The sequence below is a fragment of the Oncorhynchus mykiss genome, chromosome 20 (assembly GCF_057628025.1).
Source record: "Oncorhynchus mykiss isolate SJ-2025 chromosome 20, ASM5762802v1, whole genome shotgun sequence".
In the NCBI taxonomy this organism is placed as follows: Eukaryota; Metazoa; Chordata; class Actinopteri; order Salmoniformes; family Salmonidae; genus Oncorhynchus; species Oncorhynchus mykiss.
Genome location: NC_143041.1, coordinates 4,147,380 through 4,217,152, shown reverse-complemented (window position 1 = coordinate 4,217,152; position 69,773 = coordinate 4,147,380). Strand labels below are relative to the sequence as shown.

The following is a 69,773-nucleotide window of genomic DNA, read 5'->3' as shown; positions in this document are numbered from 1 at the left end:
ATGTTTAGCAACATGAGTGAAGGATGCGATAATAAAGTGGTAATAACAGACATGTGCACATGTGTTTCAATTCCGTAATTCTGTTTTTGTTAAAGGTGCTACACATAGGATTTGTAAAAAAAAATTGCATTGTAATTTCATAAAATGTCCATAATATATCTGCAGTAATAGTGGAATGATAGTGTTTCACAGTATTACTGATCCGCCAGCCAGTGTCCTGATTGGCTGTGATATTCGCCCTAATGATTTCTCCAGCTGGAGCAGCATCTGTTGTCAAAATGTGAAAGTTGTTCTGACTTTGTGGTTGTGTTGTTTAGTGGAAATCATTCTGTCAGTTCCTGGTTGCAAAGATTCTACACAGTCTACTCAATTTCACTTCACTACAGTTAGGTTCTAATTCTCAGAGTAAAAAACTCAACGGAAAGCTTAACCAAGTTTATTCTTCCCAGAAGGTCAATACAGCTGCATTAGACAAAAACATTTTCACACAAGCACTGATTTTTAACCCTTCCTCCCTTCCTCCGAGGCTGAGTCTCCCCCTACACATCTGTATAAACATCGTTCTTTACTGCTAGGCAGGACAGTAAGTGATATGGACCATAAACGTTTATTTCTCCCTTAACGTGACCTGACCTGATCTTGACCCCCGCTTCCTCAGTAATCCATGGCTCTCTCCCCTCATCAATGGGAAACAATGGGAAACCATCTGACAATGGGAAACCATCTGATCATTTATCACTCCAGTGTTAATCTGCATAATTGTAATTATTTGCCTACCTTCTCATGCCTTTTGCACACAATGTATATATAGACTCCCCTTTTTTCTACTGTGTTATTGACTTGCTAATTGTTTACTCCATGTGTAACTCTGTGTTGTCTGTTCACACTGCTATGCCTTATCTTGGCCAGGTCGCAGTTGCAAATGAGAACTTGTTCTCAACTAGCCTACCTGGTTAAATAAAGGTGAAATAAAAAAATAAAAAAATAAAAAATGCCTGTCACATGTGATCGCTTTCCCTCAGTGACATGAATATATTTATAAGTATATTTCATATTCTCAGAATCCAACAGTACCCTCTAAATCACTGTAAAATATATCTTCAATAGACCAGAACTGCTGGTTAAAGCTGGTGGACCAAAATCAAAAGTAACTTGTAGCTTGTAGCTTTCGGTTTTGGTCCACCAACTTCAGAAAAGCAGTAAAAATGCTATTTTTTTCTTATTGAAAATATATTTCTTAGCGATTTAGATGGTACAATGAATCCCTTGTTTTCTTTCACAGCCTGAAATTGAGTGAACAGCGTAGAATTTTAGCAACCAGGAAATGACAGAGCTATTTCCACTAGATAACACAGCCACAAAGTCTGATGTAGCAAAATTTGAAAAGGTGTTTTTTTTAACGTTGGATAAAATTACAGACTCAGAGCTAGAAAATGGTATATCATAAACTACAGTTGAGGAACAATGGGAAAGTGTTTTTTTTTTTTTTTTTTTAACTTTAACCCCCCTTTTTCTCCCCAATTTCATGGTATCCAATTGGTAGTTACAGTCTTGTCTCATAGCTGCAACTCCCGTACGGACTCGGGAGAGGCGAAGGACGAGAGCCATGCGTCCTCCGACACACAACCCAGCCAAGCCGCACTGCTTCTTGACACAATGCCCGCTTAACCCGGAAGCCAGCCACATCAATGTATTGAAGGAAACACCATACACCTGGAGACTGTGTCAGTGTGCATGCGCTTGGCCCGCCACGAGTCACTAGAGCGTGATGGGACAAGGACATCCCTACCGGCCAGACCCTCCTCTAACCCGGACGACATTGGGCCAATTGTGCGCCACCCCATGGGTCTCCAGGTCAAATCAGGATTTATAGGGGCACCGCTAGCAACTGCACCACTCGGCCTTAGACCACTGCACCACTCGGCCTTAGACCACTGCACCACTTGGCTTTAGACCACTGCACCACTCGGCCTTAGACCACTGCACCACTCGGCCTTAGACCACTGCACCACTCGGAAGGCGCAACAATGGGAAAGTTGATCAACTTGAAACCTCACTTTTGAGAAATGGCCCTTGAATGTTTTGGTACCAACTGGAGAGCTTTTCTTTGTCTACACCCATTCAGCATCAATCACACCCTTTTAAGCATTAGCCCCACCCATCTCTTTAAGGATTCACATGTGAGTGTCACACCCTGATCTTTTTCACCTGTCCTTGTGATTGTCGTTTATTTTCCTCAGTGTAATTATCTCTGTGCTTCCTGTCTCTCTGTGCCAGTTCGTCTTGTATGTTTCCAAGTTTTTGCATTCTCCTTTTTCTAGTCCTCCCGGTTTTGACCTTTGCTTGTTTCTGGACTTTGTACCTGCCTGCTAAATTTAATCTGGTGTGCCAGAGTGTGCTCTGGGCGTTCGTAAACTCAAAGCTTTGTCAGATTGTCCGTTCTTAAATTCAGAGTGTTTTGCTCTCTGAGCGTTCAGAGTGCACACTGGATGCTCTGGCCAAGAAGTAGGGTTGATGAGAGCTTTCTGACCTAACAACAGCAGTCAAGCACCCAAGCTAATTGACTAAAGTTGGCTAGTTTTTTAGCTACCTCCAGACACAAATGAGAGAACAGCTCACTGACCATTTTACTTGCCCTAGCAGAGCTGGTTAGGCTGTTTTTATGTTATGCAGAGAGTTTGTGACTGCAACTGTGCTGCTAGCAACAATTTAATTACGCTTTTTTTTTTGCCAAAATTTACTGACACCGGCCATATTCAAGGGGTTTTGAGCGTTCGTAAATTCGGCAGTTATTCTGCACTCTGGCACACTCAGACGAGAGTGCTCTGAAATCGGAGTAGATACCCAGAGAGAATTTTACCACCTACGTCTATCGACAGTTGTCGCTGTGACATCATAAACATTCTATTAAAATAGTTACTTGCATTGTGGTCTTTTTTGTTTAGGCATGTTGCTAACTAGCTAGCGAAAAAATTTACCATAATCCCAACTCATAACGTTACTGCATGAATCTGCTTGTAGCTAACCAACCAGGTTCAATGTTAGCTAGCTAACATTAGGCTAAAACTAGCAATGCAAATCGCTCTGAGACACAAATAATAGTACTACACAGATCATACACGTAACGTTAGCTGGCTAGCCAGCCAGTTAATGTTAGCTAGCTAGCTAACAGTACACTTTAACTCTGATAAAATTAGAAACGTGTAATATCTGAAAATGTAGCTAGCTAGACTCTCTTACCTGTATATATGGATGGACACTTCTCTCACTCCCTGTCACAGATACCTTGGTTGCCCTTAGTTTGTGTTCTCTTTTTGACACCGTCTGCATTTTTTCAATCAAATGTCAGAATTTCAAAACTTGAGTCCTCCAGAAAGTGGAGAGCAACACTTATGCAGTTCTGCTACGTGATGTCTTTCAAAAAATCCGCTTTAGAAAGGATTACCTACATCTATGACAAGAAGCCTCCAGTGATGATCCATGGCAAGAAGCCTCCAGTGATGATCCATGGCACGAAGCCTCCAGTGATGATCCATGGCAAGAAGCCTCCAGTGATGATCCATGGCAAGAAGCCTCCAGTGATGATCCATGGCAAGAAGCCTCCAGTGATGATCCATGGCAAGAAGCCTCCAGTGATGATCCATGGCACGAAGCCTCCAGTGATGATCCATGGCACGAAGCCTCCAGCGACGGCCTCTAGTCCGGAGCCTCCAGTCCGGGGCCCGCAGTCTGGGGCCCGCGACGAGGGTCCCCACACCAGAGGCGCCACCAAAGTGGGGTGAGCCAGAGGTGGAACGGGGTCTGGACCCCTACAAATCAGCCGGGCTAGACAATCTGGACCCTTTCTTTCTAAAATTATCTGCCGAAATTGTTGCCACCCCTATTACTAGCCTGTTCAACCTCTCTTTCGTGTCGTCTGAGATTCCCAAAGATTGGAAAGCAGCTGCCGTCATCCCCCTCTTCAAAGGGGGGGACACTCTTGACCCAAACTGCTACAGACCTATATGTATCCTACCATGCCTTTCTAAGGTCTTCAAAAGCCAAGTCAACAAACAGATTACCGACAATTTCGAATCCCACTGTACCTTCTCCGCAATGCAATCTGGTTTCAGAGCTGGTCATGGGTGCACCTCAGCCACGCTCAAGGTCCTAAATGATATCTTAACCGCCATCGATAAAAAACATTACTGTGCAGCCGTATTCATTGATCTGGCCAAGGCTTTCGACTCTGTCAATCACCACATCCTCATCGGCAGACTCGACAGCCTTGGTTTCTCAAATGATTGCCTCGCCTGGTTCACCAACTACTTCTCTGATAGTTCAGTGTGTCAAATTGGAGGGTCTGCTGTCCGGACCTCTGGCAGTCTCTATGGGGGTGCCACAGGGTTCAATTCTTAAACAGACTCTCTTCTCTGTATACATCAACAATGTCTCTCTTGCTGCTGGTGAGTCTCTGATCCACCTCTACGCAGATGACACCATTCTGTATACTTCTGGTCCTTCTTTGGACACTGTTAACAACCCTCCAGGCAAGCTTCAATGCCATACAACTCTCCTTCCGTGGCCTCCAATTGCTCTTAAATACAAGTAAAACTAAATGCATGCTCTTCAACCGATCGCTACCTGCACCTGCCCGCCTGTCCAACATCACTACTCTGGACGGCACTGACTTAGAATACGTGGACAACTACAAATACTTAGGTGTCTGGTTAGACTGTAAACTCTCCTTCCAGACCCATATCAAACATCTCCAATCCAAAGTTAAATCTAGAATTGGCTTTCTATTTCGCAACAAAGCATCCTTCACTCATGCTGCCAAACATACCCTTGTAAAACTGACCATCCTACCAATCCTCGACTTCGGCGATGTCATTTACAAAATACCCTCCAATACCCTACTCAACAAATTGGATGCAGTCTATCACAGTGCAATCCATTTTGTCACCAAAGCCCCATATACTACCCACCATTGCGACCTGTACGCTCTCGTTGGCTGGCCCTCGCTTCATACTCGTCGCCAAACCCACTGGCTCCATGTCATCTACAAGACCCTGCTAGGTAAAGTCCCCCCTTATCTCAGCTCGCTGGTCACCATAGCATCTCCCACCTGTAGCACACGCTCTAGTCACCCCCAAAACCAATTATTTCTTTGGCCGCCTCTCCTTCCAGTTCTCTGCTGCAAATGGCTGGAACGAACTACAAAAATCTCTGAAACTGGGAACACTTATCTCCCTCACTAGCTTTAAGCACCAACTGTCAGAGCAGCTCACAGATTACTGCACCTGTACATAGCCCACCTATAATTTCGCCCAAACAACTACCTCTTTCCCTACTGTATTTATTTTATTTATTTATTTAGCTCCTTTGCACCCCATTATTTTTATTTCTACTTTGCACATTCTTCTACTGCAAATCTACCATTCCAGTGTTTTACTTGCTATATTGTATTTACTTTGCCACCATGGCCTTTTTGCCTTTACCTCCCTTATCTCACCTCATTTGCTCACATCGTATATAGACTTGTTTCTACTGTATAATTGACTGTATGTTTGTTTTACTCCATGTGTAACTCTGTGTCGTTGTATGTGTCGAACTGCTTTGCTTTATCTTGGCCAGGTCGCAATTGTAAATGAGAACTTGTTCTCAACTTGCCTACCTGGTTAAATAAAGGTAAAATTAAAAAATAAAAAATGAAAGTGGAGCGAGCTTCAGGTCACGCACCCCAAACAAAAAAGAGTACACTTGGCTATACACCCAGAAAGGAAAGGACTACTTCTTTACCACTCAAAGGAAAAATATCAACCAATTTCTAAAGACTGTTGACATTTGGTGGAAGCCATAGGAACCGCAAGCATATTTCTATTAAACCAGGATTGAAAACCAATAGAAAACAGATTGACCTCGAAAAATGTTTTCCCTGGATGGATTGTGCTTGGGGTTTCGCCTGCCAAATCAGTTCTGTTATACTCAGACATTATTCAAACGGTTTTTAGAAACTTCAGAGTGTTTTCTATCCACATCTACTAATAATATGCATATCCTAGCTTCAGGGCCTGAGTAGCGGCACACTTTTCATCCGGACGTGAAAATACCACCCCCTAGCCTAGAGAGGTTATTAAATGATACTTAATTGTCTTAACTAAGAACCCCTTTGAAGGGTATCTTAATGTAAAGTGTTACCAAAACACAAGACATGGAACAACATTGGCAAACTTAAGGTTAGGTACCCAGCTGACTGTTGAGGAACTAAATTAATGACCTCGAGTGCTGTTGAGCAGTGGTTCCCAACCTTTTTGGGGTACTGTACCCCTACAACGCTGACCTGCCTGAAAGGGAAATAGCTAGTCAGTTGTACAACTGAATTCCTTCAACTGAAATGTGTCTTCCGCATTTAACCCAACCCCTCTGAATCAGAGATTAATCGACATCCACGTCTTCTGCATCCAGGGACCAGCAACTGCCTTGCTCAGGAGGAGCAGAACAGATTTTTACCTTGTCAGCTCGGGGATTCGATCCAGCAACCTTTCGGTTACTGGACCAAAGCTCTAACCACTAGAAACACCCCCTCATGCACATGCAACCGTCATGATTCATTGATTAGTTATACATTTGACAGAAATGAGGTTTCGTACCCAGTTAAGTTGGGCAGACTTGTTTTCAATGTCAGGGAAGTAGGAGTTGAACTCACTGTTGAGTTTGGATAAATGTGAACTTTCTATTTGCATCATAGGAGCTCTGTCAACATCACATATAGAAAGGCAGGTGTCAAGCTGCTGTAAACAACTGATATCTTCACAGTTCCTTTCCCAGAATTTGATATTCATGAATCCACACGCTTTGTCATACATGTTTAGAATGTGTGTCTTTACCTAGGAGAGTTAGATTTCCGCAAGATAGGCAAGGCGGGCTCCCCAGTCTGTGTCCTTGAACACAGCCAAAAGGGGGTGTGAGTGCTCATACAGAAAATCACTGGCGAGCAGCTCAAAAAAGCTTCTGTAGCGTTCTCCCTCTGGATAGCCAACGGACGTCAGTGTGAAGCAGTAGCTGCTGGTGCCCAGTCCCACTGTCATCAGAGCCTTTCATAGTCGATAATTCAGAGGCCTAGACTGGATAAAGTTAATAATTTTCACTGAGTCACTCAAAATATTATGTAACTCAGGACTCCTCTTGCTGGCCAATGCCTTCCTATGAATGATAGTTTAATTTCACTCTCCCAGGCATTGATGCAACAAAATCCATGCACACATGAAGACAGGATTTCCAATCCAGATTGTGCTTAGAAAATGCTGTCAACGTGAAACATATTCTCACCTGTAGTTCTCCCGTTAGCTTCTTGGTGAATGTGCTCATTAACTTCCCCAAAATGTTCTGTATTGCACACACACAATCAACTGGGCTTCCCCACTGACATCAGTTGATTCGGTCCAACAGCAGAGAAAATAGACCGGAAGCATTTTTTCAATGTTACAGCCTTCACTGCATCAACAGCTATCTTATCAATCATAGTTTCTGCGAGAACAACAGCAGCAGGAACTCTAGCGCACGGATCAAAGGATCACGTGCATTTGGTGCAAGCAGATGATCAACCATTGATCCAACGGGGCAGGCGGGTGGAGGCTAGGAATTCTCATCGACGGGGCTGTGGTGGAGCAGGTTGAGAGCTTCAAGTTCCTTGGCGTCCACATCAACAACAACCTAGAATGGTCCAAACACACCAAGACAGTCGTGAAGAGGGCACAACAAAGCCTCTTCCCCAACAGGAGACTAAAAAGATTTGGCATGGGTCCTGGGATCCTCAAAACGTTCTACAGCTGCACCATCGAGAGCATCCAGAACGGTTGCATCAATGCCTGGTATGGCAATTGCTCGGCCTCCGACCGCAAGGCACTACAGAGGGTAGTGAGTACGGACCAGTACATCACTGGGGATAAGCTGCCTGCCATCCAGGACCTCTACACCAGGCGGTGTCAGAGGAAGGCCCTAAAAATTGTCAAAGACCCCAGTCACAGACTGTTCTCTCGACTACCGCATGGCAAGCGATACCGGAGTGCCAAGTCTAGGACAAAGAGGCTTCTCAACAGGTTTTACCCCCAAGCCATAAGACTCCTGAACAGGTAATCAAATGGCTAACTGGACTATTTGCATTGTGTGCCTCCCCCAACCCCTCTTTTACACTGCTGCTACTGTTTACCATATATGCCATCACTAAGTATACATTCATGTACATACTACCTCAATTGGCCTGACCAACCAGTTCTCCCGGATATTGGCTAACCGGTCTATCTACATTGTGTCCCACCACCCGCCAACCCCTCTTTTACGCTACTGCTACTCTGTTCACCATATATGCAGTCATTTAACCATATCTACATGTACATACTACCTCAATCAGCCTGACTAACCAGTGTCTGTATGTAACCTCGCTACTGTTATTTTGAACTTATTGTTACTGCTTTTTTTCTTTACTTACATATTGTTCACCTAATACCTTTCTTGCACTATTGGTTAGAGCCTGTAAGTAAGGATTTCACTCAGGTCTACCTACACCTGTTCTATTCAGCACACGTGACAAATAAACTTTGATTTGAAGACCAAAGCCAAAACCAAAAAAAAAAGGCCTATAAATATAAAAACAAAAGATTTCACACCAGTGACCACTAAATATTTACTATTAATATTTAAATAACTTGAACATATATTTGTAATGTTCCCAGGAATATATTTTTTTCACATTTAATTTTCTTTTATTTCCACACACCCCCTGGGGAATGCCCACATACTCCTAGGGGTACGCGTACCCTCAGTTGGGAAACACTGGTGTGGAGAATGATTATGCCAGGTCACTTACCAGTCACAGAACATGCCCGTTAGCATCTGCTTTGAATAGATAAGAGCATTTAAACATTTTATTAAAGAATATATTAGAAAGATTTGTAATACTACAATGCCATGCATCAGGGTTCAAATCACACTAACGTTGATGTGCCTCTTCTTTGGAGAGTGCACTTCTCCCCGTAGACCCCCTGTAAATCACACTAACGTTGATGTGCCTCTTCTTTGGAGAGTGCACTTCTCCCCGTAGACCCCCTGTAAATCAGGCTAACGTTGATGTGCCTCTTCTTTGGAGAGTGCACTTCTCCCCGTAGACCCCCTGTAAATCAGGCTAACGTTGATGTGCCTCTTCTTTGGAGAGTGCACTTCTCCCCGTAGACCCCCTGTAAATCACACTAACGTTGATGTGCCTCTTCTTTGGAGAGTGCACTTCTCCCCGTAGACCCCCTGTAAATCAGGCTAACGTTGATGTGCCTCTTCTTTGGAGAGTGCACTTCTCCCCGTAGACCCCCTGTAAATCACACTAACGTTGATGTGCCTCTTCTTTGGAGAGTGCACTTCTCCCCGTAGACCCCCTGTAAATCAGGCTAACGTTGATGTGCCTCTTCTTTGGAGAGTGCACTTCTCCCCGTAGACCCCCTGTAAATCACACTAACGTTGATGTGCCTCTTCTTTGGAGAGTGCACTTCTCCCCGTAGACCCCCTGTAAATCACACTAACGTTGATGTGCCTCTTCTTTGGAGAGTGCACTTCTCCCCGTAGACCCCCTGTAAATCACACTAACGTTGATGTGCCTCTTCTTTGGAGAGTGCACTTCTCCCCGTAGACCCCCTGTAAATCAGGCTAACGTTGATGTGCCTCTTCTTTGGAGAGTGCACTTCTCCCCGTAGACCCCCTGTAAATCACACTAACGTTGATGTGCCTCTTCTTTGGAGAGTGCACTTCTCCCCGTAGACCCCCTGTAAATCACACTAACGTTGATGTGCCTCTTCTTTGGAGAGTGCACTTCTCCCCGTAGACCCCCTGTAAATCACACTAACGTTGATGTGCCTCTTCTTTGGAGAGTGCACTTCTCCCCGTAGACCCCCTGTAAATCACACTAACGTTGATGTGCCTCTTCTTTGGAGAGTGCACTTCTCCCCGTAGACCCCCTGTAAATCATGTCAGGCTAACGTTGATGTGCCTCTTCTTTGGAGAGTGCACTTCTCCCCGTAGACCCCCTGTAAATCACACTAACGTTGATGTGCCTCTTCTTTGGAGAGTGCACTTCTCCCCGTAGACCCCCTGTAAATCACACTAACGTTGATGTGCCTCTTCTTTGGAGAGTGCACTTCTCCCCGTAGACCCCCTGTAAATCACACTAACGTTGATGTGCCTCTTCTTTGGAGAGTGCACTTCTCCCCGTAGACCCCCTGTAAATCATGTCAGGCTAACGTTGATGTGCCTCTTCTTTGGAGAGTGCACTTCTCCCCGTAGACCCCCTGTAAATCACACTAACGTTGATGTGCCTCTTCTTTGGAGAGTGCACTTCTCCCCGTAGACCCCCTGTAAATCACACTAACGTTGATGTGCCTCTTCTTTGGAGAGTGCACTTCTCCCCGTAGACCCCCTGTAAATCAGGCTAACGTTGATGTGCCTCTTCTTTGGAGAGTGCACTTCTCCCCGTAGACCCCCTGTAAATCACGCTAACGTTGATGTGCCTCTTCTTTGGAGAGTGCACTTCTCCCCGTAGACCCCCTGTAAATCACGCTAACGTTGATGTGCCTCTTCTTTGGAGAGTGCACTTCTCCCCGTAGACCCCCTGTAAATCAGGCTAACGTTGATGTGCCTCTTCTTTGGAGAGTGCACTTCTCCCCGTAGACCCCCTGTAAATCACACTAACGTTGATGTGCCTCTTCTTTGGAGAGTGCACTTCTCCCCGTAGACCCCCTGTAAATCACACTAACGTTGATGTGCCTCTTCTTTGGAGAGTGCACTTCTCCCCGTAGACCCCCTGTAAATCACGCTAACGTTGATGTGCCTCTTCTTTGGAGAGTGCACTTCTCCCCGTAGACCCCCTGTAAATCACACTAACGTTGATGTGCCTCTTCTTTGGAGAGTGCACTTCTCCCCGTAGACCCCCTGTAAATCAGGCTAACGTTGATGTGCCTCTTCTTTGGAGAGTGCACTTCTCCCCGTAGACCCCCTGTAAATCACACTAACGTTGATGTGCCTCTTCTTTGGAGAGTGCACTTCTCCCCATAGACCCCCTGTAAATCAGGCTAACGTTGATGTGCCTCTTCTTTGGAGAGTGCACTTCTCCCCGTAGACCCCCTGTAAATCAGGCTAACGTTGATGTGCCTCTTCTTTGGAGAGTGCACTTCTCCCCGTAGACCCCCTGTAAATCACACTAACGTTGATGTGCCTCTTCTTTGGAGAGTGCACTTCTCCCCGTAGACCCCCTGTAAATCACACTAACGTTGATGTGCCTCTTCTTTGGAGAGTGCACTTCTCCCCGTAGACCCCCTGTAAATCACGCTAACGTTGATGTGCCTCTTCTTTGGAGAGTGCACTTCTCCCCGTAGACCCCCTGTAAATCAGGCTAACGTTGATGTGCCTCTTCTTTGGAGAGTGCACTTCTCCCCGTAGACCCCCTGTAAATCACACTAACGTTGATGTGCCTCTTCTTTGGAGAGTGCACTTCTCCCCGTAGACCCCCTGTAAATCAGGCTAACGTTGATGTGCCTCTTCTTTGGAGAGTGCACTTCTCCCCGTAGACCCCCTGTAAATCACACTAACGTTGATGTGCCTCTTCTTTGGAGAGTGCACTTCTCCCCGTAGACCCCCTGTAAATCAGGCTAACGTTGATGTTCCTCTTCTTTGGAGAGTGCACTTCTCCCCGTAGACCCCCTGTAAATCACACTAACGTTGATGTGCCTCTTCTTTGGAGAGTGCACTTCTCCCCGTAGCCCCCTTGTAAATCACACTAACGTTGATGTGCCTCTTCTTTGGAGAGTGCACTTCTCCCCGTAGACCCCCTGTAAATCAAATCTTGCAAAAGATAATTGTGAGTTAATCCAATCACCAAAATTTGAGTTGCCAGGCTTGTGGTTCAAACCATTACAAAATGACAACTGTTGTCAAAGACTTCACTACACCAATAAAGTCTAGTCGTTTCTTTTTTGTAAAAAAATGTTTATTGGCTTCTCTAATCAGTTTCTAAATGCAGTAACATGTACAGCCCTGTAAATCAGATCACAATGGTCTGGAACTAAAAGGACAGGGATGGGGAAGCATCAGCTACAACATTAGGTGTTGTGGTCAATCAGAAAAAGGGCCATACAAAATCATCAGATCATGCATATGGGAAGAAACCAAATGAACAAACTTTTAGTGTTTTTGTACATTTTTGTAAACAATATCCTTCTAGAGATATGAAAACATTTAGGGCAAGTAACAAAAATAAAAGGATATAACATAAGAGAACGTTTCTATGAGGCACCTAGAATGCAACACTGCTTGGCGTGAATGCTTTACAGACAAAAAAAAAGATAATACATTTTGCATTTCAACGAGTCAATTGCTCTTCTATAATTGTAAACAAGCAGTGTTACATGATTATACAATGTTTAACCTATACTACAAATATTTTCACTACATACATAAAACACGTGTTCCTGCTTTCTGAAGCTTCAGTGATGAGGTATATTTAGGTAAATCCTATCGTTTGTTTCTCTCGCTCTCTCTTTAAAACGCATAGTGTGTGTTTTGGAGTGAAGTGGCCGGCCAGCCAGTCTTTCGTTTCCTGAGATCTGAGCAGATGTAGGAAAAGATCAACCCTGGCTGCCAGGATAGAAGTGGCTTGAGCCAAAGAAGAGAAAGGCCATTGTTTATTCTCGCAATGTTTGAAGGACTGCATTTTGGGGGGGGGGGGGGATTTATAACGTGAAGTTGAGCCTCTATCACCAAGGTTATTTTTCAGTATCAGGCCTGATTTCGTAGGGTGAAGACAGATTGAGGTGCAGTGAATAATTGCACTTTCAAAACATGCTGTAAAAATAAACACTTGCTAGGTTAAAGACATGATCGGGCACTTTGGCGAGTAGCAAGTATTTTTTTTACCTCCAGCTTTGAGCTGGATGTGTCATTGTGTAGTTCATACATGCATAATATATATGAGCAGAATTACTGTTTCCTCAATTGGCCATGAAATCCCAAGTTTGAGACTTTTCTGGAAGCTGTGAGCCGCCATTTCGCTTACATCTACCCCCACGTTGGACAGCCCCCCCCCCCCCCCGCAATTAGAGTTTTAGCAAATGAGCAACAGCCCTTCGCCATTTGAGTGACAGCTAGCAAGACGCACACACAATAGAGCAAGCAATGATGTGGTGCACATGTGACACAGTACACTATTTTCATGGACCACCTTTGGCTTGTGGGCGTTACTTTGAGAAATCCTGGCTAAAAAGTATATTCAAGTACCGGAGAACATCTTTAAGAATAAATAAAGGAAAAATAGTTTGATTTTTGCATCCAGTAGTCTTAGTGGGGGGAGTTCCAGCATAATGTCTGCATCTCTCATAATAATGGGTAACATACAATTCTAACAACCCCTCCACCTGACCAAACAGTCAAAAAACTAAAGCAACTATACATCTAACTTGCCATGGTCATACCTGTTCAACCCGTCTAACCCTCCCTACAGAACACCCTCACACTCTATTCCACCCACCCCTGTTCAATTTTCTCCAATAAAAATCACTTGGTTTTGCACATCCTTAATTGAGCCGGGTTGTTTTTCATTTTCAATTACGATTTAGTTTTTCAGAAGTGCTCGTTTGATTTCCATTGCCAAAAAAAAAGGGTAGCAGGAGTGGAGGACCAAGCGGTAAAAAGGTGACACAATATAATTGTTGAAATGTCGCTAATGGGGCCAGGGTGTTTCCTTGTCATGGGCCACTGAAGGGGGCATTCCAAAGAGGTGCATGGCTAAACAGATATCACCACTTGACACACATACATATATACACACACACATAAACAAAACAAGGTCCTTGGGTTAAAACCGCTTTCTGTTGAGGCTGGGGTGTGTAACACCATGAGTTCTTGAGTGTATAAATATCCATGTTTCCATCCATGTCTTTTACATGTGGCCCTTTATGGAGGAAATGTGAGCGGTTGTTTTCACATTGACATAGAAGTACCATAACAAGTAGCGGAAAGGGTTGGATGAGGAAAACTCAACAGGAAGATCCAGTGAAGTTGTTGCAGTCTTTTTGTTCCGCCCTCCTCCTGGGATAAATAGTAACAAAGCTTTGTAGTCTCAAAGTACACCTGTGAAAAGTGTGCCAGTTGCATCTCATAATACAAAGTTATTCTTATTACACAATTTTGCCTTAATTCCTGAGTAACACAATTCTTGTAACAGACAGTATAGAACTTTTTTTTGCCATTTGAAATCTGGGCTTTTCCCTGACACAAGCTTAATTATTATTATTGTAATTATCATCATTCATTAATACTTTACAACTGTATGATTGTTAAAACAAGGGGTTACAGGTGAAAGAAATAATTAAGTTCATAGCTACCCCCTATTCTTTTGTTTTAAAATGACATACAAATGTAGGTTTAGTTCATATCATAGCAACTACACTAACATAATAAAGACTAAACACAGATACAAACAAATATCTAAAAATTGCATTTGAGGCCTTAAAGACCTTCCCTGGTAGAGTTCTGGTTATCAACATTTAATGGCAGTGTTTCATTTTAAAAAAAATCTCGCTACAAGAAGAAAATGAAGGGTATAGGAACACAAAGAAAAACAAAACCCACAACTAGGTTCACCTATTTTTAACCCTTACCTGAAACTTTGGCTTGTTGCGGTTTTCGATCCTGTACTAACTGGCTCGCTGACATCAGCTAACAAACTGGTAAACCCTGAGAATTCTGACACAGTAGCCCGTATTCGGTGGTCGACCTCGGGCCGGAGGTCAATGCTGTAACCCAGCGGGGTATGGCGGCCCGACTTGAACTGGGAGCCGAAGGCCTGGGCAAAGTTCTCGATCTGGTAGGTAGCCCGCAGGTCCACTTCCTTGGGTGTATCCAGGTCGGCGTAGTTGCCGGAGCCGTTGCTCCTGTTCCCCTTGGCCCCCTGCTCCTTGGTGGCCCCGCCGGCGGCCGTCAGCTCCTGGGGTGTGAGCTGGAACCCATGGGAGTGGTGCTGCTTCTCCAGCTGCTCAGTAAGCTCCTGAGACGGGGTGAGCTGCTGGTGGCTAGCCGCCTCCAGGCCATTGAGGTGGAAGGCCGGCTGGGACGGGGAGCCTACCAGTATGCCGTAATGGGACTTAGAGGATGACAACGAAGAAGAGGAGACTGTGGAGCTGGGCAACGGCAAGGAGATGGATGGTGGGTAGCCACATTCCAGCGGGGATGAAGTGTAGATATGCTTGTCAGGGAAGAAGGGCCCTGTGGGGCTGGAGCTGCTAGGGAGCAAAGGGAAGGGCCTGCTGGGACCCAGAGTGGGGAAGGGCCCACTGTGGCTGGTGCGCTCTAGGGCCTGCAGTAGGAATTTGGAGTACTCGCTCATTACCACCTGCTTGTCGCCGCCGTTGGGTGAGTCGTCATCCAACTCTGGGGTGACAGGTGCGGCCGGCTGCAGGTCCACGTGGTGCGAGCCACTGCTGTCGGTGAGGTCAAAGGTTACGTCACTATGGTGGTGGTGCGCATTGTCTGACTTGTGGCTGTAGTGGTCCAGCAAGCTCTGGAGGACCTCGTCCGGGATGCATGACTTGTCATGGTGCTTGAGGTCCAGGGGCAAGGTGTCCAGCATGGGCATGGCGAGCTCGTTTTGGTGGCCCAGCGAGCCCTGAATCACACTGCTGGACTGGGGCTGGCCCATGTGGAGGGAGGGTGCCCCATAGTCGTTGTTGGCCATATGTTGGAGGTAGCGACGCTTCTTCACAAACTGCATGGCGCCGTCGTAGTTGTTGCTGGTGGCTGAATGGGCCTGCTTGGTGGCTGACTGGGCCTGCTTGGCGCCCCCACCGGAGGAGCCCTGGAGGAGGCCCAAGGCCTCAAGCCCTGAGCCCACCGCCAGCTCCATGGAGCCCTGCTTCTGAGACAGCAGCTTCTGCTCCCCGTCCTCCACGGAGTTGAGGGACTTATTGTTCTTCTTGAAGACCAGCTTGGGTGTGCGGCCCTGCATGATGGGCTCGAGGTCGGAGCACTCCATGCCGTAGTCCTGCAGGCTTCCTGACGACACGGTGGCGGCCACAGTCTTCTTTCGCTTGCGCTCGATGCCTTCGCCTGCGTTTTTGGACTTGCCCCTCCTGCGTCCAGAAGTGGCGGTGGCATTTCCCTGAGTGAGTGAGTAGCTGCCGTGGCCAATGTCTGCGTCGACCAGCTGCAGCATGCCGGGGTCTAGGCCCTTCTTTAAGGCTTCTCCACAGGTCCGCTTGTGCTTTAGTAACCGGTCTGTCCTCGAGAAAAACTACAGGGTGAACAGGGGGAGATGCACAGTATTTTAAAATATGTTCTAGTCACCCGATTGAGCAGATGGATCAACGACAACAAGATGTCTTTGTCCAGTGTTAGATGCACACAAAGTGCTCTGGAACCAGCGTTGCTGTTCCAAACGGCTGTGATAACAGAGCACGTTGCAAGCATCCAACACTGGATTATCCATTATATTTTGAGCAAACAAATAGGCTAGATTGAGACAAACATCAGTGTGACATCAAGAATTGGCATATTGTCAATCCAACCTGGTTTCAAATACATGGTTATTTTCGTATTTGTACTTTCAAATTCCCATAAATGGCTGACACCATTTTCAAATACTTATTTCCAAAGACATTATCTGAAATAAGCCAAAACAGACCTGGGTTTTAACACATGGAGTATTGACATGGGTATTTTTAAATACATGCCAATATTCAACTACTTGAAATCTATGCCATTTTTCTAAATACTTTATTTTCAGAGACATTTTAAAAAGTATTGAAATACCCTAAATAGTATTTGAACACAGGTATTTTGTCAATCAAATATCTGTTTCTGATTTGAGGGGAAATCCTAGCTACCCGTGTGACTAACTGACCTGTTGGCAGGTGTCACACCTGTATGGCTTCTCTCCGCTGTGGGTCCTCTTGTGCCGCTCCATGTGGTACTTCTGGATGAAGCACATGTTACACTGGTCACAGCTGAAGGGCTTCTCTCCTGAGCAATGAATAGGACAACCGACACAGTTGGAACCAAATTTACTCACTCAAAGCTAGTGCCGAGCGATTAAACGATCTAGATAAATGTAGTTTTTTTTATTTAAACAATTGACTGACGTTTCAATTATACTAAAGTGGATTATAAAAAATAAAAAAACTCAGCAATCTACACACAATACCCATTATGACAAAGCAAAAACAATACATTTTTTGTAAATGTATTCAAAATAAAAAATGGAAATACCAGATTTACGTAAGTATTCAGACCCTTTACTCAGTACTTTGTTGAATCACCTTTGGCTGAGATTACAGCCTCGAGGCTACTTGGGTATGACGCTACAAGCTTGGCACACCTGTATGTGGGGAGTTTATCCCATTCTTCTCTGCAGACCTTCTCAAGCTCTGTCATGATGGATGGGGAGCGTCGCTGCACAAATACTTTCAGGTCTCTCCTGTTCGATCAGGGTTCAAGTCTGGGCTCTGGCTGTCACTCAAGGACATTCAGAGACTTGTCCTGAAGACACTCCTGCGTTGTCTTGGCTGTGTGCTAAGGGTTGTTGTCCTGTTGGAAGGTGAACCGTCGCCCAAGTCTGAGGTCCTGAGCAGGTTTACGTCAAGGATCTCTGTACTTTGCGCCGTTCATCTTTGCCTCAACCCTGACTTGTCTCCCAGTCCCTGTCACTGAAAAACAAGCTTTACCGTAGGGATGGTGCCATGTTTCCTCCAGACGTGAAGCTTGGCATTGAGAACAGAGTTCAATCTTGGTTTATTCAGAACAGAAAATCTTGTTTCTCATGGTCTGAAAGTCTAAGTGTCTTTTGGCAAACTACAAGCGGGCTGTCATGTGCCTTTTACTAAAGAGTTACTGCCATCTGGCCACTCCACCATAAAGGCCTGACTGGTGGAGTGCTGCAGAGATGGGAGAAAATTCCAGAAGGACAACCATCTCCACAGGAACTCTGGCGAGTGGCTAGAGTTACCATCTATTTCTTGGTCACCTCCCTGACCAAGGCCATTCTCCCCTGACTGCGCAGATCAGCCGGACAGGCAGCTCAAGGAAGAGTCTTGGTGCGTCCAAACTTCTTCAATTTAAGAATGGAGGCCACGGTTGTTGGGTACCTTCAATCCTGCAGAATTGTTTTGGTACCCTTCCCAGATCTGTGCATCAACACAATCCTTTCTCTGAGCCCTAAAGGACAATTTCCTTGACCTCATGGCTTGGTTTTCGCACCGACATGCACTGTCAACTGTGAGACCTTATATAGACAGGTGTGTGCCTTTCCAAATCATGTCCAATCAATTGAATATACCACAGTTGGACTCCAATCAAGTTGCAGAAACATCAAGGATAATCAATGGAAACAGGATGCACGTGAGCTCAATTTCAAGTCTCATAGCAAAGGGTATGAATACTTATGTAAATAAGGTATGTTTATTTAATACATTAGCAAAAATAAAAAATAAACTGTTTTTGCTTTGCTATTATGGGGTATTGTGTAGATATTTAATCAATTCAAACATACAAATATTGAATAGATTTTAGTATAAGGCTGTAACGTAACAAAATGTGGAAAAAGTCCAGGGGTTTGAATACTTCCCGTAAGCACTGTAAATCACAAATTGAATGCACAAGCTGCATTTTGAATGCCTTCAGGGACCAGCGCCTGCTGTTTCTGGGAAGGGGCCTTTGCGGGTCCCCCCACACAATGTATGCATTCATGATGGCAATGTTGAGCATCCCCCCAAAACACATACCCCCATCATTTTCTACCTGTCCGTCCAACATTGTAATAGCTCCTCCGTTGGTCAAGCCTAACCATTTTCTTGCTGTAATCTATTACGAGCTCTGGAACAGATATTCCTACCACTTTCAAAAACAACTGCAAAACACTGCCACTGTGACCTTAGAGTCCGTACTGTTCCGTGACCTAAACTGGGATATGCTTAGCACCCCAGCCGTCCGACAATCTAAACTAGATGCCCTCAATCTCACAAATTATACAACCCTAAATCCGTAAACATGGGCACCCTCAGATACCATCCGGACCAACTTGCTGTCTTCCACCAGGATCTCAGCGATCACTGCCTGCGTCTGTAATGGGCCCGCGGTCAAACAACTTCAGGGAAGTCAGAAACCAATATACAGTCAGTCAGCATTCCTAAGGCTAGCTTTTTCAAACTGAAATGTGCATCCCGTAGCACTAATTCCAAAAAGTTTTGGGACACTAAAGTCCATGGAGAATAAGAGCACCTCCTCCCAGCTGCCCACTGCATTGAAGCTAGAAAATACTGTCACCACCGATAAAACTGCAATAATCGAGAATTTCAATAAAAAATAAATATTTTTTTTGTTTTTTTTGTTTGAATTTTACCCCCTTTTCGTAGTATCCAATTGTTGTAGTAGCTACTATCTTGTCTCATCGCTACAACTCCCGTACGGGCTCAGGAGAGACGAAGGTTGAAAGTCATGCGTCCTCCGATACACAACCAACCAAGCCGCTGCTTCTTTAACACAGCGCACATCCAACCCGGAAGCCAGCTGCACCAATGCGCCGGAGGAAACACCGTGCACCTGGCCACCTTGGCTAGCGTACACTGCGCCCAGCCCGCCACAGGAGTCGCTGGTGCGCGATGAGACAAGGACACCCCTACCGACCAAGCCCTCCCTAACCCGGGCGACGCTAGGCCAATTGTGCGTCGCCCCACGGACCTCCCGGTCGCGGCCGGTTACGACAGAGCCTGGGCGCGAACCCAGGACTCTGATGGCACAGCTGGCGCTTAACTGACTTAACTGACTTGCCTAGTTAAATAAAGGTAAAATAAAATAAAAAATGTGATTTATCCGACCTGGAAAACCAAGTGTGTTGAATTAGGCAATCACTGAACTGCTCAATTAGCTAAGTAGCTCAGTGTGGTGCCTAGTTGGGACATAATCTTGCAGTATCTGCGGCTCTCCAGTAACAGGGTCACCGATCCCTGATCTAAGATTGATAGTTTGTACTTGTATTCATCAGTCAAAAAAGACTGATTTACTTTCAAGAACTACTAAAATTGAGATTGTCAGACAGCAGCTCTATAGAGATGAGATGTTCTGGAATTAAATAAAGTCATCAACTAAAACAAAATGTAATATACACAACTGAAATATTTTGAAGTAAATTAATATGAATAAATTATGGTTAATACAGTACCACTCTAAAGTTGACATCTACTCATTCAAGGGTGTCTATTTTTTACTATTTTCTACATTGTAGAATAATAGAAGACATCTAACTATGAAATAACACATATGGAATCATGTAGTAACCAAAGAAAATGTTAAATACATTTTATATATTTGAGATTCTTCAAAGTAGACACCCTTTGCACTCTGGCATTCTCTCAACCAGCTTCACCTGGAATGTTTTTCACTTTTGAAGGAGTTCCCACATATGCTGAGCACTTGTTGGTTGCTTTTCATTCACTCTGGTCCAACTCATCCCGAACCATCTCAATTGGGTTGAGGTCGGGTGATTGTGGAGGCCAGGTCATCTGACGCAGCGCTCCATCACTCTCCTTCTTGGTCAAACAGCCCTTACACAGCCTGGAGGTGTGTTGGGTCATTGTCATGTTAAAAAACAAATGCTAGTCCCACTAAGCCCAAACCAGATGGGATGGCGTATCGCTGCAGAATGCTGTGGTAACCATGCTGGTTAAGTGTGCCTCTAATTCTAAATAAAATCACCCCCACACCATCACATCACCTCCCCCATGCTTCACGGAGTCTTGGTGGTTCCACATATGTGGAGACCATCCATTCACCTACTCTGCGTCTCATAAAGACAGGGTGAAGACAGGGTGGTTGGAACCAAAGATCTCACATTTGAAGTCATCAGATCAAAGGACAGATTTCCACCGGTCTAATGTCCATTGCTCGTGTTTCTTGGCCAAAGCAAGTCTCTTATTATTGGTGTCCTTTAGTAGTGGTTTCTTTGCAGCAATTTGATCATGAAGGCCTGATTCACGCAGTCTCCTCTGAACAGTTGATGTTGAGATGTGTCTGTTACTTGAACTGTGAAGCATTTATTTGGGCTGCAATATCTGAGGATGGTAATTCTAATGAACTTATCCTCTGTAGCAGAGGTAACTCTGGGTCTTCCTTTCCTGTGGCATTCCTCATGAGAGACACTTTCATCATAGCGCTTGATGTTTTCAATGCTTGTTATTTCATAGTTTTGATGTCCGCACTATTATTTTACAATGTAGAAAATAGTAAAAATAAAGAACAACTCTTGAACGAGTAGGTGTCCAAACTTTTGACTGGCACTGTAAGTGATAAGCAACAATGGGGCAGTCACTACCATCATGGGACTTATATTAATTGCTTAATTCTGTACTGTTACAGCATTCAATCCACAATGCAAAGTGCATTTCATGTTTAAAAAAAAAATCTAAACCAAAATAGAAAACCCATGATTATTTTTTAATTATCTAAACGACCTCAAAAAGCATGAAATGCTCAGCTGAAACGTTTTAAAATTGCACACTGTGTTCAATTTCATTTCAATTTGGGAAGTAAACTGAAATTCCAATTTAGCCTCAATTTGAGATTAGTTCTTGAATTTAAATGGAATTGACCACAGCTTTGACTGTCATAGGTTAAGGGCAAAACTCACCACTGTGGATCTTCTCATGCCGCTGCAGCAGATACTTCTGGATAAAGCTCATGTTACACTGACTGCACCGGAAAGGCCTCTCACCTGTGCGATCAGAAATACAATCACCCACTCTCCACATTAATTGACTATCAGTGGGGGAAAGCAGAGGTTGGCTTTACTCAAGAAGGGTGGGCAGTGTCAGTTGATTACATTGGATCATTTGGAGTAACACCGCAGAAGAAGACAATCTTAAGTTAAAGAGTGAAATCCTAAAAGGATGGTTCCCCCAAAGTACACATTTAGATTGGTTTCCTTACCTTGAAAGCAATCATAGGACAAAAACAGCAATCCACGCTTTGGTGTCCTGTTTCCTAAAACTACAGTGTGAATTGCAGTCTCTCCTTGTCCATAGATCACTTTCAAGGTAAGGACATTTCTATATAAATTTGTAATTTGGCTGAACATTCACTTTAAAAGACAAAAAAATAACAGGATTTCCCTTTGCGTCAATGGGTCCGACCTCCTGCAAGAAATGTGAGTCATTTACATTACCTCAGCATTTAGAGAATATTCATTGCATCACACAAATGATCACATCCATGCTACTCAAAATCAGTGATATTGGGTGCATTCATTTTAGTTCACCTGGTGCCTTGGGTGGGTGAGGATTTCAGTTTAGGACCAATAGATTGATCTACAAAGTACACACTTCACCCACCAGGTGCCACAGTCAAGCAAAAACAAATGCACCAAATGAACAAAAAAAATTCTCATGCAAAAAATCAATGAAAGCCTCTCACCTGTGTGAATGAGTACGTGTCTGCGGAGGTGGTAGGAGCTGCGAAAGGCGGCGTTGCAGTGCTCGCAGATGTGTGGTTTGGAGTTGGGAGACAGGCCGCCCCCTTCGCCGTCCAACATCTGTGCGGGTGAGCGACACAATGAAAGGTCAGAATAACGCAATTGTGCTGCTACGACAAAGTATAAAAAACGTGTTGTGTGAGGGGGTTGACATGACTACCGCAAAAGTGAACTGTTGTGCGACATTCTGGTAGCTTTGACTCAAATGAAAATGAATGAACGTTAGAGATGTGTTGGGTTCTACCTTGTGTTCTCCACGTTTTCTTCTGGCTTTACCTTCCCCGTCGCTCTTCCGTCTTCTTCCCAACGACTCTTTTGTCCCTTTCACTGGTCTTCCAGACACCTGAGGACAAGGTGGCCATGTAGACAGATAACATACACAGTGTGAATATTCTCAAAGGGAGCTATCGGTCCTAAACTGATAGCCGATTTCTATCTTTAGAGGGAATCAGGGATTTTTCTGACATGGGTGGGCTGTAAAAAAAATCTAAATAAATGTTTTTGCCAAGAAAAGCGCTTTATTATAGACAGAAATACTCCCTTTTTCATCAGCTGTCTGGGTGGCTGGTCTCAAATGATCCCATAAGCGAAGCAGCCCGGAAGTAGAGGTCCTGAGCTAGTGTGGTTACACATGGTCAGCGGATGTGAGGCCGATTGGACATACTGCCAAATTCTCAAAAACGACATTTGAGGCGACTTATGGTTGAGAAATGAACATTCAATTCTCTGGCAACACCTCCGTACATTGCTCTGTTCATCTTTCCCTTAATCCTGACTAGTCTCCCAGTCCCTGCCGCTGAAAAACACCACCAAAGTATGATGCTGCCACCACTATTGCTTCACAACAGGGATGATGGCGATGGTGCAAGGTTTCCTCCAGACGTGAGGCTGCAGAGATGGTTGTCCTTCTGGAAGGTTCTCCCATCTCCACAGAGGAACTCTGGAGCTCTGTCGGTTTCTTGGTCACCTCCCTGACCAAGGCCCTTCTCCCCCGATTGCTCAGTTTGGCCACGGTTCCAGCTCTAGGAGGAGTCTTGGTGGTTCCAAACTTTTTCCATTTAAGAATGGAAGCTGTGTTCGAGGACCTTCAATACTGCAGAAATGTTTTGGTACTCTTCCCCAGATCTGTGCCTCGACACAATCCTGTCTTGGAGCTCTACGGACAATACCTTCGACCTCATGGCGTGGTTTTTGCTCTGATATGCACTGTCAACTGTGGGACCTTATGTAGACAGTTGTGTGCCTTTCCAAATCATGTCCAATCAACTGAATTTACCACAGGTGGACTCCAATAAAGTTGTAGAAACATCTCAAGGATGATAATTGGAAACAGGAAGTACCTGAGCTCAATTTCGAGTCACATACCAAAGGGTCTGAATACTAGTGGAAATGTAACATAGCAGTTTATTCTTTAAATGTGCTAACATTTCTAAAAACCCGTTTTTGCTTTGTCATGATGGGGTATTGTGTGTAGAATGAGGTGGAAAAAGCCTGTAATGTAACAAATATACATAAATAAAATAGAGCACCAAGATGGGCGCCTCTAAAATGTTGTTAGAAATTCAGCCGCGCTGACCGTGCCCATTGCCACACCCACCACCTCAACTCCTTTTTGATACATAAAAAACCCTCGGAGTACCAAAGTGGAAAATACTAAAAAGCATACGTAACCAATCAACAAACTATATTTATTGACTGGCGTTGTAGTTTCAGTCAAAAACTACAACGCCCACAACAAACTTGGCTTTCTCACCAGCTCTCCAATTCGGCCGTTGCTGAGGTCATGCAGGAGCATGTTCTGATGGTTGTGGTGGTGGCCTCCACCGAACTGCATCTCCAGCATCTCATTGCCCTTCCGCATGCCCCCTCCTCCGCCACAGCTGCCACCCAGTCCTCCTCCACCATAGAGGGGCACACGGTAGTCCAGCTCGCTCATCCGCTCCTGCTTGATGCCCATGCCATGGAGGAAGCTGCCGGCGTGGGGAGGAGAGTCACGTTCCTTTTTTAGGATAATCTCCTGGGGTTGGTTGCCCACCATGACTGACTGCGAAGCCAGGCGAGTGAAGCTGGTGACAGGCGGCAGGTGGCTAAACATGAGCATACCCGGGGTGAAGTTGGGGTCCATACCCCCGTTGCTTTGCAGAAACTCGTTGCCTAGCTTGTCTTGGATAATACTCATGGCAAGTGCAGGAGGGGAAGCACTAGATGGGGCCAGGTAGGGGTGTCCTTCAAGAGAAGGGAAGAAAGGATACAGATGAAGTCAGAAGTTTACATACACTTAGGTTGGAGTCATTAAAACTCGTTTTTCAACCACTGCACAAATTACTTGCTAACAAACTATAGGTGTTGGCAAGTCGGTTAGGACATCTACACTGTGCATGACACAAGTCATTTTTCCAACATTTGTTTACAGACAGATTAATTCACTGCATCACAATTCCAGTGGGTCAGAAGTTTACATACACTAAGTTGACTGTGCCTTTAAACAGCTTGGGAAGTTCCAGAAAATGATCATGGTCACGTTCATCTGTACAAACAATAGTACGTAAGAATAAACACCATGGGACCACGCAGCCGTCATACCGTTCAGGAAGGAGACGCGTCTCCTAGAGATGAACGTACATTGGTGGGAAAGTGCAAATCCATCCCAAAATAGCAGCAAAGGACCTTGTGAAGATGCTGGAGGAAACAGGTACAAATATATCTAAGTTCACAACAAAACGAGTCAAATATCGACATAACCTGAAAGGCCGCTCAGCAAGGAAGAAGCCACTGCTCCAAAATCGCCATAAAAAAGCCAGACTACAGTTTGCAACTGCACATGGGGACAAATGTTTGGAGTAAAAAGGGAGATGCTTGCAAGCCGAAGAACACCATCCCAACCATGAAGCACAGGGGTGGCAGCATCATGTTGTGGGGGTGCTTTGTGGCATGAGGGACTGGTGCACTTCACAAAATAGATGGCATCATGAGGAAAGAAAAATTATGTGGATATATTGAAGCAACATCTCAAGACATCAGTCAGGAAGTTAAAGCTTGGTCGCAAATGGGTCTTCCAAATGAACAATGACCCCAAGCATACTTCCAAAGTTGTGGCAAAATGGCTTAAGGACAACAAAGCCATTGTATTGGAGTGGCCATCACAAAGCCCTGACTTCAATCATATAGCACATTTGTGGGCAGAACTGAAAAAGCTTGTGTGAGCAAGGAGGCCTACAAACCTGACTCAGTTACACCAGCTCTGTCAGGAGGAATGGCCCAAAATTCACCCAACTTATAGCTTGTGGAAGGCTACCTGAAACATTTGACCCAAGTTAAACAATTTAAAGGCAATGCTACCAAATACTAATTGAGTGTATGTACACTTCTAACCCACTGGGAATGTGATGAAAGATATAAAAGCTGAAATAAATCACTCTACTATTATTCTGACATTTCACATTCTTAAAACAAAGTGGTGATCCTAACTGACCTAAGACAGGGAATTGTTACTCAGATTAAATGTCAGGAATTGTGAAAAACTTAGTTTAAATGTATTTGGCTAAGGTGTATGTAAACTTCCAACGTCAACTGTACCAGGCTATGTATAGATCCACGTTATGGAGGCCACCACAAGTTTGGACACATCTACTCATTCAAGGGTTGTTCTTTATTTTACTATTTTCTACATTGCAGAATAATAGTGAAGATATCAAAACTATGAAATAACACAGACTCTTGTAGAAACCAAAAAAAAAAGTGTTGAATCAATATATTTTATATTTGAAATTCTTCAAGTAACCACCCTTTGCCTTGTTGACAGCTGTGCACACTCTTGGCATTCTATTTGTTTAACATTTCTTTGGTTAGTACATGTTCCCATACGTGTTACTTCACAGTTCTGATGTCTTCACTATTATTCTACTAAAATGCACACGGTAAGTTTGCTGAAAATAAACGCAGTTGACAGTGAGAGGACGTTTCTTTTTTTAGCTACGTTTATTAGATGAGTTGTTTTCTCCTGCGGCTATTTGCAGGAGAGAAAGAATCTAACAAAACAGGGCAGTTATACTGAGGAGGATATCGGCTGCAAGCCTGCAATCTTGTTGTAAGGTATTGGTTTAACCCTGACCATAGGGCTAGACTGGCCCCAGGGGAATGTGGTCAGTGTGCTTACAGTCATCCATTAATTACTTGATTGAATTCATTGGGCTTCGCCTATCATCTGGAAAACGATGCTTGAGTAATTCTTATTTCTATGGAGTGAGGCTATGAAATAGTGTCTGGGTTAAGGTTATCAAGCAAAACCTGTGTGTTGTGGTTCCTTTTAACACCCTGCTTCTCAAATCAAATTGTATTCGTCACAAGGGCCGAATACAACGTGTGTAGACTTTACCGTGAAATGCTTGATTCTTGTTTTAGCAATTTGAAGCAAATATAATTGGCTAATGTTCCATGTAGCATAGCCCACATTTCCAAATGCCTGGCAGCTATGGCTAAATAATGATTAGGTTATTAACCACTGACTAAATGCCCACTGCTATCGTGCAAAGTGCAAGGGGAGTGACCTGCGTTAATCATGTCACATGAGGTTATCACAGCAGCGGCATGAAATCCATTACTAGCCGTGCTACATATCGCATCGGGTCGACAAAGATTGAAGAAACTACTTTATTTTTTATTATTTAACTAGGCAAGTCTGTGTTCTTAACATTCTTATTTACAATGACAGCCTAGGAACAGTGGGTTAACTGCCTTGTTCAGAGGCAGAACAACACATTTTTACATTGTCAGCTCGAGGATTCAATCTAGCAACCTTTCAGTTACTGGCCCAATGCTCTAACCACTAGGCTACCTGCCGCCCTACTTCAGTAAGCTACGGCAATGCTTAACTTATTGACTCCACCAATAACGGAACAAGCAGCTGTGGCCAATAACCAATCCTCCTACTAGGCCCATCATAAACACTTTAAGACAAATTAAAGTTTTGAACAGTAGCCCATTTCCCAAATGTTCTAATAGCCTACGAAGGTACGGTTGTCCTAAAGCTGCTGTTTTGTAAAAGAACAAGAATGAAAGCCGGAGTCTATAGGCTACTCTCAATAACAGCTTTATGCGAGATGTAACAAACAAAAGCCTATTAAGAGAGAGGATGATTACCACCCAGTTCTGAAGACTGTAGACTTTGCTTCTATCCAGCCCATGATTTATAACCTAACTCAGTAGGGTAAGCCTGCCCGTTCCTCATCAGTTGAGTGTCACTTTGTGCCATCATGTGTGCGAGACACAGACACACCTGTTCCATCATGAATCTCCACCAGAAAATAATATAAGAAAAGACCTGCACTTTGGCTTTCAACAACCTTGTTTCATGTTCGGTCCAGTTGTAGCATGCGATTTCACGCTTTAGCCCAATGGTGATTTGTGTGGAGTTTTGTACAACAATTGGGGGACTTGGCCAATACCATTCTATATCACAGTTTAGAGTACATAAGCATGATAGGCAATGTCAACCGTTGTCCTAACCCTGTACTGTACTGTCCAAACTTGTGAACCCAACAGTGGACTGTGACTAGGATTTCCCCATTGCAGCCAATTCTATTGCAGATTGTTTTTAGAGAATTTCCAGCTTTAAATCACTAAATAATGAATCAACTAAACTGATATCAGTAAAAACACAATCAAATGGATAGGTCTACTTGTTACTTCTGAACTTTCATTATCCTCCTTTGCAGTGCTTAATTTGTAAATTGGGAGGTGCTGGAACAAAAAGTGAGCCCAAAAGGGGATGACCTGGGGGGCTCTGAGGTAGTGGAATGTGTTACTTAAAAAAATAAACACATAAAATAAATCTTGCATGAATTATCATCACTTTTGAATAGAGCAGTAGAGGAGCTTGTAGAAGTTGTGCGCATGGGGGAGCAGAATTTATTTTGCCTTTAATAAATGGATTGCATGCGATTCTACATAGTTTTAGATGACTGGAGACTGTCAGAAACCTAACAATAACTCACAAATGATCAAAATGACAGGCTACTTTGACAAACTGAAAATCTGAGATCAATAAAAATGACCTTGTCTTGAATCCATCAATAGCCTAGGCCTAAGTGTGAGGAAACACACATTGTACAATATGAGGAGGAAATTATAGTCCTAAAAAAAGCTTTCCAGCTTCACTGACTGATGAGCAGACCGATGACGGCCGATGCGCTCGTGCCAAAAACTATTTTAAAGTAAAAACAATGCTGTTCGCTCAATAGACTTGTTTATTTTTTTTTACCCTTATTTGACCAGGTATGCTGACAGAAATGACCTGGGGAATAAGCTACAGGGGAGAGGGGGATGAATGAGCCAAATTGGAAGCTGGGGATGATTAGGTGGCCATGATGGTATGATGGCAACATCTGGAATTTAGCCAGGACACCGGGGTTAATACCCCAACTCTTACAATAAGAGCAATGGGATCTTTAGTGACCAGGATAGCCATTTAACGTCCCATCCAAAAGACGACGCCTTACACAGGGCAATGTCCCCAAACTCTGCCCTGGGGCATTAGGATACCTTTTTTTTTTTTACCAGAAGAAAGAGTGCCTCCTACTGGCCCTCCAACACCACTTCCAGCAGCATCTGGTCTCCCATCCAGGATCAACACAGCTTAGCTTCAGAGGCAAACCAGCAGTGGAATGCAGGGTGGTATGCTGTTGGCCACTGACAGATTAGTCCTCTTTTCAACAGGATCCATCTGCTGTCCATTCAGGTTATCCCGCAATTGCATGTCAAATATTACGAAAGGATCCTTTTGGATGCATACTGTTCTCTGACAGATTTGCCTCGTGTTCCCGACTGTAGGCATGCCTTGTGATTTGGCTACACACAATCCACAGGTAGGCTATTTAAAATAAAAAAGCTATTGATCCTCTTTTTCTGAATTCCAGGCCTACACCTGGTGTGGTATTCAGATTTCTTTCTGAACAGACAGCAGTAATTCTATAACAATTGATCAGGGGTGCTGCAGCACCCTTCTGTGGATTTGATCCTATATGGAAATAAATGATGAAGTAACAGTGGAGATGAGTTGGAGGTCCACGTCTATCAGAGCAGAAAGAGAACATAGAAAGCTCATCTCATTCTAGTTCTGTGAGAGATACAGGCGTGCTTCTCTCTCTCACCAAAGCAATGGCCACGCGTTGGTCTATATAAGCAGTGTGAAGTACTTAAGTAAAAAAATACTTGAAAGTACTACTTAAGTAGTTTGTGTATCTGTACTTACTATTTATATTTGACCATTTTTAATTCACTATATTCCGAAAAAAATATGATAGATTTCTGCAACTTCTGCAAATTTTCTATGGGAAGTTAAGCCCGGGAATTTAGCTTAAATTCATCAAAACAAAGTTAGCTTCTAACAGTGAACCTTTGTGTGATACACAAGGCAATTCTAGAGCTTATGGCATATTTTGGTTAAACTATCCCCAATTCAATGGAATTGCAACCCTCTGCATGCACAGTGCATTCTTCCATCACATGTACAGCTGATTCTCAAGATCTTGCACACAAATGAGATGCTGTTGAGCCCACACTACTACACTGTCTGAGCCAAGGACTACATGCTTTCTGGTAAGTTTTGATTACAATACTGGGTGGGGTGAATATATTTTATATGACATGCATGATTTGTTGTCAACTAGTAAATAGTAGCCCACAGCAGTGTTTGTCATTCTAACGTAACAATTTCTGCTACTTAGTTTTTGCTACCATGTGGGTTTTTAGCTTGCTTGAGCCTGTTAACTGAGGAGTGTTAATTCACCTGTTTCCATACATGTTTAATTGTAAAACATGTATCTTACAAATAAGTTGTTTAATCTAACTCCGTAACTATTTATCTGCACATGGAATTTTATTCGTTTTTTTAACTCATTTCTTTATCTTTACAGGAAAATGCCAAGTGCACACTTGTGTGGAGACATGTTATTGCAGCTAATGTAGAAGGAAGAGCTGTGTACATATGCAAATACTGTGCCAAGTCATATGTGAAGAATGCAACAAAGATGCAGAATCACCTGGCCAAGTACATAAAGTTCCCTCAGCTCTCACAACAAGCAACCTCTGACAAAAGTCCCTGTACTCCTACTCAAGGTGAAAATGTGGAATCAGATAGCAACAGCTCATGGACCTCCTGGAATCAGAAGTTTTTTTGACTCAATGGAGGAACGTTGTCAGAGAAACTACATCAGCGCCAACCCTCAGTATTCTACAAGAGCACAGACAAGGGACAACAGACAAACCGGTCTACATTGCAGATGATTTGAAGGCCCTTTCCCGTTGCCCCTATCATCCTCCAAATCCCACCAACATCAGCCACCTCAGAGCGCAACTGGTCCTTGTTTGGGAACACACACACACACACACACACCAAAGCACGCAACAGGCTGACCAACACAAGGGTTGAAAAATTGGTGGCCATCCGGGCGAATTTAAGCCTGACAACGAGCCATCCTCAACAAGGTCGGCAAGTGACTGAAGATGAGGCCTCAGAGTCCGATGTTCAAGAGGTGGACATTGAGGAGGTCCAGGGAGAAGACATGGAAGCCCGAGAGGAAGACACCCAAAGCTTTAGTTTCTAGACCATCATTTAACAGACACATGTTGAAAACATTTTAGGGAGATGCGATAGATCATTGGGGATCATTCAATAAACCCTTTCTTTTGTTGTTCAGTGAAATCATCCCATGTTTAGAGTCAACTCGTTTAATTAAAGTTTAATCCACTGTTGTTTTCACTATATATTTTACCTCTTGGGGATGTTATTCGAAAATGGATGGCTGCAAACTTTCTACTTTTAAACTCAGACAAAACAGAGATGCTTGTTCTAGGTCCCAAGAAACAAAGAGATCTTCTGTTGAATCTGACAATTAATCTTAATGGTTGTACAGTCGTCTGAAATAAAACTGTGAAAGACCTCGGCATACTCTGGACCCTGATCTCTCTTTTGAAGAACATATCAAGACCATTTCAAGGACAGCTTTTTTCCATCTACGTAACATTGCAAAAATCCGAAACTTTGTCCAAAAATGATGCAGAAAAATGAATCCATGCTTTTGTCACTTCTAGGTTAGACTACTGCAATGCTCTACTTTCCGGCTACCCGGATAAAGCACTAAATAAACTTCAGTTAGTGCTAAATACGGCTGCTAGAAACCTGACTAGAACCAAAAAAATTGATCATATTACTCCAGTGCTAGCCTCTACACTGGCTTCCTGTCAAAGCAAGGGCTGATTTCAAGGTTTTACTGCTAACCTACAAAGCATTACATGGGCTTGCTCCTACCTCTATCTCTGATTTGGTCCTGCCGTACATACCTACACGTACGCTACGGTCACAAGACGCAGGCCTCCTAATTGTCCATAGAATTTCTAAGCAAACAGCTGGAGGCAGGGCTTTCTCCTAAAGAGCTCAATTTTTATGGAACGGTCTGCCTACCCATGTCAGAGACGCAAACTCGGTCTCAACCTTTAAATCTTTACTGAAGACTCATCTCTTCAGTGGGTCATATGATTGAGTGTAGTCTGGCCCAGGAGTAGGAAGGTGAACGGAAAGGCTCTGGAGCAACGAACCGCCCTTGCTGTCTCTGCCTGGCCGGTTCCCCTCTTTCCACTGGGATTCTCTGCCTCTAACCCTATTACAGGGGCTGAGTCACTGACTTACTGGGGCTCTCTCATGCCGTCCCTGGAAGGGGTGCGTCACCTGAGTGGGTTGATTCACTGAGTGGGTGGGGTTATATCCTTCCTGTTTGGCCCTGTCCGGGGGTGTCCTCGGGTGGGGCCACAGTGTCTCCTGACCCCTCTTGTCTCAGCCTTCAGTATTTATGCTGCAGTAGTTTATGTGTCGGGGGGCTGGGGTCAGTTTGTTATATCTGGAGTACTTCTCCTGTCCTATTCGGTGTCCTGTGTGAATCTAAGTGTGCGTTCTCTAATTCTCTCCTTCTCTCTTTCTCTCACTCGGAGGACCTGAGCCCTAGGACCATGCCCCAGGACTACCTGACATGATGACTCCTTGCTGTCCCCAGTCCACCTGACTGTGCTGCTGCTCCAGTTTCAACTGTTCTGCCCTATTATTATTCGACCATGCTGGTCATTTATGAACATTTGAACATCTTGGCCATGTTCTGTTATAATCTCCACCCAGCACAGCCAGAAGAGGACTGGCCACCCCACATAGCCTGGTTCCTCTAGGTTTCTTCCTAGGTTTTGGCCTTTCTAGGGAGTTTTTCCTAGCCACCGTGCTTCTACACCTGCATTGCTTGCTGTTTGGGGTTTTAGGCTGGGTTTCTGTACAGCACTTTGAGATATCAGCTGATGTACCAAGGGCTATATAAATACATTTGATTTGATAAATATATTTAATGCAAAAAACATCTACATTTAAATGCTAATAATATTAGTTTGCATATATTCCTGTTAATTCACATGGAAAGAGTCCACCTCTAAATATTCCTGAAAATGTGCAACCCTAATTTTGACACTTAATTATTTTAACAATGACATTTACTTTTAGTACTTAAGTATGAACCAAATACTTTTAGACTTTTGCTGAAGTTGCATTTTACTGGGTGACCTTCACTTCAGTTATTTTCTATTAAGGCATCTTTACGTTTACTCAAGTATGAAAATTGGGTACTTTTTCCACCACTGCTTTTAAGCTACACCCAAGCCATGGGCTAAACCCAGGCCAGCCCAACACAAATTAATGGCCATCACTAGCTGGCTACCACCCGGTTACTCAACCCTGCAGATTTGAGGCTGCTGCCCTATAATATACATAGACATGGAATCACAGGTCACTTAAATAATGTTTGCATACTGCTTTACTCATCTCATATGTATATCCTGTATTCTATTCTACTGTATTTTAGTCAATGACACTCACATTGCTCGTCCTAATATTTATATGTTTCTTTATTCCATACTTTTACTTTCAGATGTATGTGCATTGTTAGATACCTCCAACAGTGCAGTGGTAGGAACAAAAGCACTTTGCTACACCAGCAATAACATCCGCTAAATATGTGTATGTGACAAAACATGTTATTTGATAATTAGACATCACCATAGCATTAGGCCCATGTGGAATAGTGTGTGCCATTTCACCAGCGTAAGACAAAGTTGCATTTTGTATCATATACAGCTTGGATTGTAGCCAAACAAAAAACTGTGCTGCAATGTAAAATTTGCAATGGTATATTCTCATTCAAATGACACTAAGTGACAATTACTTCACTTTATTACAGGGGATGTGAACACCATGAATTTGCTGCCCTTGGAAAAGTGAGTATACAAATAAAGGACCATTGGAAGGCTGGACACATTACATTTTTAACAATGCTTTTTTTCTGATAAAAAAAAAGTATTGTATTTGCCGTGGAGCCCAGTTTCATAATATTACCATATGTCCCAGCTGGTTGCCGTAGTTTTGAAGTAATCACGAAAAAAACAGACCTTGTTTTAGGGCATTTTTCACACTGCCAGCTCATATTAGTTCTATTGAGCAGCGTGGCACCAACTCGCCTTCCAAACGTTCTATTCCCAGCCCATTGTTACACGTCACAATGCCTGCTATTGTTGGCAATGAGACCTGCTCATGTTGTTTGTAGGTAAAATGTAAACAAATTTACTTATGGAACTCTGAGGTCGTCCCATTGTTTCCTATAGGGAAATATAGGTATGCCTGTCTATTTCGCCAAATATCTCACAATGTGTGTATTTAGAGTTTTAAAATTGACACCATTTTAATGAGAATCTCCCCTGTCTAATTATGTAAGGCTGGGCAGTGTATTCCATTGTCATCAAACGCTAGCCATGAAATTTATTTTGCCCTCGGAACGCTGAACTCCCCCCATTGTCTACCCATAGAGAGGCATGCTGTTATATTTCGCCAAATATCTCGCAATGTGCAAATGTATATTTTTTGAAGTTGGACACCAGTTTAATCATGAGAAGCTCCTCTTTCTAATTAAGTAAGGCTGTGCAGTGTATTCCGTTGTCATCAAACGCTAGACCAGAAAGTCAGAAGTTGTCATTTGTTTCCTGCTTCCTCTTTATGCAGACATAAGCACACTTGGCACCATTGAGGTGGGGATGTTAACTTTTTTTACACAAATTGTTATTTTTCCGTTTCCTCCTAAGAACAGATTGTAGTGGTAAAATAAAGGGATACCACTGGGTGCCACTAAGGCTCAATTGAACTGTAAGCATCACTCCAGTTAACATGCTCTGCGGAGGTAATTTGCTATGGGATTGGGCTAGTGTTCCAGCTCAGACAACCTTCTGACATTTCCAGCCTTGGGTGAATTTAGACTCCTATTGTCCAGCCTACCATCGGCTGAAATCGCTACCTGCTAAATTGTACTAAATTGTACACCAAATTACACGGATTCACTAGACTAAAGCACACCATATTTTACCACGCATTTAGCCAGAATTTTGTCTAACGTCGTTGGGGTAAAACTGCTGGCCGGCTGACAATTCCAGATGTCTCAGGCACAATATTTTGTTTAGTCTAGCCGACCATAATTTGACGGTGAGCGGATGGGCTTTTGTGATGCATAGCCAGCAGCTAGCTAGCACGCTACAAATAGCGTTAGCTGTCCTGGTCAACTGTTGATACAAAGCACGCTTCTGTCACAAATACAATACTATCGAAACACAGATGACAACAAACCGGCTCACATCATGACAATAGATGCCAAAAGGCGACGGCTCAATCAATAATGGGTTATCCTGATTCAAACCATTGTATACAACTCAGGGAGCTAGTAGCTTGCTAGTCTCATGCTGGCAAAACATTAGCCAGGGATTCAACGTTACCGCTCGCACGACCTAATTTGTCTGAAGGAAATGTTTGTGTTATTAAAACCTTAACGCCAGCTAGTTACCGGTATAATAGCAGCACGTTTTATTTGCCCGTCTATGAAGGAAGCTTGGCTGTCCTTGGCTGGGACGACGTTGGTGAAATAAAGTCGGACTAACAAACGCTTCATAGTGGTCTTTGGCGCTCGACCCTATTAATCGAGATGGTGTTAACACTAACTCAGTACACCCAGCTCTAATTATAGCCTTCTTCAAGGCTTGCGGTGCACGTTAACTTTAGATCACATACTGTAAATAGTATGGGTGAGCCAAGTTTCTGCTAACGAGCTAGCCGACTAAAAGCCCACATTCTGGCCCATGCAACAGAGAAACAATGATGCTCGACTGAGAGTATCTCTCGCATGCTGAAGCGATTTGCCTCTGACATTTCCACCGCGTATAACTGTACACATTTAAACAAATACTCAGAAATAAAGGTACATTTCAGTAAATATTTACCTACACATGACCGCGACTGGCTAGAAATGTTGGTATTTTCTTCTCTTGTTCGTTCCTTTGAGGTGTTATAGACAAAACATTGTCGTCTTGCGGCCGATGCTTTCTTCCATCTTGTCCAGGCGCGGGGAATTGTGGGTCTAGCGGACGGGTCGTGAGAGGAGAGAGCTGCTGCAGTATGACTAGATATGGCTAGTGTCACCAAAGGTCGCCTGACAAACTTTTCCATTGTCAGGGCAATATTGTTGACTGGAATATTGTTCACTATATTCCGTTTTATTGTGTTTCACTTTTAATTCTCTCAGGGCAATCATCATTGCACATGCAGTTCGGCTTCTGGTGATAGAAGTCACAAAATGGTTACATTTAGTGAATTAATTAGTTGATTTATGAATTGTACTTTCATAAGGGCAGTCTTTTTTGGCATCGTATTATTATTTGAAATTAATGTGATGATAGGCTAGATCTCTCTGTCACACACAAAGATCTAGATTAACATTATATATAATATTTATTTAACTAGGCAAGTCAGTTAAGAACAAATTATTGTTTACAATGATGCCTACCAAAAGGCATCCTGCAGGAACGGAGGCTGGGATAAGAAAAAAAAATAAAATAATAATAATAACACACACACACACACACACACACACACACACACACACACAACAACCCAGCAGCAGGACCGCTACCTCCACCTTTGTGCAAGGAGGAGCAGGAGGAGCACTGCCAGAGCCCTGCAAAATGACCTCCAGCAGGCCACAAATGTGCATGTGTCTTCTCAAATGGTCAGAAACAGACTCCATGAGGGTGGTATGAGGGCCCGACGTCCACCGGTGGGGGTTGTGCTTACAGCCCAACACCGTGCAGGACGTTTGGAATTTGCCAGAGAACACCAAGATTGGCAAATTCGCCACTGGCGCCCTGTGCTCTTCACAGATGAAAGCAGGTTCACACTGAGCACATGTGACAGACGTGACAGAGTCTGGAGATGCCGTGGAGAACGTTGTGCTGCCTGCAACATCCTCCAGCATGACCGGTTTGGCGGGGGGTCAGTCATGGTGTGGGGTGGCATTTCTTTGGGGGGCAGCACAGCCCTTCATGTGCTCGTCAGAGGTAGCCTGACTGCCATTAGGTACGAGATGAGATTCTCAGACCCCTTGTGAGACCATATGCTTGTGTGGTTGGCCCTGGGTTCCTCCTAATGCAAGACAATGCTAGACCTCATGTGGCTGGAGTGTGTCAGCAGTTCCTGCAAGAGAAAGGCATTGATGCTATGGACGCCCGTTCCCCAGACCTGAATCCAATTGAGCACATCTGGGACATCATGTCTCGCTCCATCCACCAACGCCACGTTGCACCACAGACTGTCCAGGAGTTGGCTTTAGTGGGTTTTTTTTCATGTATTATTTCTTACATTGTTAGCCCAGGAAACCTTAAGTGTTATTACATACAACTGAGAAGAACTATTGTATATCAAAGAGATGTCAACTTACCAGGACAACCAGCACTACAACCAGGAATACGACTTTCCCAAAGGGGATCCTTTGTCTGCACCTCACAGGGCCTTTGAACTGATTCCAGAGCCGACCCAAAACAACACCACTGGAGGAGAGGGTGCCAGAGCGGTCTTCTAGTGAGGCTTCGGATCCGCGCATACCACCCACCGCTTACGAGTATATTACTCGCCAATGTCCAGTCCCTAGTTAACAAAGTTGACAAAATCAGGGCAAGAGTTTCTTTCCAAAGAGATATCCGGGATTGTAACTTACTCTGTTTCACGGAAAAATGACTGGGATTTTCATGGCATCACACCGACAGGAATAAACGTCTCTCCAGTAAGAGGAAGGGCGGGGTGTCTGTATGTATGTTTATTTAATATTTCACCTTTATTTAACCAGGTAGGCTAGTTGAGAACAAGTTCTCATTTGCAACTGCGACCTGGCCAAGATAAAGCATAGCAGTGTGAACAGACAACAGAGTTACACATGGAGTAAACAATCAATAACACTATATATACACATTGTCTATATACATTGTGTGCAAAAGGCATGAGGAGGTAGGCGAATAATTACAATTTTGCAGATTAACACTGGAGTGATAAATGATCAGATGGTCATGTGCAGGTGGAGATATTGGTGTGCAAAAGAGCAGAAAAATAAATAAATATAAACAGTATGGGGATGAGGTAGGTAAAATTGGGTGGGCTATTTACCGATAGACTATGTACAGCTGCAGCGATCGGTTAGCTGCTCAGATAGCAGATGTTTGAAGTTGGTGAGGAAGATAAGTCTCCAACTTCAGTGATTTTTGCAATTCGTTCCAGTCACAGGCAGCAGAGAACTGGAACGAAAGGCAGCCAAATGAGGTGTTGGCTTTAGGGATGATCAGTGAGATACACCTGCTGGAGCGCGTGCTACGGGTGGGTGTTGCCATCGTGACCAGTGAACTGAGATAAGGCGGAGCTTTACCTAGCATGGACTTGTAGATGACCTGGAGCCAGTGGGTCTGGCGACAAATATGTAGCGAGGGCCAGCCGACTAGAGCGTACAGGTCGCAGTGGTGGGTGGTATAAGGTGCTTTAGTGACAAAACGGATGGCACTGTGATAAACTGCATCCAGTTTGCTGAGTAGAGTATTGGAAGCTATTTTGTAGATCACATGGCCGAAGTCGAGGATCGGTAGGATAGTCAGTTTTACTAGGGTAAGTTTGGCGGCGTGAGTGAAGGAGGCTTTGTTGCGGAATAGAAAGCCGACTCTAGATTTGATTTTAGATTGGAGATGTTTGATATAAGTCTGGAAGGAGAGTTTACAGTCTAGCCAGACACCTAGGCACTTATAGATGTCCACATATTCTAAGTCGGAACCATCCAGGGTGTTGATGCTAGTCAGGCGTGCGGGTGCAGGCAGCGAACGGTTGAAAAGCATGCATTTGTTTTACTAGCGTTTAAGAGCAGTTGGAGGCCACGGAAGGAGTGTTGTATGGCATTGAAGCTCGTTTGGAGGTTAGATAGCACAGTGTCCAAGGACGGGCCGGAAGTATACAGAATGGTGTCGTCTGCGTAGAGGTGGATCAGGGAATCGCCCGCATTAATAGCAACATCATTGATATATACAGAGAAAAGAGTCGGAGCGAGAATTTAATCCTGTGGCACCCCCATAGAGACTGCCAGAGGACCGGAGAGCATGCCCTCCGATTTGACACACTGAACACTGTCTGCAAAGTTGTTGGTGAACCAGGCAAGGCAGTCATTAGCAAATCCGAGGCTACTGAGTCTGCCGATAAGAATATGGTGATTGACAGAGTCGAAAGCCTTGGCCAGGTCGATGAAGACGGCTGCACAGTACTGTCTTTTATCGATGGCGGTTATGATATCGTTTAGTACCTTGAGTGTGGCTGATGTGCACCCGTGAACGGCTCGGAAATCAGATTGCACAGCGGAGAAGGTACGGTGGGATTCGAGATGGTCAGTGACTTGTTTGTTGACTTGGCTTTCAAAGACCTTAGATAGGCAGGGCAGGATGGATATAGGTCTGTAACAGTTTGGGTCCAGGGTGTCTCCCCCTTTGAAGAGGGGGATGACTGCGGCAGCTTTCCGATCCTTGGGGGATCTCAGACGATATGAAAGAGAGATTGAACAGGCTGGTAATAGGGGTTGCGACAATGGCGGCTGATAGTTTCAGAAATAGAGGGTCCAGATTGTCAAGCCCAGCTGACTTGTACGGGTCCATGTGTTAGCCGAGGTTGGAGTAGCCAGGAGGAAGGCATGGCCAGCCGTTGAGAAATGCTTGTTGAAGTTTTTCGATAATCATGGATTTATCGGTGGTGACCGTGCTTCCTAGCCTCAGTGCAGTGGGCAGCTGGGAGGAGGTGCTCTTGTTCTCCATGGACTTTACAGTGTCCCAGAACTTTTTGCAGTTAGAGCTACAGGATGCAAATTTCTGCCTGAAGAAGCTGGCCTTTGCTTTCCTGACTGACTGCGTGTATTGGTTCCTGACTTCCCTGAACAGTTGCATATCGCGGGGACTATTCGATGCTATTGCAGTCTGCCACAGGATGTTTTTGTGCTGGTCGAGGGCAGTCAGGTCTTTAGTGAACCAAGGGCTATGTCTGTTCTTAGTTCTGCATTTTTTGAACGGAGCATGCTTATCTAAAATGGTGAGGAAATTACTTTTAAAGAATGACCAGGCATCCTCAACTGACGGGATGAGGTCAATATCCTTCCAGGATACACAGGCCAGGTCGATTAGAAAGGCCTGCTCGCAGAAGTGTTTTAAGGAGCGTTTGACAGTGATGAGGGGTGGTCGTTTGACTGCGGATCCGTAGCAGATACAGGCAGTGATCGCTGAGATCCTGGTTGAAGACAGCGGAGGTGTATTTGGAGGGCCAGTTGGTCAGGATGACGTCTATGACGGTGCCCTTGTTTACAGATTTAGGGTTGTACCTGGTGGGTTCCTTGATGATTTGTGTGAGATTGAGGGCATCTAGCTTAGATTGTAGGACTGCCGGGGTGTTAAGCATATCCCAGTTTAGGTCACCAAACAGAACAAACTCTGAAGCTAGATGGGGGGCGATCAATTCACAAATGGTGTCAAGGGCACAGCTGGGAGCTGAGGGGGGTCGGTAGCAGGCGGCAACAGTGAGAGACTTATTTCTGTCGAGAGTAATTTTTAAAATTAGTAGTTCGAACTGTTTCGGTATGGACCTGGAAAGTATGACATTACTTTGCAGGCTCTCTCTGCAGTAGACTGCAACTCCTCCCCCTTTGGCAGTTCTATCTTGACGGAAAATTTTATAGTTGGGTATCTCAGAATTTTTGGTGGCCTTCCTGAGCCAGGATTCAGACACGGCAAGGACATCAGGGTTAGCAGAGCGTGCTAAAGCAGTGAGTAAAACAAACTTAGGGAGGAGGCTGATGTTGACATGCATGAAACCAAGGCTTTTTCGATCACAGAAGTCAACAAATGAGGGTGCCTGGGGACATGCAGGGCCTGGGTTTACCTCCACATCACCCGCGGAACAGAGGAGGAGTAGTATGAGGGTGCGGCTAAAGGCTATCAAAACTGGTCGCCTAGAGCGTTGGGGACAAAGAATAAAAGGAGCAGATTTCTGGGCATGGTAGAGGGCATAATGCGCAGAGGTATGGGTATGGTGGGGTGTGGGTACAGCGGAGGTAAGCCCAGGCACTGGGTGATGATAAGAGAGGTTGTATCTCTGGACATGCCGGTTGTAATGGGTGAGGTCACCGCATGTGTGGGAGGTGGGACAAAGGAGGTATCAGAGGTATGAAGAGTGGAACTAGGGGCTCCATTGTAAACTAAAACAATGATAACTAACCTGAACAACAGTATACAAGGCATATTGACATTTGAGAGAGACACACAGCGAGGCATACAGTAATCACAGGTGTTGATTGGGAGAGCTAGCTAACACAGGTGAGACAACAACAGCTAATCAGCTAGCACAACAACAGCAGGTAAAATGGCGTTGACTAGGCAGAGAGGGTCGGATTAACTACACACAGAGCCTGAGTGCGGCTGGGGCCGACAGATAAAAACATAAACAAACAGAATGGAGTACTGTGATTAATGGACAGTCCAGCAGGCATCAGCTATGTAGCCAAGTGATCACAGTGTCCAGGGGGCAGCGGTAGATGGGAAGGGAAGCCGCCACTACGCTAGCGACACAGCGTTTAAAGTTAGTAGCCCGGGGGTGGTAGGGGGGGTTAGCAGGGAGATGTGCCTGCTAGGAGGGAGATGTGCCTGGCTCACGGCTAACTGGTGCTAGCTTCGTGGCAGTGGCGTTAGCCAAGGTCCAGAGTTTACAGCAAGGACCGGTGGAGTATTGGGCTCTAGCCGTGTATGAGTGTGGTTCGGGTGAACAGCTGAGTAGATCGGGAGGTGGGCCTCAGGGATAGCTTCGGTACTGCATGCAAGCTAGCTATGAAGATCAGAAGTAGTGGTCCAGGGATTACGGCAGGAATCCGGCGTTGTTGTGGAGAGACAGTTCGATACTGGTAGACTGGCGAGTATTATCCAGGCTAAAAAAAATAAAAATAAATAAAATAAGGTCAGTGCTAAAGCTGGCTGTGCAGAAGGTAAAAGCCGCTAGCAGTGGCTAACAATGACTAAATAGCTTGTAGCTAGTTAGCTGGTTAGCTTCTGGAGGTTCTTGAATGTGTTCTAAAAATTAAAAATAATTGCGATTCCGTATCACATTGGGAGAGGCAGGTCACCGGAAGGTATAATCGAATTAAATATCAAAAAGAAATTGAAAATAAATATGGGTCCAGTGAGTGGTTGGGCTGGCTGGGGACACGGCGATTCAGACAGTTAGCAGGCCTGTGCTAACAAGCTAACAGTTAGTAGGCCGGGGCTAAACAAGCTAGCAGTTAGCAGACCGGTGCTAAACAAGCTAGCAGTTAGCAGGCCGAATTAGCAAGCAAGCAGATAGCAAGGGATAGAAAGTTAGCCTTTGGGGGACGTTGCGATTGGATTAAGTCTGTTTATGCCTCTTCATGCGGTGACATTGATAGACCGGTCGTGGGTCCGGATATTGTAGCCCAGGAGTATGCTTCGGTGGTAGCACAGGAGCTCTGGCCGGGCTAGCTTCAAGCTAAGTGGATGGAAACGCTAGCCAGGAGTAGTCATCCGGGGTTGCGGTTAGCTAGTTGTGAAGATCCAGATGAAAATGTTCCGTTTGCAGTGGAAATCCGGGGATAAAAATAATAGGTCCGTTATGCTCTGGTTAGAGTCGCGTTGTTCGAACTGGCGAGAGCTTTCCGAGCTAAAGGTTAGCTGATGACCACTAGCAATGGTTTGCTGACTGATAGCTGGTAGTTAGCTGGCTAGCTTCAGTTGAGGGGTTCCAGATCCGAAGTAAATATAAATACTTAAAAAAATAAATTTAAAAAAAGCAGATCCACTACATTGGGTGAGGCGGGTTGCAGGAGAGTATTTAGATGTTGGGGTTTAGCAAAATATTTTAAAAGATATGCGAAGAAAAAATATGTAAAAACGATATTTACAGTGCCTTGCGAAAGTATTCGGCCCCCTTGAACTTTGCGACCTTTTGCCACATTTCAGGCTTCAAACATAAAGATATAAAACTGTATTTTCTTGTGAAGAATCAACAACAAGTGGGACACAATCATGAAGTGGAACGACATTTATTGGATATTTCAAACTTTTTTAACAAATCAAAAACTGAAAAATTGGGCGTGCAAAATTATTCAGCCCCCTTAAGTTAATACTTTGTAGCGCCACCTTTTGCTGCGATTACAGCTGTAAGTCGCTTGGGGTATGTCTCTATCAGTTTTTCACATCGAGAGACTGGAATATTTTCCCATTCCTCCTTGCAAAACAGCTCGAGCTCAGTGAGGTTGGATGGAGAGCATTTGTAAACAGCAGTTTTCAGTTCTTTCCACAGATTCTCGATTGGATTCAGGTCTGGACTTTGACTTGGCCATTCTAACACCTGGACATGTTTATTTTTGAACCATTCCATTGTAGATTTTGCTTTATGTTTTGGATCATTGTCTTGTTGGAAGACAAATCTCCGTCCCAGTCTCAGGTCTTTTGCAGACTCCATCAGGTTTTCTTCCAGAATGGTCCTGTATTTGGCTCCATCCATCTTCCCATCAATTGTAACCATCTTCCCTGTCCCTGCTGAAGAAAAGCAGGCCCAAACCATGATGCTGCCACCACCATGTTTGACAGTGGGGATGGTGTGTTCAGGGTGATGAGCTGTGTTGCTTTTACGCCAAACATAACATCTTGCATTGTTGCCAAAAAGTTCAATTTTGGTTTGATCTGACCAGAGCACCTTCTTCCACATGTTTGGTGTGTCTCCCAGGTGGCTTTAAACAACACTTTTTTATGGATATCTTTAAGAAATGGCTTTCTTCTTGCCACTCTTCCATAAAGGCCAGATCTGTGCAATATACGACTGATTGTTGTCCTATGGACAGAGTCTCCCACCTCAGCAGTAGATCTCTGCAGTTCATCCAGAGTGATCATGGGCCTCTTGGCTGCATCTCTGATCAGTCTTCTCCTTGTATGAGCTGAAAGTTTAGAGGGACGGCCAGGTCTTGGTAGATTTGCAGTGGTCTGATACTCCTTCCATTTCAATATTATCGCTTGCACAGTGCTCCTAGGGATGTTTAAAGCTTGGGAAATCTTTTTGTATCCAAATCCGGCTTTAAACTTCTTCACAACAGTATCTCGGACCTGCCTGGTGTGTTCCTTGTTCTTCATGATGCTCTCTGCGCTTTTAACGGACCTCCGAGACTATCACAGTGCAGGTGCATTTATAAGGAGACTTGATTACACACAGGTAGATTGTATTTATCATAATTAGTCATTTAGGTCAACATTGGATCATTCAGAGATCCTCACTGAACTTCTGGAGAGAGTTTGCTGCACTGAAAGTAAAGGGGCTGAATAATTTTGCACGCCCAATTTTTCAGTTTTTGATTTGTTAAAAAAGTTTGAAATATCCAATAAATGTCGGTCCCCTTCATGATTGTGTCCCACTTGTTGTTGATTCTTCACAAAAAAATACAGTTTTATATCTTTATGTTTGAAGCCTGAAATGTGGCAAAAGGTCGCAAAGTTCAAGGGGGCCGAATACTTTCGCAAGGCACTGTAAATGCACAGGGAAGATGTGCGACACCTGGAGAGGGGTGGAGACAAGCACAAGGACAGTTGAAACAGATCAGGGTGTGACAAGATAAGTAGATGTTGTCAAAATACCTATATATATTAAAACACTTCAGTTTTTCCCGATCACAAGTATCATCTGATCCGACTATCAACTTTCAACGATTACAAATACTAGTACGGCCAGGTTGGCACACCTCTTGTAGATGTGTATAGGGGTAAGGTGACTAGGCATCAGAATATATGATAAACAAGAGTAGCAGCAGTGTATATGATTATTGTGTGTGAGTGTGTGCGTTTGTGTGTAAAGTCAGTATAAATGTGTGAGCAAATGAAGTGAGTGTGTGTGCATGAGTTTGTAGAGTCCTGTGCAGTGATGTACTGGGCTGTACTAGCGCCATGCAATCGAGGGCGGTGCTGTTGCCATACCAAGCAGTGATGCAGCCAATAAAGATGCTCTCAATAGTGCAGCTGTTGAACGTTTTGATTAGAAGGCTCTTGCCAAACCTTTTCAACATCCTGAGGTGGAAGAGGCGATGTCACACCTTATTCACGACTGTGCACGTGTGTGGGAACCATTTTAGTGATTCAGTCCACTGAGGAACTTGAAGCTCACGACCCGCTCCACTACAGCCCGGTCCTGTAGTCCATGATCAGGTCCTTGTTCTTACTGACGTTGAAGGAGAGGTTGTTGTCCCGGCACCACATTGCCAGGTCACAGACCCCCGCCCTGTAGGCTGTCTCATCGTTGCTGGCGATCAGGCCTACCATTGTTGTGTCATCAGCAAACTTAATGATGGTGTTGGAGTCATGCATGGCCAGTTTTGGGTGAACAGGGAATACAGGAAGGGGCCCACGTGTGGAGGGTCTGCTTGGCGGAGGTGATGTTGTCTACACTCAAGCTTGGAGGGGGCAATGGTGTTAAACGCTGAGCTGTAGTCATTGAACTGCATTCTCACATAGGGATTCCTCTTCTATAGGTGGGAGAGGGCAGAGAGGGTGTTATTTGTTATTATTGAAGCGTGCATAAAATGCATTGAGTTCGTCTGGTCATCATTGGGCAGATCATGGCTGGGTCTTCCTTTGTAATCCATAATGGACTGGAGCCCCTGCCACATGTAGCGTGCATCGTAGCCTGTGTAATAGGATTCCACCTTATTCCTATATTGTCCTTTTGCGTGTTTGATGACTATGCAGTGGTCATAGCGGGACCTCTTGTTCCTGTCCTCAGCCGTAGCCCCAGGGTTGTCTGCAATAGCCCTGTGTGGGGTATCCCTGTCCTTAATCTTAGCGCCAGCCTCAGTGTTAATCAGGGCTTTTAATTGGGGAAGCAGCGAACCTTCACTGTGGGGACAACGTCGCTGATCCATTTCCTAATGAAGCCGGTGATGGAGGTGGTTAGCTCGTCGATGTTAGCGGTGGAGTCTCAGAACTTATGCCAATCAGTGCTAGCAAAGCAGTCCTATAGCATAATCTCTGAATCTGATGACCTTTTCTCAGCACAGCGAGTCACGGGTACTTCCTGTTTGAGTTTCTGCTTGTAAACTGGAAGCAGGAGTACTGAGTCATGATCCAATTTGCCGAATGGGGGACAAGGGAGGGCCTTGTATGCTTGCTTGTGAGTAGAGTAACAGTGGTCTAGGACTTTATCGCACCTACTGGCGAAGGAGATGTGTTGATGGAAGTGTCTTAATGATGCAGAATTAAAATCGCTGGCAACAAGTTTTCCTGCTTGTTTATAGCCTTGTACAGTTCGTTGAGTGCCAGCTTGTTATTTTTCTTGTCATGAGGTGGTATGTATACAACATTTACGATAGCAGCAGAAAACTCCCTTGGGGGTTAGAGGGGTCAGCATTTGACCATCAGGTATTCCAAGACTGGTGAACAATGAGTAAGCACACCATTTGTTGTTGATGAAGAGGCAAACCCCTTCCCCTCTTGATTTTCCTGACTCCACTTACATGTCTACTCAGTGAATAGAGAATCCATCAAGTTCTCTGAAAGATATGTTTAAGAAAAGCAGAGAATATTGAAATTATGAGTCCCGTTGGTAAGAAATCCATGATCGGAGGTCATCCATCTTATTATCAAGTGACTGGCCTATAGAAAGGAGGTGAATGAGGTGGCTAGTTCTCTTCGCCTTAAATTTTGCCCCTCTAACACCGGCGTTTCCTTTTGGATACCCTGAAAATTGGATCAGAATTACAGATAAAGTCGAAGTTGAAGACGGAATTGAGGTAAGGAACTGCTGATCTGATGTTCAAAAGTTCTTGTCAGTTATAAGAAAATGCATTCACTACACAATCGCACACCAGCCAGCTGAAGCTAATTGGCTAAATAATTTGGCTAACTCTCCCCACCTGCGGACACACACAGGACATCCATAAACCAAATCTCAAAACCAACTCACATTTGAATTCAGTCCTAGGCCACTAGCATTTCTTTAATGAACCAAATCTAAAATGAGGCCAAATCAGGAAGTTCAGCCACCAAGTTTCTGCATTATTTAAGGCAGGACACTTTAGCTGTAAACAAATGGTCTGGTCCAAAAACAAACCCTAGGGTGCAATACAGAAATCTACCCACAGGTCTTTGCTTAGCATGAGAACCTCTTTCAGCAAACCATTGTAATCCTCTTTGCTGGTGACTATAGGTTTCATGACTCATGACCACTACAAAAGTAATGCCACCAACAACACAACTTCTTACAGTCTCGATAAAGGACAAATGATACAGGTTTATAAGCTGTGAACTTAGAGTAGGTCCACATACAGACACAGGTTGCTGTCACATTCTTGATATTGACAACTTCAACAGGGAAGCTGTATTTATGTAATGTAATAAAAAATGGCACTAGCTATAGTGTTTTGTCTATAATAATAGCTATAGTATTTCGTTTTGAGCAATAATGGGTTCATTGCCCTCTTGTCCAGCTATTTTAGAAGCAATTTGTGAGTTTGTTTACTTTACTGCAGTGCTGCTAAACACACTTGAAGACTGAGTGTGGCATTTCAGTTGTTGGTTAGCTAGCTAGCTAATTCACCCCACGTTGACAGTAGTGAGTTCTAGTGACAGTAAAATGGTAAACCATTTCTCATGAGCCAGAACACTCAAGAGGCAAAGCACAGCCCCAAAGCATTGGGATTGGCTAACAAGCTGTTGCATGGTTTGAAAACCAGGTATTGCTTGCAAGCAAGCCTACATGGAGCAGAAAACAGCTAGGTGAACTTCTAATGTTTTTAATCAGATAATGTAAAAATGTCTTACCTTCACACCAGACTGCTTTGTCCTGCAAACAAATCACGGATTGAAAAAGATGATTTGCAACATTTCTCATTAGCTGGCTAGCCAGATCACCAATTCAGGATTTTCAAACTGAGCGGTTCTTCCTAATTGACACATTCCTGAATTAATTAGTTTAACTATGGTTGGGACATTTCTCAAGCTGAGAAATTAAAGTTAAAAAAATAATATTACTAGTATTTTAATCTTTTTTTTGTTATGCCCAGCTGACAAGGCCCCTTGGGGAAGTAGGACCTGTCTTCTTTTTATGAAGAGTGAAGTATGCATTCCCTTTCAATGTCATGAGAATATATATATTTCTTAAAGTAATTAATGGATCATTGTATAATAAGAAATAATAGCCTTAGCCTATTGGTAAATATATCGAGCACAAACGGTTGATGTAGCTGTCACAAACCGGCTCAAAGTCCGTAACAAAAAGGGAGACAACGTGGAGATTAGGAATAACAAAAATATATTTATTAACTGAAGTAACATACATACAATAGACAATGGTGTGTGCAGTCAGTAATCAGTAGTGTAAGTGGTTGCGTGCATAAATAATGAGGTGTGTTGAAAGGTGTCAAAGCAAAAAAACAAAATGGCCACAAAAATGCAACAACCAAAATCTAACAGTGTGTCTGCATGAAGAGAGTCTCCTCAATGAATGGTGAAGAGGTGTATTTATCCCGGGACACACCCAGGCCCAGGCGTGTCCCATTTTGCTGACGACCCCCGGCTGTGAGGTAGGTACAGTAACATGTTGGAGAAGTTTCTTGCTAAGCTCCTCATAGCTTGCGAGCACTAAGTAAATCAGTATTTGGTGCCGTTTTGACTGTGCTAGCTGTGACTGTATGAGCTAGGTCATAGGTAGAGTAGCATCAACTGGACTAACTGTGACTGCATGAGCTATTAAATAGATGGAGGGATTGTTAATGTGTTGCACGGCTCAATATTATCACTTGGGTAAAACAGTGTTGTTACATTAAGAGTCTGTATAACAGCATCAACATTATCTTTCAAAACCAACAATTCAACCATACCCCCATCTTCTGACTCAAGTAATGACTTACTGTACATAAAGGCGCTGATGTACTCAAGGCAACCTTCATGATCACCCTCTTCGAGCTCTGACTGGTCCTTATCTAGCAATTGACCCGCAGTATTTGAAAAAGTTTCTTTGCTGACAGGCTGATGTCCCACACCAGGCTCTTCCTCCCACTGTCTGACATTGTAACTTCTTCCTTTAACTCACAAACAGTCAGCACAGTCCAGAATCAAGAATCACTCTCTGCTCACAGTCTGTCCGCAACATGGATTTCATCTGCAGATCCGTCTTGGACCCAGATGTTATCCATCACTGGATCCTAACCGACAGGTGGCGCCAATCCCCGATGAGCCTGAAAAAATCTGTTACAGGTCCCAGTTTTGGGACTGGTGCAGCAGATGATAGTTCCTGTAACACAGGATAAATAATGAAACAGGAGAACGTGGCTTCTCTTTCATAGGTTCTCACAATTATTTTATTCAACATTCTCTCAAGTGCAAATTGTCTTTTTCTGCCTTTTCATTGTATTTCAATGTTTTCTTTTGTATTTAATCATTTGTCTCATAAATCCCTGGCATATTATTTCATAAACATATCAAAAATACATAAATCCACACATCAAAAGATTAAATTCCAATCCAATTGACATTAACAAATTCTTTACATTTATACCCAAACACATGTACTCAACTTTAATTCACCTGTTTTGGTTATAATTATGTAGTTGACTGTTGCCCTCCATAGCCCCATAGGATACTCTAAAACATGAAAGCCTTTAAAGACTGGTATAAATCAGAAGTTATTTTATACCCATGCTCAAAATACATTCATAGAAGGGCCTGGGCGAGACCCAGATGCAGACACAGAAGGCAGATGGTTTGAGTCTCTGATATTTATTAGTATCCAAGGGGCAGGCAAGAGAATGGTCGTGGACAGGCAAAAAGATCATAACAAGGTCAGAGTCCAGGAGGTACAAAGTGCCAGGCAGGCTCGAGGTCAGGGTAAGCAGAATGGTCAGGCAAGCTGGTCCAGAGTCAGGGCAGGCAAAGGTCAAAACCAGGAGGACTAGAAAAAATGAGAGAAGAAAAAGCAGGAGCACTTGAAAAACACGCTGGTTGACTTGACAAGACAAGATGAACTGGCACAGAGAGACAGGAAACACAGGGATAAATACACTGGGGAAAATAAGCGACACCTGGAGGGGGTGGAGACAATCACAGGAAAAGGTGAAACAGATCAGGGTGTGACAATTCACCTAGTGTAAGAAGGGCTAATGGAATGACAAGATTTGTAACTGACATTATTGGAAAATGACTGAACAAGCTAGCATTTTACTAACCGAATCTAGCAACCAACTGACCGGAGCTAGACAAAAGCTGAACAGAGCAAGCCCAAACTAACCGGAGCTAGCCAAATGCTAACAGATTTTCTAACATTTACAGTACAACAATTACAAAGTTCTTAAACATCAGTTACAACATTACATTCTCTAAACCGTTAAGATATTGTCAGGAATGTCTTTAAAAAAAATAAAAGTTTCAGGAGTTAACAATTTGCTTTTTTCTAGATCAAAGGAATGCACTGCCATTTCATTTTACACTCTTCATTTTACACTTGACATGCGTTTTCTGGCTAGTACAAAGGTATACAGTTACGTTTGTTTTCAAAGCTAGGGATGCATGATATATTGGTGAAAATATCGGAATCGGAAGATTAGCTAAAAATGCCAACATCGGTATCGGCCGATGTGTAGTAGAATGCCGATGTTAAAAACCGATGTCAAAGCTACCGTGCATACCTATATAACGTAGGTACATGACGTAATAACGCCAAGTAAAATTTTGCGCTACACATTGGTAATAAAGCATAATTTGTTTGACCGCAACTTCTGGAGTAGCTAGCTTTAGCTTGGTACCTAGCTAGCACCAATACAACCAGCGTGAAAACAATGACCAGTGGAAACTGCAGTCATTTTCATTATTCTTAGCAATGATTTAGGAATCATTGTGAGTAAGTATTAGCTAGGTTGCCACTTGTTGTTCACCTATTGAAATTGAACTTCAGTTCATGAAAATAAATAGCGTTAACCCTGTTGCCCAAAGCTAACGTTATAAGCAGCCAGTTAGCTTCATCTGGCTAGTGATGCTCGACCGGACCGGGTTATGTGTTGTGAAGCTAGCCACAATAAGGATTAGGCACAATAGTGTAATTTGCAGTTTGCCTTCAAAAAAAAAAGTATATCATTGACAGTGATACAAATGAATAGAAATAGAAGAATGCTGCCATACTTTTATTTTGAAGGATAACCGCAAAGTCCTCTATTGTGGCTGATCCTTACTGTGGCTAGTTTCACATAGATGTGTCCGACCACCATTAATCAAGTAAGAACTGTCTTATAAATTCAAGTAATTTTACATGATGACACCTAGCTATATAGTTAGCTAGCTACTGAAACAGATTATGTTGTGTCATTTGTTCAGTCATTTCATTCTCACCCAGGATTTCTTTGGAACGCCGTTTGGGTCTTTGCGTGTCAAAAAAGATATTCATCAAATAACCTATTTGACGTGTAATGACCCGAACGGTGTTCCATAGAAACCCTGGTTGAGAATGAAACGACTGAACAAATGACACAACGAAACAGCACAGCAGGTAAGTGAAAGAAAAAAGGTTTTGATGATGTTTTACTGGTAATGGGGACATACGTAAATGCCAACAAAATAACTTGTTGGTGAGTGTAGTGTAACCTTTTATTTAACTAGGCAAGTCAGTTAAGAACAAATTCTTATTTACAATGACGGCCCGGACGACGCTGGGACTCCGAATCACGGCCGGATGTGATACAGCCTGGATTCGAACCATGGACTGTGGTGCCGCCTCTTGCACTGAGATGCAGTGCCTTAGACTGCTGCGTCCATCTGTGTGTGTTAACTATTAAACTGTACTAGAATGATTAAAAGGCAGCTTAAATTTTAAATATCAGTATCGTTTTTTTTTTACAAGGAAAATATCGGATATCGGACAAAAATGTCTGAACACCGATCCAGATCAGCTGCCGGTGTCCGACAACTGGAATGGCTTTACTGTTAACTTGAAACATCAGACACCCAGACCCGGCGCCAGATTTAGATTTAGGGGCAGTTGAAATCGGCGAGGGGGCACCGTTTTGGGGGGTTCTTGTATTGGAATTGTATTGAATTCTGCTTGTCATGCTATACCACAATAAACAAAGTTAAAATGCCAAGACTCTGAAACCAATGATTGAGAGCTTTTGGAGTGACCTCCGCTGCACTGTATTAGCGCAACGGACAGCGACCTACACATTAAAGCAAGGCCGTTTGGTAATGAATGAAGACAGATAGGGTGTTTGTAAAAGGTGAATTACCCTATGTGAGTGCAGCCGTACACATAGCTGTCGTAACAAAATCCATGTTTAGTAGCCTAGTTATTCATGCATGCAAACAAAAATACCGACAACTGTGAATGTGAATGAAAGAATGCATTGAAGCGTTAACGGCAAGCTACACACGAGGCATTTTTGGCTGACATATTCCGTCACTTAAACTGGTTTAATCGGCAGTTTACAAGGAAGAGGGAAAACAGTCGTGGACGTGGCGGAAAATTTGAGGCCTTTACTAGGAAGCTTGAGTTGTTCGATTTGTACTTGTCCTCTGGAAGGCTACTGCACTTCAGCACACTGAAGAAATGACAGGCTGAGGTACCAGGCCGCAGCATTGTCACCGAGGTGATGGAAGATTTCATCAAGCAGCTGAGGGACAATTTCTCCACCAGATTAGAAGACTACAGCATGCCCAAGGATATCAATGCGTTTGTACGTGATCCTTACAGTCCTCCCAGGTGGAGAAGTCTCATGCCTTGCTAAGAAAACGATACCCTCGCTGGATAAGGCCGCAATTCATACTGAGCGGATTGAATTCCAGAGCGAAATCAGGGATGCGATCAGGAGTGCTGAGTCCTTGTGTGTGTTGTGGGTGTCATGCTCAGAGGAATACAGCACAATAAATAAACTTGCCTTTTATGTGCTAACAATGTTTGCATCTACTTACACCTGCGAGTCCTCATTTTCCTCTATGAACGCAATTTCTGTTCTCACGACAGAAACCGGCTTTAAAACGGAGGACTGCCTGCGAATCAAAAGCACACCCATCTCACGCGACATCCACAAGATGGTGTCCGAGGGGAAATGCAACTTTCCCCATTGAGTAAGTCACTTAATGGCCTATATGACTGTATTAAGTAAATACTAACATTGTGAGTGCTTATCCAGGGATATTTAGGTCTCAAGCTGACAGTATTTTCTGTTCTGTCGTTAAAGGAGCAGGCTATCACGGATACAGACATTCAGACACCAGCTTTTTTTCTTAACATTTTTGTTTTATGTGGGATGTTACATTTTTTGTACAGCTGCAATGGTAAGTAGGCCTAATAATAAAACATCCCACTTCTATTAGTCCATATATTGTTTTATAGTGAAAGATGCCAGTTAAGTTATTTTATATAGACCAAGGTTCGAGAATAAACAGACTCAAATTAAGCCATCTTGATGTTTGTAAAGTCAAATTAAAATGATCATTATTGTTTAAATGAATTACTGGTGTAGGTTCTCTCCATCTGTTGCTGTGCAAGACTTTTATAACAAATTAGCAATATTTTCAACACAAGGTGCTGTTCACCACCTATTGATTGCAATGCGGTTGCGGATTTACGTTTCAGCACCACAAAATGGCTTTATTAGTTGACTGCATTCTCGCTCCTCATGAATTAAGTTAAAATGTAACCTTTGCCTTATTTAGGTATGGTAACTTCCTTCTTGAGACATTGCATGTGGGTGTTTTTGTATCTCGGGCCCTTGAAAAAAATCTTCTGAATTAATTTGGGGGACCAAATAATATTTCTGGCGGGCCAGTTAGGCCTTACGCCTATTATAGTAGGATGCATCCATGTACAGCTGTCTTGCCAAAAAAATAGGCCTATAGGACTGCTTCAAACATGGAAAAGCATGCCTCTAATAAGTTTAGCAACACTTTGTGATATGGCACAATACACTTCTGTGGATCAAATTTGACCCACATAAATGAACCAATACCAGCCTACCATAAACATGTTTCTAATAGGTACAGTTCCATTTTACAACCACGGAAACTAATAGGCTTCCAAGAAAACCATAATAGAATGTATCTATTTCTATGACGAAACAAACCAATATGTAGCTATACCCAGGGACGTCATTTGCAGTCTTGCATTGGAATTATATTGACTTCTGCTTGTATCACGCTATACCACAATAAACATAAAAGTTCAAATGCTGTGGCCATTGAGTGCGTTTGAACAAGAAGTGACAGGTTGGCATGAAATCCCCCCTGCTTTCTATCAGCACCATGGACAGCGCCCTACACACAAAAGCAAGGCCATTGAAAACCTATGCTGGCTAAGGAAGTCGTGAAAATAGGACTATATAAATACATTTAATTTATGAAATTGATTAGCGGGACTAGTTTTAACATCTGAAAACAGACACTGTGGTGTGTGTGCTAATTAGATTGATATGTTTATGAAGTCAGTTCTTTTTAGTAAGCATTTTAACTCAAAAAGGAGCCCATGGAGATGATTTACGATTGCTTGCAATGTATTTGCCATCTGTTTGTACGTTTTGGAGGGTGGTGTTTTGGACAGCCCAGAGACAATGATGGACTCTGATTGCCCATCTACAGGTGGTTCACCTCCCTGGCCCCTCTCCCCAACGCCCAAGCCCTTCTCACCAATGCAGCATCCAGGCGCACCCTGGCTCCCTGCCTGGCAACTCCCATCAACCTCCACCCCATCTCACCTGCCCAGCTCCAGTGGCCGGAAAAGGAAGACAGCTGAGGATCCTTTGGACACTGACATTATGCAGCGGGTGGATGACTTAAAGAAACATCAGTAGGAGGTACAGAAACAGCATCAGTGTCCAGCAAAGGCTGTCTTTGTCACGTTCTGTCCTTAGTTCCTTTGAGAGTCGCCCGTCTGTCCTGAGCTGCCAGAGTCGCCCGTCTGTCCTGAGCTGCCAGAGTAGCCCGTCTGTCCTGAGCTGCCAGAGTCGCCCGTCTGTCCTGAGCTGCCAGAGTCGCCCGTCTGTCCTGAGCTGCCAGAGTCGCCCGTCTGTCCTGAGCTGCCAGAGTCGCCCGTCTGTCCTGAGCTGCCAGAGTCACCTGTCTGTCCTGAGCTGCCAGAGTCGCCCGTTTGTCCTGAGCTGCCAGAGATGAGGTTAATGTCTTGAGGGTCTGTCCTTATTGTCTACAGCTGGACACTCATTCTCACCCATGTACCATAGCAGGAAGGTCTCCATTGAAAAACCTCTAAACATGGCCATGTACAACCTTGTGTTATGTTGATTAGGTAAATGTCTTGAGGGTCTAGCCTACAGCTGAACATCCATGTACTATAGCAGGAAAGTCCTCACAACACAAGGTTAGGTAAATGTCTTGAGGGTCTATACTCAATAAGATATGACAAACTAAAACAACAAGGATGAAGTTATTGTGGTCGTTATTGTGATTTGTAAAGTGTGAATAAGAAAAAAGGTCAATTCAAAAAAGCAAAACAAGTGTGTAGCTCACAGCATGACAAACAGTCATCAACCAGAAGAAGAGAACATACATGGTGTACAAAACATTAGGAACACCTTCCTAATATTGAGTTGAACCCCCTTTATCCCTCAGAACCACCTCAATTCATCAGGCATGGACTCTACAAGGTGTTGAAAGCGTTCCACAGAGATGCTAGCCCATGTTGACATGTCACCCTCCGAATGGCACACATACACAATCCATGTCTCGACTTAAAAATCATTCTTTAACCTTTCTCCTCCCCTTGATCTACACTGATTGAAGTGGATTTAATAAGTGACATCAATAAGGGATCCTAGCTTTCACCTGGTCAGTCTATGTCATGGAAATAGCAGGTGTTCCTAATGTTTTGGACACTCAGTGTGTAGTCACATGTATTTAGTCTATCTTACCTGGATATGGTTACATCAGGTTTACCCTCAGAGGGAATGACTCATCTCGCACGAAGACATATGGGCTTGTTAACAATAATTCAATCCTAATTCAATTGAGTTGCACTTCCAATCAAGTATCACTAGGGGGAACTAAATAGCTAGTGATCAAATTGTCAGGGTCCTTGAAATAATTATTATAGTTCTACTGCATTAAAGCTGTTTTGGTGTAGGCCTCTGTCAGAATAAGTTATGTGCACATTTCACACAACGTAGCCTATAGGCCTAGGTAAATAGTATTTTTACTGATAGCACAGCGAGATTGGATTGGACAAAGAAGCATATTTACCGTCCCTCCTCTCTCTCCCCAACAGCCACATCTGCCAGCAGATGTGCTGCAGTTGTTGAGAAGTATTTCATCTGAACAAGTGGTCAAAAAAGATTGCAGTTTTGAAACTGCAGTACAAAGTGCAGTAACTGCAGTCGACTGTGGTATTTTGTAAGGAGTACAGTTGAATGGTTGGAACTGTTTGGATCTGTCATAGACACATCTTTTCATTTTTGAATTAGCTTTTTTGACAGTGTGACATAACAATAGTGTGAAGCCTGGGACTATAGAAAAGTTGCCCAGGAAGGACTGAGGGGCCAACAAATGCTGGAATGCATACGGCCTATTTATTAGACTAATACACGGATTGTTATGCATCTTTTTTGAATCACTTTAATTTACCTAACAACAGGAGCATCCCATGGCGAGCAAGTTAATATTATTGCATCTCCCGGATTGCGTAAAGGCTATTTGGTGAAATGCAAAATCGGTCATGTCTGCGATATGCAGGAGACACCAAACAGGACATGACTATATCTGCACCAGGGAAGAGAGAGCGCCAGCGGTTTGTGGAAAAGAACGGCCGCTGAAACGTCCAGCATGACAACCTTGTTGGGGAGACAAGCTGATACATCTCCAACCTTTTCACCACGCTAGTCAACCTGACGTGGCGGTGGAACCTACACGGTAGCCTGGCTGGTTATAGATTCTATGTGGTGGATAATAGCCTATATTCGCAGTGACATCAAACCACACGCCCACAACTCATCCTACACCCCGTGCGTCGCCAACGTTTACAACTTTCCGTTCGCATACTTGTTGTAGTAGGATGGCCGTTGTGGGTATTTGTACCTATGTATGACGTGCAGACTAGGTTAGTAAACATGTTGAAGCTAGAACCTCATTGTCGTGCCTCCTTATTTTAGATGATGTCAGAAGTGGTTTTAATGATCACAAAAACGGGACGGACTTACCAAGTAAATCATACAGTCAGGCTGTTTCAAAGCAAGGAGGGCACAGTGTTGGAGATAAAACAGAGCAGATCATCATTGGGCTAGCTAATGAGCAAGGAGTTACTGCTAGCAACATGTTGCAAGAGAAACTGGCGGAATTTCAGGGTTTGCGACTCAAAGTTCAACGGCCTCTCATGCAAACATGGGCAGGCCAGTGGCTAGTGCTGATGGATTTCGCATTAGTCCCTCAGAGACTTTTGATTGCATGGACATTCAAAACTGTCCGAAATGGAACAGGCGCTTTGAAAGGTACAGAGTAGATTCAGGCTTAAATGTGAACAATGAGGCATTTCAAGTTAATACACTGATCTACTCTATGGGTGATGAAGCCAAGGATATATTAAAATGCTTCACCATTGACTGAAGATAACAGAGTTTAAAGACGGTTTTGAAATGCATTTCGTAGGGAGACACAGCATTATATTTTAGAGAGATAGGTTTAATGTGCGCAAACAGGAGCAGGGTGAAATCACTGACAGTTTTATCACAGCTCTTAACAAGCTAGTTGAGCATTGTCAGTTTGGTGCACTCAGGGAAGAGCTGATCCGAGATCAGATTGTAGTGGGAGTAAGAAATATCTCACTTTTTGAAAAGTTAGTTGGATTCCCAGCTTACCTTGTCCAAAACTGTAAACCAGGTTAGGCAGAGTGAGACAGTAAAAAGACAGTAGATGCTGCGCCGCAGTAGCTCCTTGCAGAGCGAAGAGTCAGGAAATAAATGTGTTTTTACACCGTGCCAAAGAAACGGAGGGGAAGGCAGAACAGAGACAGACGTGGAGAAAACAATCACAGACAGCACCAGTATCTAGTTCAAGTGTTTGTTGCAAATGTGGGAAATCCCATTTCCACAGCTGGAAAGGTTGCCCAGCAAAGGATACGGAATGCAGGAAATGTCACAGGAGAGGACACTTTTCAGCTGTCTGTCGATCAAAGCAAATGCATGAGGTCTCAGAGGAAGAGGTCTCCGAAAAGTTAACCATTGGACATATAAAAACAGAACATAAGCAGAAAATGTATGCCTGTGCTGTTGTAGGCTGGAAGGAAGTCATTGCCTGGTCCTGTGACTAGCTTGAAGGCATGTGATTGCATTGTATATGTATGTCTGTGCCATTACAGGCTTGGGGAGAGCCATTGTGTCGTCCTATGAGTATCATTGGACAGACACCTGCATTATGTGTATGGATACGCCACCAATAGAATCGGTAAACAAGCAAGAATTGAGACAGAAAGATAATGGTGGCAAGAGACCAAGAGGTGTTAATCATCTAGATGGAGGGGAGTGACCATGTGTGTTATCTGAAAGTGTAAACCTATAAAGCCTAAGGTCTGTGGCAAGAGAATTCACTTCTTCCATGGAATTGCTCGGATTTGTTACTTCTGTAATAAAGTCTAATTGAATTCACAAGCTCCGGTATCTGAGAAATATTTGATTGAATATTTCCACGACAGCTGGTACTCAAACATTAAACTTAATGGGGAAGTTATGTCATTTAAACTAGACAGCGGCAACAGTGACAGCTATCCCAACTAGGCTGTATAGCTATTGTAGAGATGGCCCTTTACTCTCTACAAAGAAAAAACTGTACGGGCCCAGTAATAAGATATAACCAGTGGTAGGGCAGTTGGTGTGTGAACTGGAGAGTAAAGACAAAAGTGCTATCCAGCCTGTCTTCGTCATTGACTCAATTGGAGCATTGCAACTCAATGACAGAGTGATCGAACTGGAGGACCCAGGGGAGGTTTTCAAAAATAAATTCCCAAAAGTGTTTTCTGGCCTAGGAAGGCTAGAAGGTAACTACAAAATCCACCTGAAAGAGGATGCTGTCCCCTATGCCCTTACCACCCCCCGCCATGCCTATATCTTTATTGGCCAAGTAAAGGAAGAGTTGGGGAGGATGGAAGAAATTGGGGCTGTGTCTAAAATAGAGTCCCACTGACTGGTGTGCAGGGATGGTAGTGGTCCCAAAAGCCAATGGGGACATAAGGATCTGTGTGGACATGACTAACTTGAGTGAGGCACTCTGCAGAGAGAGACACATCATACCATCAGTGGAGCAGTCACTGGCTCAGATGGATGGCTCACAACTCTTCACAAAGCTGGATGCCCGCTCAGGCTTCTGGCAGATACCCCTGTCACCAGAGTAGGTCGCTCACAACGTTTATAACACCGTTTGGCCGGTACTGTTTTAACATTTTGCCATTTGGAATAGCTTCCGATCCTGAGAATTTCCAAAGACGCATGTGGCGTCATAGTCCACGCGGACGACATGCTCGTGTGCGGACGGAACAGAGCAGAACATGATGAAAGACTCACAGCAATTCTGACCAGACGCTTGGAGAGTGGCCTGACACTCAATGAAAAATTCACCTTTGCACAGTCAGAGGTCTTGTTCTTGGGACACAAAATCAGTTCAGCTGGAATAGAGCCGGACACGGAGAAGATCAGCACCATCACAGACATGCCCATCCCCCAGAACGTGGCTAAAGTCAGGAACTTCTTAGGCATGGCCACATATGCGGGAAGTTCCTCCTACAGTTTTCAGATACAACCAAACCCCTGAGACTTACTAGCCAAAGAGAATGACTGGTCACGGGGTCACATGCATCAGGTGGCGTATGACAAAGTCAAAGGAGACCTGGCCTCAGAGCTTGATGGCCCAGTATTGTCCCCACGCAAAGACAAAGGTATCGGCAGATGCATCATCCTTTGGGCTAGGGGCGGTCTTCACACAGATGCTTTACAACATGGAGTGGCATCCAATAGCATTCATCTCACAAAGCTTATCCGACAGAGCAAAAGTGGAGAAGGAGGCGTTGGCTATCACACAGGCATGTGAAAGGCTCAGCCAATACCTCATTGGCCTGTATTTTACAGCAGAGACTGACCACAAACCACTGTTGGCTCTGTTAGGGGCAAAAGCACCGGACGAATTGCCTCCCAGAGTTCTGCGCTTCCACCTCAGATTGCTGAGGTTCACCTACAAGATGGTGTATGTGCCAGGGAAAGCACTGATCACAGCAGACGCACTCTCCGGGGCCCCAATTAAACGTCCATTAAAACTTCAAAGGGATAGCCCCCTTTTCAATTTTCGCCTAAAATGACATATCCAAAGCTAACTGCCTGTAGCTCAGGCTCTGATGCAAGGATACGCATATTCTTGGTATCATTTGAAAGGAAAGACTTTGACATGTGTGCAAATGTGAATTGAATGTAGGAGAATATAACACAATAGATCTGGTAGAAGAAAATACAAAGGAAAAACCAACAGTTTTTTTGTATTTTCTTACCATCATCTTTGAAATGCAACAGAACATCCCCAGTTCTAGCCCCAGTTCAGTGTCCACAAGATGGAAGCAGTGCATGTGCAAAGTTTCAGAAGGATAACTTGAAGTATGAGCGAATTGCATGACATTTAGTGTGAAGTCACCCAGGTACATTTGGGCAAATCGTGAAGGAGATATTTGCATTCATGTAAAACATTTCTGCAAGAATATCATCAAATCTGTATACTTGGGCTTTGATTTAGCTTTCCCAGTTTTAGTAGCCATGTTATAAGTTCAACATTTGCAAAACCACCAGTTTTCATAACTTCATCACTCTGAACATTTGTCATTTTTGTCCAAAAGGAAAAGGCATGCTGCCGTTAGTAGCTACATTTTATGACAGATACAGGGTGTCTGGATACTCCCGTAAAGCCCAGCTCATTGGCTATCTAGCTAGCTTTGTTTGACCCCGATTGGTGCTTATTTGACAAAGTTAGAGTCGATCAAATGAAGACCGCCTGCATCATCGGCATGCCATGATGGTGTCGCTCTCTGACCAAATGTGGTGTCCTATACACTCCTAATGATATAGTGAAGTCTGGTTACATTCTAGGATCTCTGAGGAATATATACAAACGTGATTTGACTGGTTGAAACAACGTTTAGGGAACTTTTTACCACATTAAAAAGGATTTTATTGAAGAAAACAACACTTCATGTTATCTCTGTGACCCTTTGGATGATACATTCTGAAATCTTGCTCTGATTTAAGTACACATTTCACCTTCAGAGGTGAATTTATCAAACCTATCAGTGAAAAGGTGTTTTGTTGTTAGGAGCTCTCCTCAAACAATAGCATGGCATTGTTTTTGCAGTAATAGCTACTGTATTGGCAGTTATATTAACAAGAATTTAAGCTTTCAGACGATATAAAACACTTATATGTACCGACATTTGTTGTTTCTCTAAAATCTACGATTGTGACACAAGGTGCTGCATAATTTACAACTGTTCCGTTAACAGTTAACAGAGGAGGAGTAATGTCTAGAGTAGGCCTGGGCAACTCCAGTCCTCAGGGGCCTGATTGGTTTCACACTTTTGCTCCAGCCCCAGCTGACACACCTGACTCCAATAATCAACTAATCATGATCTTCAGTTTAGAATGTAATTAGTTTAAAATCAGCTGTGTTTGCTAGGGATGGGGGGAAAGTGTAAGACCAATCAGGCCCCCCAAGGACTGGAATTTCCCAGGCCTGCTCTAGAGGGGCATCTCAGACCAAACTGCAGCAGATTGCAGCGAGACCCCATCTGCCAACAGATAGTGCAGCAGTGCAAAAAGGGATGGCCCAGGCAGGAGGAACTGCCTCAGCTGCTGAAGCCCTGTTGGGTGCACCAAAGTGACTTCCACTGTAATGGAGACCTTCTCATGAAAGGACAACGGAGTTATCCCAGAGACTCTACAACCAGAAATGCTAGACATGCATGAGTGCATGAGGGACACATTGGGATAACCAAATTCAGACTGAGGCCTCAGTCAGTGTGGTGGCTTGGTCTAAGTACTCAGATTGCCAAGCTGGTGGCCCAGTGTGAGGTCTGTACAAAAAGTCAACCTTGTCATCCGGAGCCAATGATGGCAACGGAGCTGCCAAAACGGCCATGGCAAAAGGTAGGGGCGGATATGTTCTATAGGAAAAATGACACTTATCTGCTAGTGGTAGATTACTACTCAAGATACATTGAAATAGCAAAGACACCCATAACCACATCAGCTGGTGTTATCAATGGATTAAAGTCAATTTTTTCCAGGCAAGGGGTTGCTGAGGTCCTGGTTACAGATAACACTCTCTGCGAGCTCCTTTTCTGCTTTTGCCGCAGAATATGACTTCACACATGTGACCAGTAGCCCCTACCATGCACAGAGTAATGGTGAGGCAGAGAGAGCTGTGAAAACAGTCAAGGGACTGCTGAAAAAGAACAAGGATCCATACAGGGCTCAGGGCTCTGATAGCTTTACCTGCCGAGCTCCTGATGGGCAGGAGGCTGTGTGTTCCCATTGTCTCGCCGGCACAGCTTAAACCCCAATGGCCTAACAGGAAGGCCTGTTAGGCCAATGCTTTCATAAAGTTTCAGGATGTACTGTAGCATGTTAAAAAGAACAATACTGGTATCCAAATTGCATTTCAGTAATGCTTCAGAGGTTATGCATGTTGAGTTCTTGTTCCTTGGAGAGGGGAAGATGTAGTAGGATGGCCCATGTGGGTATCCGTACCCATGTATGATGTGCAGACTAGGCTAGTTAACATGCTGAAGCTAGAACCTCGTTGTTTCTCCTTATTTTAGATGATACTACACTTGTTCTTCATTGAAACGGAGGCTACTATCGGCTAAGGCTACCAGTACATCACAGAAAAGTGTTCGGAAGGCACTATCGTTTCTATATTGGACGCATTTCTTATCGGCTGCATGTTTGTCAAGATGTCCCAGCCGAAGAAACACGTGGAGATGCTCAAGTTTAGCCAGGACGCCGTTATCTCGCAACGGGACGGGAAGTTGTGCCTCATGTTCCGAGTGGGGAACCTGCGCAACGACCACATGGTGTCAGCCCAGATCAGGTGCCAACTCATCAAGGTAAATATTTGACATTTTCCAAAGGTCTCCTTCCATTGTCTTTTAACCATTTGGCATGCTATGCTAAGACGGTTGTAATTTGACTGCTGTGTTTCATAATGTGAATGAGGCATAGACAACTCAAAATCACCAATAGCAGATTTTAGGTCGATTAAATTCCTATTTAGTAAATTCAAGGGCTGAATTGGTTCGTGCCCAGTGTATACAATGGGGGCTTTTCGGGAATTGAACTTAATTTCTCCTCCTGTGTTGACTGAATTCCCTGTGAGCCACTAAATTACATTTCCTGGCAGGTTACAGTAATTGCCTCGGGCTGCAAGGTGTTTTGGAATAAAAGTGGAATTAGTTCCAAATGGAACTAATAAAATCAATGTAACACACTATCGTGGGACTAGAGGATGAGGTCTCTCGCTCTCTGTGTTGTGATCTGTCATATTGTATCTGTCACTGATCTGCTGTTGTGACAGAATCCCTTCTTGATGACACACTTCTTGGTGTGTGTGTGTGTGTGTGCGTGAGAACTGTAATTTGTAAAAAAGTATGATTGGGGAAGTCCCACTCCTTTCATCATTTTTTCATTATTTTTTTAGATGTGAAAGACTGGTAATATATGGGGAGTGAAAGTGCAGTCGCCTGGATTTGAACCAATGCCAACTCTCGCATACATGTGTGCCAGGGTCAGCGGCTATAACTACTGGACCACACAGGCCACCAAACTGTAATTTCTGTCATTGATCTGCTGAGTTTGACGCAGAAACACACAGTACGGGTTCATCAAATAACCCCACTGTTCTCCAGTCAGCAGTATGGCGATTAATGGGCCGTATATCTCACATCAACCCCCTGTAGTAACTGACTGGAGTTGAGTGGCTACTGGAGATGGATGGTCCCTCAGGGGACAGTCATTGAGAAATCAGTTGTATTTTATGGCTAAATCAAACTCAGTGTACTCTATTGTATTGATGCCCAGCCTGGTCTCATAAACTAGACGTAACATAGTAAAAGTAAATCCATAGTAAAGGTAAATCCATAAGACAGAAGGTTAGCAAAAACTAAAGTAGGGTGGTTGGTCGAGGTGGATGATTAGGCATATAACGTGAATGTCTAGCAACCCAAAGGTTGCACGTTCAACTCTCATCACAGGACTTTAGCATTTTAGCAAATTAGCAACTACTTACTACTTTTGAAGCTACTTTGCAACTTCTTAGCATGTTAGCTAACCCTTCCCCTAACACCAACCCTATTAGCTAACCTTTCACCTAACCCTAAACTTAACCCTAACCCTAACCCCTAACCCTAATTAGTCAGCTAAATAATGTTAGCCACTTAGCTAGAATTTGTAACATATCATATATTTGGCAAATTCATAACATATACTACGTTTTACAATTCATAACATATTGTATGTTTTGCAAATTTGTAACATACAGTACCAACATTTTGGACACATCTACTCATTCAAGGGTTTTTCTTTATTTTTACTCTTTTCTACATTGTAGAATAATAGTGAAGACATCAGAACTATGAAATAACACATATGGAATCTTGTAGTAACCAAAAACATGTTAAACAAATCAAAAATATATTTTAGGTCCTTCAAAGTAGCCACCCTTTGCCTAGATGACAATTTAGCACACTCTTGGCACTCTCAACCAGCTTCACCTGGAATGCTTTTCAGTCTTGAAAGAGTTCCCACATATGCTGAGCATTTGTTGGCTGCATTTCCTTCACTCTGTGGTCCAACTCATCCTAAACCATCTCAATTGGGTTAAGGTCGGGTGATTGTGGAGGCCAGGTCATCTGAAGCAGCACTCCACCACTCTCCTTCTTGGTAAAATAGCCCTTACACAGCCTGGAGGTGTGTTGGGTCATAGTCCAACTAAGCCCAAACCAGATGGGGTGGCATATTGCTGCAGAATGCTGTGGTAGCCATGCTAGTTAAGTTGGCCTTGAATTCTAAATAAATCACTGACAGTGTCACCAGCAAAGCCCCCCGCACACACAATCACACCTCCTCCTCCATGCTTTATTGTGGGAACTACACATGAGGAGATAATCTGTTCACCTACTCTGCATCTCACAAAGACACGGCGGTTGGAACCAAAAATCTCAAATTTGGACTAATCAGACCAAAGGACAGATTTCCACCGGTCTAATGTCCATTGCTCGTGTTTGTTGGCCCAAGCAAGTCTTCTTATTATTGATGTCCTTTAGTATTGGTTTCTTTGCAGCAATTTTACCATGAAGGCTTGAGTCAGGCAGAGCTCTTCTGGCCATTATATGGATTGTCTTTTATCAAATAGGGCTACCTTCTGTATACCACCCCTACCTTGTCACAACACAACTGATTGTCTCAAACGCATTAAGGAGGAAATTAATTCCACAAATTCATTTCACAAGGCACAGCTGTTTATTCCAGGTGACTACCTCATGAAGCTGGTTGAGAGAATGCCAAGAGTGTACAAAGCCGTCATCAAGGCTAAGGTTAGCTACTTTAAAGAATCTCAAATACAAATATATATGATTTGTTTAACACTTTTTTGGTTACTACATGATTCCATGTGTTATTTCATAGTTTACGTCTTCACTATTATTCTACCCTGGAATGAGTAGGTGTCTAAACTTTTGACTGGTACTGTATAATACAAATGATAATTTGTAACATATCATATAAAACGGGTGTGGAAACACAAATTAATACATACCATACAAAACGTAACATGTCATACTAAATGGAGTGTCTTGGATTTACGTACAGAATAATATGAAATGCTCTGAGACCAGGTTGTGATTTTTGCTGAACCATAACTGCCAGAAAAATACGTTAAACCAATGGATCAACGAGTCTAGTAGCCTACTTATACATATGTGAGGTGTTTCAGGAGACTAGGCATATGTCACTACTTCACAGGAGAGGCATTTGAACGTAAATGTGTATTTTTTTGTTGTCAGAAATGCCTTCTGGAACATGTAAACTTTCATCTACCTTACTAACAAACTCGTATTCTGTCCGTAAATACAAATATAATTGTTAAATTACAAGCCTAGTTGGTTTAGCCACAGAAAAAAACAGGAAACTTCCTGCTAGCCATGATTGTCTGACATAATGGATGTTCTGGACATGCCGGGAGAGAAGTTTGGATTGGTCTGCCATGTAGCATGCTTCTGTATATAACGTGAGCTGTTCACTATGTGTTGATAAACCTTTCTACTGCGCCGTTTTTGAAATATATAACGTTAGGTAATAGAGGAATCCGTAGCCGTAGTGAGATCCTGATTCGAGTCCAGGCTCTGTCTTAGCCGGCCATGACCGGGATACCCATGGGGCGGTGCACAATTGGCCTAGCGTCGTCTAGGTTAGGGGAGGGTTTGGCCGGCAGGGATGTTCTTGTCACATTGCGCACTAGTGACTCCTGTGGCAGGCCGGGCGCAAAGCACGCTGACACGGTCGCCAGGCGTACGGTGTTTCCTCCAACACATTGGTGTGGCTGGCTTCCGGGTTAAGCGGGCATTGTGTCAGGAAGCAGTGCGGCTTGGCTGGGTTGTGTTTTGGAGGACGCACGGCTCTCGACCTTCGCCTCTCCCGAGTCCATACTGGAGTTGCAGTCATGGGACAAGACTGTAACTACCAATTAATTGGATACCACAATTGGGGAGAAAAAGGGAGAAAAATAAATAGCTTTTTAGTCCAGGTCTAAACTTAATCAGTGTCTGGGATAACCCCCTTAATGCTAAAGAACCTGTTATAGCCTTGAATAATCCTACAGAATTATGTTATAATAACATATACCGAACAAAAATATAAATGCAACATGCAAAATGTTGGTCCCATGTTCCATGAGCCGAAATAAAAGGTCCCAGAAACATTTCTCAAATGTTATGCACAAATTTGTTTACGTCCCTGTTAGTGAGCATTTCTCCTTTGCCAAGACAATCCATCCACCTGACAGGTGTGGCATATCAAGAAGGTGATTAAAATGGCATGATCATTACACAGGTTTACCTTGTGCTGGAGATAATAAAAGACCACTAAAATGTACAGTTTTGTTAAAACACAACACACACCACATATATCAAGTTTTGAGGGAGCGTGCAATTGGCATGCTGACTGCTGGAATGTCCATCAGAGCTCATTCCAGAGAATGTAATGTTCATTTCTCTACCATAAGCCACCTTTAACGTTGTTTTAGCTCATTTAGCAGTACGGCCAACCTGCCTCATAACCGCAGACCATGTGTATGGCGTTGTGTGGGCAAGCGGTTTGCTGATGTCAACGTTTGCTGAAGTCAATGTTATGGTATGGGCAGGCATAAGCTATGGACAATGAACACAATTGCATTTTATCAATGGCAATTTGAATGCACAAAGATACCGGGATGAGATCCTGTGCCCATCTTTGTTTTTTTTTACCTGTTATGGTTGCAATCCCGATACCGGGATCGATAGGACAACTACCAGTGAAAATAGAGGGTGCCAAAATTCAAACCACAGAAATCTCTTAATTACAATTCCTAAAACATACATGTGTCTTATATCATTTTAAAGCTTTTCTCGTTGTTAATCCCAAAGTGTCCGATTTCAAATAGGCTTTTCAGCTTTTCAGCGAAAGCACTACAAACGATTGTTAGGTCTCCACCAAACCACAATAAGCACAGCCATTTTCCAGCAAAATATAGCATTCACAAAAACCAGAAATAAAGATAAAATGAATCACTAACCTTGAATTATCTTCATAATATGACACTCATAGGACTTCATGTTACATACATGCATGCATGTTTTGTTTGATAAAGTTCATATTTATATAAAACAATTCTGAGTTTACATTGGAGCGTTAGATTCACTAATTCCAAAAACATCAAGTGATTTTGTATAGCCACATCATTCAACAGAAATACTCATCATAAATGTAGATGATAATACGAGTTATACACATGGAATTATAGATATACCTCTCCTTAATGCAACCGTTATGTCAGATTTCAAAAAAACTTTACGTAAAAAGAAATGCATGCAATAATCTTAGACAGCGCTCAAAAGTAAAAACACCACAGCCGCAAAGATGGCGTCAACATAAACAAGAAATTACATGATAAATATTCCCTTACCTTTGATGATCTACATCAGAAAGCACTCCAGGAATCCCAGGTCCACAAATGTTTGTTTTGTTCTAAAATGTCCTTTATTTATGTCCAAATACCTTCTTTTGTTAGAGCGTTTGGTATACATATCCAAACGCTAATTCTGGTCAGCGTTATATCGGACAAAAACTTCAAAAAGTTATATTACCGGTCGAAGAAACATTTCAAACTAAGTACAGAATCAATCATTAGGATGTTTTTAACATATAGCTTCAATAAAGTTCCAACCGGAATATTCTTTCTTGTCTTCGTGAGCAATGGAACGCAAGTGACTACCATGAGGAAAAAGTGAGAACACAAAATGGCTGCTTGATGGACATCTGATATATTCTGCTCTCACATTCACTCCCACAACAACATAGACATCATTATAATTTATATTGATGGTGGACATCTAGTGGAACCCCTAGTCAGTGCATCATCATTCATATCTCAAGGGGATTTCATTGGGGATTCTGGTGAGTACAAACAAGCTCAGATTTCTGACTTCCTGTTTTGATTTCAACTCAGGATTTTGCCTGAGTTGAATGATGTCTGAATGATGTCTGAATGATGTCTGTTATACTCACATACATCATTCAAACAGTTTTAGAAACTTCAGATTGTTTTCTATCCAATACTAATAATAATATGCAAATATTAGCAACTATGACTGAGGAGCAGGCCGTTTGATATGGGCACCTTTCATCCAAGCTGCTCAATACTGCCCCTGCAGCCATAAGAAGTTTTAAGGTATCTGTGACCAACAGATGTATATCTGTATTCCCAGTCATGTGAAATCCATAGATTAGGGCCTAATTAATTTATTTCAATTGACTGATTTACTTATATGAATTCTAACTTGAAAATCTTTGAAACGGTTGCATGTTGCATTTATTTATTTTTTTTCTCATCTGGAAACTGAAAGGGGACAATGTATCTTACAATGTTTCTCCAGATCTGTCCACTTTATGAATTATTATTAGCCTTTGTTTATTACTACCACTGTTCTTCTGGCACGTGTGGGGGATGATTTGATAGAACACACCTAGATAATATGTAGTTCTGTCCTTGAGCTGGTCTTGTCTATTGATGTTCTGTATTATGTCATGTTTTGTGTGGACCAACATTTGCAACAGCTAATGGGGATCCTAAAAATACCTAATGTGGTTTCCGACACGTGACAAATTGTAACGGTAAACAGTGTGCATTTAACATCTAGTACATAGCATCATATTTTTGAATCTAAGATAAAAGTAAGAATGTAAGACCTGAAAATAAAAAAAAGATAACAAGATTTTCTTGCCCAAAATGTAAATTGGGATTACTTTTTAAATATTTTTTTATTTTATTTTCTGATATTATAAAACAGAGATCAGTGTGCTGCGTTATAATTTTGAACCCCAACTCTAAAACATAGTTTTAACCTTCCCTGAATATAAAACAGACAATAAGGATGGTTTTGAAGGGAGTGGAATCCCATTCTCTTTTTTTTATTAGATAAATGAGATGGGGAGACAGACGAGATTGATTTGATTAGGATCTCTTTTAGGCCCCATTTGGA

The 69,773-nt window shown here is 43.4% G+C and overlaps 1 protein-coding gene and 1 pseudogene across 3 annotated transcripts; one reads left to right on the top strand and one right to left on the bottom strand.

Annotated features, from left to right (window-relative positions):
• Window positions 1–11,982: 11,982 nt before the first annotated feature.
• Window positions 11,983–36,089, bottom strand: LOC110498818 (zinc finger protein 281). Of its 3 annotated transcripts, none has more exons than XM_021575453.3 (7): window positions 35,873–36,089; window positions 24,282–24,754; window positions 22,773–22,871; window positions 22,471–22,588; window positions 21,689–21,772; window positions 16,913–17,031; window positions 11,983–16,303 (listed from the first exon to the last, which is right to left on the bottom strand). In XM_021575453.3, exons 2-7 carry the CDS (start codon window positions 24,705–24,707, stop codon window positions 14,672–14,674), a joined length of 2,478 nt encoding a protein of 825 aa, XP_021431128.3. In that variant the 5' UTR covers window positions 24,708–24,754; window positions 35,873–36,089; the 3' UTR covers window positions 11,983–14,671. The 3 variants fall into 3 exon arrangements, with proteins under 3 accessions (XP_021431128.3, XP_090068154.1, XP_090068155.1); XM_090212028.1 differs by having other exon boundaries at window positions 35,877–36,011; XM_090212029.1 differs by having other exon boundaries at window positions 24,282–24,729; window positions 35,877–36,005.
• A 15,398-nt stretch (window positions 36,090–51,487) lies between these two features.
• On the top strand, window positions 51,488–53,083 carry LOC149973627 (zinc finger BED domain-containing protein 5-like; annotated as a pseudogene).
• Window positions 53,084–69,773: the final 16,690 nt, after the last annotated feature.

Bases quoted from the DNA above. Each gene is read 5' to 3' on its own strand.
- LOC110498818 (XM_021575453.3), bottom strand. From the start codon at position 24,707: ATGAGTATTATCCAAGACAAGCTAGGCAACGAGTTTCTGCAAAGCAAC. The intron at 22,872-24,281 runs GTGAGAAAGCCA...CCTTGTCCTCAG, and splicing joins ACGGCCGAATTGGAGAGCTG to GTGTCTGGAAGACCAGTGAA. The intron at 16,304-16,912 runs GTCAGTTAGTCA...TTCACCCTGTAG, and splicing joins GGTGTGACACCTGCCAACAG to TTTTTCTCGAGGACAGACCG.